The sequence below is a fragment of the Bidens hawaiensis genome, unplaced genomic scaffold (genome assembly GCF_021521415.1).
Source record: "Bidens hawaiensis isolate Kalapana, Puna unplaced genomic scaffold, B.hawaiensis_p1.1 tig00020951_1, whole genome shotgun sequence".
In the NCBI taxonomy this organism is placed as follows: Eukaryota; Viridiplantae; Streptophyta; class Magnoliopsida; order Asterales; family Asteraceae; genus Bidens; species Bidens hawaiensis.
In genome coordinates this window covers 19,991-92,079 of record NW_027493238.1, presented here as the reverse complement: position 1 = coordinate 92,079, position 72,089 = coordinate 19,991, and the positions used below count along the sequence as shown (strand labels likewise).

The 72,089-nt window shown below is 37.1% G+C and overlaps 3 protein-coding genes, 1 non-coding gene and 1 pseudogene across 4 annotated transcripts; 4 read left to right on the top strand and 1 right to left on the bottom strand.

Annotated features, from left to right (window-relative positions):
- The first annotated feature begins 8,903 nt into the window (after nucleotides 1-8,903).
- On the top strand, nucleotides 8,904-9,930 carry LOC143562392 (uncharacterized). The gene is made up of 2 exons (XM_077050209.1): nucleotides 8,904-9,107; nucleotides 9,313-9,930. The coding sequence occupies exons 1-2, from the start codon at nucleotides 8,904-8,906 to the stop codon at nucleotides 9,928-9,930; spliced, it is 822 nt and encodes a 273-aa protein (XP_076906324.1).
- A 9,838-nt stretch (nucleotides 9,931-19,768) lies between these two features.
- Nucleotides 19,769-27,661, top strand: LOC143562384 (salicylic acid-binding protein 2-like; annotated as a pseudogene).
- Nucleotides 27,662-32,169: 4,508 nt separating this feature from the next.
- LOC143562385 (putative calcium-binding protein CML23) lies at nucleotides 32,170-32,846 on the bottom strand. Its single transcript, XM_077050205.1, has one exon. The coding sequence runs from the start codon at nucleotides 32,798-32,800 to the stop codon at nucleotides 32,351-32,353; it is 450 nt and encodes a 149-aa protein (XP_076906320.1). The 5' UTR covers nucleotides 32,801-32,846; the 3' UTR covers nucleotides 32,170-32,350.
- Nucleotides 32,847-40,842: 7,996 nt separating this feature from the next.
- Nucleotides 40,843-40,924, top strand: TRNAS-AGA (transfer RNA serine (anticodon AGA)). Its single transcript has one exon. It is a non-coding gene; the product is annotated as a tRNA-Ser (tRNA).
- A 4,080-nt stretch (nucleotides 40,925-45,004) lies between these two features.
- Nucleotides 45,005-48,493, top strand: LOC143562383 (U-box domain-containing protein 45-like). The gene is made up of 2 exons (XM_077050204.1): nucleotides 45,005-45,280; nucleotides 47,332-48,493. The coding sequence occupies exons 1-2, from the start codon at nucleotides 45,021-45,023 to the stop codon at nucleotides 48,155-48,157; spliced, it is 1,086 nt and encodes a 361-aa protein (XP_076906319.1). The 5' UTR covers nucleotides 45,005-45,020; the 3' UTR covers nucleotides 48,158-48,493.
- The last annotated feature ends 23,596 nt before the right edge of the window (nucleotides 48,494-72,089 follow it).

Here is a 72,089-nt window from a genome sequence, read left to right as displayed (position 1 = left end):
CTATTTGTATTGATAACACAGCTGCTATCTCAGTAACTAACAATCCTGTGAAACACAGTAAAACTAAACATATTGACATACGTCATCATTTTATACGGGATTGTGCTGAGAAGAAACTGATTGTTCTTGAAAAGGTGGATACGCTTGATAATTTCGCTGATTTATATACTAAAGCGTTTGACAAATCCAGATTTCAAAACCTTATTGAACTAAATGGGATGATCAATCCCGAGTAACCATGCTTTTTGTTCGTTGAAAAAAAAAAAAAAAAAAAAACGTCACTATTGCTTAAAATTATGTCGGCTACCTCAGTTTGAAGGACATGTCTTAGGATATGTTTGGTCCTCATTTCTACTTGTAGAATATAAGGATAGCCATTAACCAGATGACTGACAGTGACCGGGGCGGTTTATGATGAGTTTTCATTATTTCGCTGAAAAGTTAGTCGATCATACTTAGTTATAAGGACACATACTAGTATGTGGTCGGTCCAGCTGATCCATTGGATCTTCGGGATAGCCGTCTACCTGAAGACTTTGTTTTGGTCGGGGCGATTAATGTTAAAATTTTTTTATAGGGAAATGAAATTATTTTTCAAGTCTACTACTTCGTAAGAAGTTCGTTAGCTATGCTTAACAGAAAATTGATCCAACCTTGGAAAATGATATATATACTGATTAAGTGTGCTTAACTAGTGAAGTTATTAGGCTTAAAAGGCTTTAGGACAGTCATTGTATGTCATGGTAACTTTTTATGGTGCGTAAAAGTAGATGTGATACAAACTAAAACTACTTGATTTTACGTGGAAACTCCTTACGAGTTTTGCATGTCTTCATATATATCTTTCCGAATGATAGGCAGAAAAGCGATTACCCAGTCATACACGAGCCCGTAAGTGTTCTGATTCCGGTGGAGATAGCGTTTCAAGACACTGCAGTGATCCAGATTCGGGACTTGCAGTTGGTTACTACTCTGAAGTCTATGTAATGTTTATCATAAAAAAAAAATGTGAGTTATTGAAACATTTTAGAGTTCAACATATCAAGACTTCTTAATCATGGAGTAAGAAAGAAAACGGGAAGCAGATGAAGAGTAATTACAAATTTAATCAGACACTAAGGGTCGAAGTCAATTCGGGGTGACTTGGGGAAAGCCAAATACGCTTTGAGAATAGATAGGAGGCATCATAATCTCTGAGTTGTTGCCCACTTAAATTTTGAGGAATAATTGAACCTAACTCGTATCACAGAAACGATGAAAACCATCTTAAGTATATTACCTGCTTACAACCTGTTTCCTTATGTCATAATACAGCTAAACACGGATCTATGTGACAGTCACGTAGTTAGTATGATTCCTGTTCGGATCTTTTCTAAAACGTAGTAGTCCCTATCGAGACTGAAATTTGATCCCTTGTACTTTAATTCTTTAATTGTTTAAAGTTTTCTTTTTCTATAGTTGTATTTGTTTATAACGGGTTACTTGGACTTGATCGTGTCATTTAGTTCTTAAAGGAAAGTTTTATAACTTGATTGAAAAAAAATGCTAAAATTATAAGGTTATATTTTGTAAATATAGGCGATGTTGTTGAACAGGCGAAGTTGTGGATAACTTCGCCTAGGCGAAGTTATCTGTAACTTCGCCTGTATAACTCCGCCCCTATATTAGAGGTGCACAAATCGGTTTTTTTAAAAAAACCGGTTTGGTTAATAACCGGACCGGTTTTTCTTGGCCTGGAAAAAAACCGGTTTTTAAATAACCGGACCGGTTTATTAACCTGTTTTTTTGGTGCAAAACTCGGACCGGTCTAACCGGTTAGGACCGGTTTAGAAACCGGTTAGAACCGGTTAATAATCGGTTTTTTTAATTAACCGGTTTTTTTTTAAAATAACCGGTTAATAACCGGTTTATTTCATAATAACCGGTTTTTTCCATAACCGGTTCAGTAACCGGTTTTTTCTCTAGAACTTGTAACCGATATACGAACCGGCGGTTACTAAACCGGTCAAACCGGTTTTTAAATAACCAGTTTTTGTAAAAACCGGTTTTCGGTTTAAACCCTTGAACCGGTTCACCAACCGGTTTTTTTGCCCATCTCTACCCTATATAAAGGATTTTAAGGGTCAACAGTGTTCATTATTCAAAATCAGCGAACTTATTCACTCATCTTTTCCGGCGAACTTATCCAATATTTTCCGGCTAACTTGTGTTTATTCCGATTCCGAGTTATTTTTTTCATAGATTTCATACCGATTCAAGGTTCGAGATGCAATTATATCATATCATCAATGTACAAGGGCATTAATCTTAGGTCGTTTCGACCTGGTTATTAACCTCGAATCGTCGGCCATTCAACCGATTTTCAAAAACTTGTTTTTACGTGTTAAGAACCACTTTGATCGTCTAGATAACCTTAACATCATGTTTTCCGGATTCCTTAATCACGAAATCATCAACTGCACGTTGTTCCATAACCCTTACTGTCGCCGATTCAGATTCAGGCGAACTTAAGGTTTAGGCGAAGTTATCCGTAACTTCGCCTGAGGCTTATCTTCGCCTGAGGCGATGTTGTCATTAACTTCGCCTGAGGCGATGTTGTGATGAGGCGAAGTTAAAATTAACTTCGCCTAGATCAATTTTACTGAATGTTAAATAGACGAACTTAAAGCTGAAGCGAAGTTGTTCCCAACTTCGCCCCACCTTTAACTTCTCCTATAAAAAGTTTATCACAACTTCGCTCATGGTAACAAAGCGAACTTGTGCTAAGTCTTAATGTTTAACTAACTTGGTTCGTTTGTTGCAGATATGGCCGCAGTAGCTGGTGCTGGAGGTGCAGGAGGAGACGACGGTGACAATCAGAGGCAATTTTTCCCGGGTCACAATATGTACATCACCCTTGACCCGGAAGCGAGCGGCGTTGAGGATTACCGCGAGATTATTACTTTCCTCATACGCTCGAGGATTTTTCATGCTATCACGACGACTCTGCCGATATCCTTACCAAATATCGAAGACTTTTGGCAGACGGTAGAATACGATTGTTGTATTGAGCCCCCGGTCATGCGAGCGACAGTGAACAATTAACAGGTTCAGTTCAATTCTGAACAGATTCGGGTGGCGTTACGGTTTGGAGAAGAGACGAGGGACGACCCAACTGAGTTTGTGGCTCCGTTTCGTGATGGAGCGTTTCTCCGAATGGGCTATTCTGGTCCATTAGGCGATACACAGAGACGGAAGGGTTTTCCGATTGATCAGTGGCGCTTCCTCATGCACGTTATTAGGCGGGCACTGACGGTATGGGTGCGACCATGCAGTCCACAATGACTGCACTGACTTACAATAAACGCTATAGTTTTAGTCAGATGGTCCTTTACGAGATCGATAGACAGAGGAGAGCGATGGCTCGTGAGAGGTTTATTATGTATCCGAGATTCATTCAGATGATCCTGGATCATGTGGCTCCGAATCTACCTCAACGACGCCCGATCAGATACGTGGAATCTGTGAGCAAGCGTATCTTCGCTCAATGCCGCACTTCGAGTGCGAGGAGCAAGCCTGAGCTGCGTCCAAGGCATACTCCACTGTTTGGGTTTTTAATCAACCCAGAGTATGTTCCTGCTGGTGGGGACGAGTTCAGAGATCCTCAACTGCGACAGGCAAGAGCAACTCAAGCTGCATCTGTAGCTGAGCCCTTCAGCAACCTTAGGGCCTTTGTAGCTGACCCCGCTGCGGATGTTCCCGTGGTGGCTACATCATCTGCTGGCATTCCATCTACCACTACTATCCAGATGTCGACTCCGGAGATTGTGTCTCTACCACCTCCAACGCTTACTCAGTCGGTGGTTGCTGCACGATTTGTAGAGTCAACGGTCGTCACTACTGCAGGGTTATCAGGTATGGTACCACCTGCGGTTACGCCTGCTTCTGATGTCTCGCCTACGCCTACTTCAGACTCAGAGAGAATAGCTTCACTAGAGCGGATCGTGGCAGAGCAATCTGTGACTATTCAACGCCTAGTAGAAGAAAATCAACTACAGTCATCCCTTCTGGTTGAGCATGGGAAAATTATAGATGCCTTGAAGGAGTTCTTGGCATCTCAGGGGGAGATGAGCTGTAAAGGCGACGAGCTAAGGACGAAAAGAAGGAATGACAAAGACGATGATCCCAATGCATCGAAAGATGCAGGTGGTGAGTTGCCAAGAACTACTCTAGCTCTTGGTACTTCCACAGATCAGGGGGAGTCTGCCGACGCGGCTGGTGGTTCTGGTGGTGATGATGTGGTGTTGGTTGATGATGAGAATATAGGTGATGACGTGATTGATGCGTTGAAAGAACTAGATGATGATATGTTCAGCGATGATATATTGTTTGATGAGGATGTACTGCCGAGTGATGTGATTGAGAAGATCGGTGAGCAGATTGAGATTGAGAATGAGATTGAGGAAGGAGAGATAGTAGAGGAAAATGTCGAACATGACATTCCAGAGGTTGAGAAGGCCGATATGGGTGATCAGACGGCAGTTGAAGATACTGAATGGGAAGAGCAGCCGAGGTGGAAGGAAGGATACGCTCAATGGTTCATCAAAACGAAGAACCGGCAGTCCCTACCATGTTCAAAAAGAGTTACAATATTAAGGGCTATGCTGAAGCAAAGAAAGGGATTATATGCTGGATTTATGATGAGCAGTTGCGGCTCTTCGTGATTAAACGATATGATGGAGTTCAGTACCTTAGAAGAATGTTGAGATCGTTAAACACACTGCCTGAGTGTGAGGTTAAAGACTTAGCCAGATTGGGGTTGATCAATCGAAGTGATGATAATATGGCTAGAGTCATAGGGAAAATCGTATGGAAAGAGAGCATAAAGGAAAAGAAGTTTGAGTTGTTGAAACCACAGAAAGGGAAACTTGTTGAAGACAAGGATAGAGGTTTGAGAGCTGATGGAAAGCCTTGGATGGTTATGAAGTATAAACCAATCCGGTGCCTTAAAGAAGTACCGATGAAGCTTATGCCAAGGATGTGCTCAAAGACCTAAAGTGGTGGTTCGTTGATTGTGAGACAGCGGAGGCAGTGATGGAAGATGAGGATGAACAAGAGATCCTTAGAGTTTACGATCCGATGCATCTTGTTAACTTATCGCAAGCTGATCTGAAGATGCTTAACGAGAAAAAGATCTTTTATATTCCTGCTTGGAAGGATGAAGCAAGGAAATATCAAAGGGTTGTATCGGTGTGCGTTAGAGAAGGAGTGCACGCTTGAAGTTACAGGATTACGAGACAAGAGCTGAAAGATCAAGATATGAAGCTACTGCCAAGGGGGAGTCTGTTGGTGCATAAATGTCAGTAGTTCATATGTCTAATGTCTGTACTCGAGTCTGTAATATTGTTTATGTATTTGTTTGTTTAAAGCGAAGTTGTTGACAAGTTCGCTTAGGCGAACTTGTTAACCAAGCGAAGTTGTTGACAAGTTCGCTTAGGCGAACTTGTTAACCAAGCGAAGTTATGGACAACTTCGCCTGAGGCGAAGTTGTCGTGTATTTATATAGGTTACGGCTTATTGTTTAGAAGTTGTTCAAGTTGTTCGTGTAAGTCAGTTATTGTTCGTGAGTCAAGTGACGTGAGGTCGAGAGTCTGTAACTGAAATTATATCACGTGTTGAGTTATTAATATAACGTGTGTTTGTTCGTATCGTATTCGTGTGTTCGTGTGTTTGTGTTCTACGTCCGTAACGATCTACACAGGGATTCCGCACCTGTGTATATCGGGATATCTCGTGTGATCCGTCCAGGGAACCTACAAGATGTAACACATCATCTTTGGACAAAAGTAATACATCAGAGACTCATTCAAGTTAAGTTATTTAGTTTTGTAAAACATTTAATGTGGTTTATGTTTAACAAAACGAATCAATTAAGGAAGTTCACGGTGGTAGGATGAGTTCTCGGTCAACCCTTGAGTTTTTGATTAGTGGGATGGTTCTCGGTAAAATGTAGGTTCACGGTAAAAAAATTAGTTATCGGAAAATAAAACCAATAAGCATTAGCCTCAAATCTAATAACCGTTAATCCTAATAAGCCATGAAACCATGAACCTAATCCGATAAGATTGATGCAACTGGTTATAAAAGATTTGATTATAATTTCATAAAATGTTGTGTATATATCTAAGTTTATAATTTGATAATAATAATAATAATAATATTAATAATAATAATCGAAATTATGAAGAAGATACACACTTTTAGAAAATATAATCATATTCTAATATTAATGGATTTAAAATCTTATTTCTATATATATTATCTAATTTTTAAAATTTAAATAATTAATAACTAATCAAAATTTAGTTAAGATTGCATAGAATAATCATGAAAGTATGATTATTATTTATTATTATTAATAAGTAGATTTCATGATGTACTTAAGAGTTCGAAAAATCTGATTAACAATTTTTTATTTTATTTTTACTTTGTGTATTGAAATCTTTAAAAATAAGATCTCGAATGTATTATGAGATGAAAACTTGTTTTATTAAATATAAACACCTTATGAATCAAAACACTAAAGCTTTTAATCAATTTTCTATGCGAATTTGAATTAGGTTTTTTAACCAAAACATGAAGAACTGATTAATCAACATTACTCTGATCTCACATGTTGATCAGTTTTTCATGTAAGTAATAGAAAACATGAATAAAAATAAACCTATGAACATGTTACAACATGGAGAGTAGTAACCGCAGCAGAGTATGATGTAGTCGACATGTTTGTCATCTTGATCGAGTTCCCCTTTAGGATGTATAGTTAAGGATGTTGTTAAGGTTCTTGAGAGAACCCGGTTTTGGAGAGAGGAGGCACACAAAATTATAATGTGTGTGTTATTAGGTTATGATGTTAATTTATTCTCTCTATATATACACACAAGGGAAAACCCTTTATTAGTTAATTAAAGATATAAGGTCTATCAACAATTATCAAACTAATATATAATAAGGTATAATTAATAATTTTGATCTATTATAATATAAATGATTATAATGGTTATATCTATCAATTCTAATAAAGTAAAATAACTGTGACACATGTCAGTATATGGTTAAGTCTTACAATTTTTTCTCTCTAAAACTAAGATCTTAATTGACTACTGTTTATATATACTTTCCTTTTACACTTTATTTATATTATACTTATATATTTTTTATAAAAATAAATATTTACATACTATTTTACTATATATATCAAAATACTTGATGGAATCCAAAAATTAACAACAAACCATGTTTGTTAAAGATTGAAAAGATAATTTCAAATGTTATTATTAACATATTTTACTATGTATATGGTTGAAGTTTATAATTTGGTTCTTACAATAAAAAATTGGTAAATAAATTATTTGGTACAAGTTAACTACATTGAGTCCAAATTTGTTATGAGTCAAAAATAAGAAATCCGAGTATTTTTAAAAGTTTGAGAATGCAAATTGATTTATCGTCAAATTTGTTACGGGTTAAAGTGTTGACTTGAAAATGTCTAACGGATAAAATTAAGAATTATAAATAGATTTGGGTTTCAAATTTATTTCAATGACATTTTTGAAAAAAATCAAAAGGTTTGAGATTTGATAAATTGACTATTTTTCTTTCGACTATTAAAATTTTGAGAGTAGATAGTGAACACTTACGACATACCACGCCCAGGCATATCAAAGCTTCTAACTTGTATCAAATTTGAAACATTTGTGTCAGTATTAACTTTTCCTTCAATGATGATCTTCTAACTTATCAGATCATTTTCATGGTTTAGCTCAGAAAAACATAGTTTTTGAAAAACATCCGTTGTTATAATTTAATGTCCTAATCTCCTTCTAAGGGTTGTAATTTGATAAATATATTAATAAAGGTAATGTTCCTTCAGTATTTAGGCTGAGTGGTTGAAACTACTACTATATGAAAATTGAGAAGCCTTCTTCCTGAATTTTTTCCATTATACATATATGATATTGACAATGAAAGTTTTAATAAAATGAGTGTTCTCGGGTACGTGTTTGCACGTGCATTTTTTTATTAAGTTCATTTCAAAAAATCATTTTGTGATACAATTCATATACACATAGTATAGATACAAATATAAATTTAATTATTTTCTTTACTTGTAATTTTATAATTAGGATAATTTTGTGTATTACACGAATACTAAAACTAGTATAAATATACATTACTATATATTTATTCTTACACTTTCAACTTTTTTTCATTAAGTTTTGGTTTATGAAGTGAAAACTAATATGATATTTTTATGAACTAAAACTTTTTAAATCATATCATGCCCCCTTCTTTAAAGACTCGATTATCCTTAAAAAATCTTTCACATTTTGTTCATAAAATTTAACCAACTCTTGTATAGTTTAATGACAGTTTGGTCTTAAAATTCATCATCAAAGATCATTAGTTGATCAAAGTGAATGTTTATCAAGATCAACCATGCATTACAAAATCATTTTTGTTCCAAATTTGCAAACAAAAAAAACCTACTTGAGTGTGTTCTTCACTTTGGATCATTAAAACACACTATTTTGAGATAAAAACCACCTAAAAACAATTGAATAATTATCTTTAAAAGTGAAGAACAATAACAAAACGGTTATGGTTATGGAAAGCAAAAAAATTATTGATTGGAGGTAGAGTTACGATCATAAGGTCAGTTCTAAATTCTCTCCCTACTTATTATTTTTCCTTATAAAGCTCTTGAGGGTGTAATCGAAAAACTCGAAAGGATAAGAAGAGTGTTTCTATGGGGAGGCTCAGAGGAGGAATCAAAAATTAACTGGGTAGCTTGGAATAGAGTTATTGCTCCGGTTCGTAAGGGTGGTCTCGGGCTAGGGTCGCTAAAAGAAACAAATCTCGCCATGCTCGCGAAGTGGTGGTGGAGATTTAAAAACGGAAAAGATGGACTTTGGAGGAAAATTGTGTGGGCGATTCATCACTCGGATAGGTCGTGGTCAGTTATTCCAGCGAAAGTGTCGATTCCGGGGCCGTGGAAACATATTGTCAATATTAATAGAGAACTTTCTGCACTTGGTTTTGACCTTTCAAAGCTTATTAGGAAGGAGGTAAAAAATGGAGAGAACACTTTATTTTGGTTTGATTGTTGTAGGGGAAATAAACCATTTGTTGAGAGGTTTCCATTGTTGTTTGATCTTGAGATAAGAAAGGGATGCTCAGTTTCAGATAGGTTGTTAATGCATGAGGGGGTTATAACCTGTAGGGGTAAATGAAGTGGAAGAGTTAAGGGATTTGTTGTTGGTTTGTCAACAGGTGATATTGGAGGAGGGGCTAGATCAGTCGGTATGGGGTAGCGAGGGTGGATGCGACTTTTCAGTGAGGAGCATGAAAGACGGGCTTGACGAAATTAAACCAACGGCTGAAAATTATGTGATGGAATGGAATAATTGGGCTCCAAAAAATATCGGTATCCACGCTTGGAGAGTGGAAATGGGTCGCATCCCGGTCCTGCTCGAGCTCGTTAAAAGAGGAATTTCGGTGACAACGGCAGTGTGCCCGGTTTGTGAGGACGACCTAGAATCGGCGGAGCATTTGGTGGTGTCGTGTAATTTCGCGCAATCTTTATGGAGTGTCATCTCGTTGTGGTGTAAGGTCCCATATATATACGCGTTTTCGGTTAAAGATTTGTTGGAGTTGCATAGGTTCACCCGTTTCCCAAAAAGGAAAGCAAAAGCTTTTAACGTGGTATGCTTGATGACAATTTGGTGCATTTGGAGCGCGCGTAACGCCCTTTTATTTGAAGGTAAACCGCTTAATATCAACAATGTGGTTGGCGAGATTAAGGCTCTTAGTTTCTTGTGGGTAAAGAACCGGGGAAGGAATGCGAGTCTTACATGGGAGAAGTGGCGGGCTTTTAACTTCGAGTTGTAATGGGTAGTTGGGTTGTGTTGATTTGTTGCGGTGAGCTTTTGTTGTTTATGTTTGGTTGGTTTAGTACTTTTTTGGTATGAGCGTCTTGCTTGTATCGTTGGTTCGTTTATATTAAAATTTTGGTTGATCGTTCAAAAAAAAAGAAATATAAAAATGGTCTTAATGTGAATATTAATGTGGTTTAACTAGGCATTGAAAGCAAGAGGAAGAGGACATGTGTTTACGGCAAATGAGGTGTGTATTACTGGCACTTAGGTGTTAAAGCTAGGAGTTATGTGTTAAGCCTATACTAGACTAGGTAATTAAGGCTTAAACTAGTGCTAAATAATGAGTGTGTGAAGATTTAAACGTTTCTAGAAAAGCTTTAAGTATGAAACATGTGATGAGTGATTAAAATATCAATATTTAATAGTTAAACATGTAATTAACTATTATTAAGTGTGTTTAGTAAGTTTATATAAAAGGATACAAGTTTTATAACAAAACAAAATTTTATAAATTAGCGGGTAAAGTATAAAAATAGGTATATATTAATAAAATAGTGGGTGAAAACCTAGTTTATAGGGATATTTTAATACACGTTTTTAAATAAAAACTTACTAATTAAATAACTCATATTTTATTCTCTAATAACTTGTTTTATAGTAATATAAAAACTAAAGTATTTTGTAAAACTAAATAACATCCTCTTATGTTAAATTATCTTCATAAGTTAATAAAATAATTTTATAAAAACTTCAAACATAAAATAGATTTACAAATTTTACTTATAAAATAATGCAACTATATAAATCATCTTACGGATTGCCGATTAGTTAATCACTTAAACTAAGCATAATACGCATCATACCTTAGCTTAACGAATATAACATACCTATATTTTTTTACGGTTGTCATGTGGTCTAACTGTCTAAGTCTATTGAACATAATGACTTTAATCATTAATTTGACGGGATTTTAGCTAAACAAATTCTACCACTAGTACAAAACAATCTCATCATACGCCAAAATAATCTCATTAAACCAATGGTTTTAGGAAAAGTGGTAAAATATGGCCTGATTGCCTAAAAATCTTGTCAAATTAATGATTAAAACTTGGCGAGTCAATATGATTTAGCATAGACAATTAACTAATGAAATGAACTCTTTTTTTTTTTCATTTATCACTGACTAAAACGAACATGTTATACGGAATATCCAGTGCCCCCAAATTTATTTATTTTCATTTTTTTGGTTTAGCGTTATAGAGGAAAGATATTTGAATATTTATAAACTTGTATAACAAAAACTTAATACATTTCTAAAGTTATTATTATTTTAGAAATAATAAAAATTTTAGAGTTAAGTACTATTCTAGTCACTCTAGTTTGCCCAAATTCCTTTTTCTAGTTTTTTTTCTTTTTTAGTTATTTAGTTTTTTTTTCTTTTCTTCTCATTTTCATCCAGTAACTTACACTATTTAATATAAGGATCCGTTTCCGGTGTTCTACTTTGGCGTTGGATTTACTCATAAACAAGTTTTAAATATCGGAGTTAATTAAAATTTTCGCGAAAATAATTAAAGTCAATCATTCGTTACAAAACATTCGAAACTTGTCTTTAAAAACATAACATAAGATAACTTATTAAAAACATCATGACAAATCCTTCTTCAGATGCCAGCCTATTCAGATCCTGCCATGCGTCTCCCTCAAGCTAATTGCTTCAATCTATTTAGTTGCATGCATACTAAAAGTCAGCTACGTTGAGTGAGTTCTAGTTAATCAGGTAACATACAATACATTCACATACTTATACATATGCATCCGAAGATACATATTATATACTTAACTTCCTTATCTTTCTTTCGTACATACATAAGTATGTACCTTCTTTCTTTCCTTCATACTTTTATATTTAATTTACTTTACATACTTATACATTTTAAAGAGGCTTTCGCCCTATAACCTCTCGGATATTATAAGGGTCTGGTCTATATCCTTCCCTTTTACCTTACCTTCATACATATATTTCTTTGTACTACCTTTCATACAATTCCATACATATCATTCATAAATACTTTATATAACATTCACATAACATACATACATCATTCATAATACATTCGTATATCATACACTTACCACTTAAGGTAAGTGTATTAACTAATTACATCGATTATGCACACATTCCCAAAAACATAACAAGGAAGTTGGGCTAAAAACTCACCTAAAAGCGATTCCTTTCTGAGTTTAAGGTAACACCCTTCTTGAGTTGTGCACGGCTAATTGTGTATCAATTAACAAGCATCACTTAATTACTCTTAATTATATCATATTTCTAAGTTATTGTAACCCCTAACTACGGGGGTCCTGGGGCAGCGCCCCTGGCAGCGGGGTTCTAGGGGCAGCACCAAGGGGCAGAGCCCCTGGCTGGGGTTAAGCTGCTAGGTTAGATTGGAAAAATTTTATTTTCATTAATAAGTCTTTACAAAAAACCTCATCAGAAGAAAACTGAAGTTTGGTCTTTCTTTTGTAGGTAATTTCCCGTTTTAAATATTACATTTCCTTATTAACAAATTGCTTATTTTAGTCCATATATCACATAAGTCCATATCTATCGTTTACGTACGTATACGCTGTTTATCTTTCGTTTATTTGAAAAATCATCTTTATGCCCATATAAGTTCTAGGCATATAAGTTAGCTCCAACGCATAAGTTTGTCCAGCGTATAAGTCTTTCTGGCCATAACTCATACATATACGTTCTATGGCGTATACGTGTACATATATGTTGCATGTATATACGGTGCATACTTATATGTTACATACTTACACGCTACATATACTTACACGCTACATGTACATATATGTTGCCTATACTTATACGTCCTATCCCTAGTTATACGGTCCATACTTATACGGTGTGTCAACTTATACGCCCACTGCTCAATTCAACTTTCTTATTTTGCGTTTTTAAGTTTTTTCTTCAATTCCGGTGCCGTCAGCCGCCGTTAACGACCATGGTTGGTCGGGGTTTGATCGTTTTTGACTTGGGTAGCTTCGGGGTATCCAGATCTGAGCTAAGGAGGCCCTTAAGCTCGTTGTTAGTTGATTAAACACCCGGTTAAATCTAAAAATATAGATTCAAACGGCCCGTTCGGCTTCACGGGGCTGCGGTGTCGGGTTCTAATATGTTGGGTCAGCTGAGATAAACGAATTCTTACATTCGGTTGGTCTCGGATCGTTGAATATAATAAAGTATAGAGTGTTTGGCTTAAGTGTGTGTTTTTGAGTGTGTAGACTAAGGTGTAGAATGATGGAGATGAAAAGGATTAGGGTTTTAGGGGGAATTTATACTACCTAAGCCCATAGACCTTAAGTTCATTCCATCTTAAGTCCATAATTAATTTCCTTATATAAAGCCCACTATCCTGTTATATTTATTATTATATTATTATTCTACTAAATCAATTTAATTCTTCCAACGCAAATAATATATTTTATTATTATTCTAGAAATTTCGGGATGTTACATTTAAGTTTTGTAGTTAACTTTCACTCGTGTCCATTCATATGATTAGTATCTTTGTAATTTTAACCCACATTTCTAATTCGATATTAGATTTAATTTATCTTTATTACCATAACTTTCTTTATTATTTACAAAACCCTTACATATGTTTATAGGCTCTTCTATTATCCCCCCCCCCTTCTTTCACAAGCTTAAGTGCATTTTAGGCTGCAATTTGTTAGCAATTTAGCTAGCATGTAAACGAATGAAACAAACACGAACACGAACATGGTGTAAATCACTAAAGTAAAATAACTATTACTATTTAAAAAGAAAAATAACTTCAATAGCCAAACGGCCTCTTCTTATATGTTGGCATATTACATATTAGTCACCTTGGATTGGATTTCAACTTAATTTGAATATGATGACTCCTAATATTACGTGTTTGAAATGGTTAGTTAGCCTATTTAATGATTAATGAATTAAACTCTTCCTTTAATATGCAGTTTAGCTGCTTCTAGCATAACCCTTGGTACTATATATATAGCGACATGTTTGTTGGGTTTAATACGGGTGTAGCCCCGGCCCGTCTTGGGTTGGGCAGTTGAAGACTAGAAGGGTTGAATGGGCTGGCTACCCACTCAACTTTAGTGGCCCGTTTTATATTATTTCTTGTAACTTATGTAGAAAGAAATAAACCCTAGTTAGCCTCCCTATATAAACAATGTTGTATCTTGTAATTGCATGAGCACCTCAATAAAAGAAGAGACCCTGTTCGTTGCCCGTGGACGTAGGTTACACACCGTGACCGAACCACGTAAATCCCGTGTTTGTATCTTCTCTCTGCTTTACGATTATTATTATTTTTGTTTTGGTTTGTGTGTTTTATGAGAATCTTCCTGCCTCCGTCATCTAACATTATTATATTGATTGGTTTATTGATTGTGTGTATTGAGATTAGTCACCGCCACTACCAATAATTTACTTGGTTTTGAATTATTGCTGTGTGTCCGTGGATTATTAAACCAACGCCATTCAAGTAAAGGTTCAATTTATTCATCGCTCAAAAGTCAAGAACATTGTTGACAGTTGCATCCGTGGGTTTGTTCGATCAGGGTTGAACAAGACGTAAGCAAGTCCAGGTTCTGATTTATATTCCGGTTTAGCTTGGTTGTTTGGGTTATCTAATTTAAGTCTAGTTTTACTTCTCGTTTATCCGCTGCGTTTACGTTATATTCGTTTTAGAAATCAATTAGAAATACCGTTAAGTTCTTAAGGCCCAAGCCGTTGTATTGTATTGATTTCTGTCGCCCTATCCGATTCCTTTTCGGGTCAGCCGCGTACACGTAATACCTAACAAGTGGTATCAGAGCCAATGTTGGCTCTCACTCTTTGATCTCCGGTATTATGGCTGATGAGGGTAAAACGAAAATCGAGAAGTTCGATGGACAAAACTTTGGATGGTGGAAGATGCAAATCACGGATTTGCTAATACAGAAAGATCTAGATGTTGCTTTGGAGGAACCGCCAGAAAAGATTACAGATGAGTGGAAAGCTATTGACAAGAAGGCGAAGTCAACAATTAGGCTTGCCTTGTCTATGAAAGTGGCGTACAACATCTTAGACGAAACCACAGCGCGTGGAATCATGGAGGCGTTGTCAAACATGTATGAGAAGCCATCATCTGCAAATAAGGTGTTCCTAATCCGGGAGTTGGTAAACACACGCATGAAAGAGGGAGGTTCTGTTACCGAACACATATACACCTTCAATTCTCACCTGAGACGTTTATCATCGGTGAAGTTCAAGATTGATGATGAATTGCAAGCTTGCCTACTTTTGTCTTCATTACCTGACAGCTGGTCAGGAACAATCACTGCAGTCACCAGTTCAGTTGGTTCGGATGCCTTGACTTTCAACAAAGTTCGTGACCTGATTTTGAATGAAGATTCTAGAAGGAGGAATAATGGAGAATCATCAAGCACTTTGCTAAGTGTTGAAGGTAGAGGGAGAAGCAAGAACAAAGGAGGCAACAGGGGTAGATCAAAATCTAAGAAAAGAAGCAAGTCTAGACCAAGAAAAGATATTACCTGCTGGAATTGCCAGGAGAATGGCATTTCAGAAGTCAATGTACCAACCCTCCAGCACCTCAACAGAAAAAGGAAGTAAAATCTACTTCGGAAGTAAATGCTGCTACAAATGAAGTTTCAGATGATGAAGCCCTAGTCTGTTGTGTTGAGAACACAGTTGAGTCTTGGATCATGGACTCTGGTGCGTCTTTCCATGCCACGTTTAGCACAAAGAGCCTAATGAATGTTAGAACAGGAAACTTTGGTAAAGTCTGTTTGGCGAATAATGAGGCTCTAGATATTACCGGGATGGGGGATATCGACTTGAAGGCTTCTTTAGGAACTACATGGACTCTGAAAGATGTCAGAATAATTCCTGGGTTAAGGAAGATGCTGATTTCTATTGGGCAGCTTGATGTTGAAGGTTATAGTGTTACTTTCAGAGGAGGGCAATGGAAGGTCATAAAAGGTAACTTGGTAATTGCTCGCGTGAAGAAAAAGGGTACGTTGTACATGGCAGAAATCTCAGCGGGAGAGGTGAATTCAGTGGCTAGTGGACCGAGTCCATTATGTTTGTGGCATCAACGACTCGGCCACATGAGTGAGAAAGGTTTGAAGATACTGGCAGAGAAAGGAAAATTCCCTGATTTGAAAAAGGTGGAACTTGATACAGGGTTCTGTGAACCTTGTGTGCTTGGCAAGAAGAAACGGGTCACCTTCATAAAATCAGGAAAAACACTTAAAGCAAAGAAACTTGAGCTCGTTCATACTGATGTGTATGGACCAACACCAGTATCATCATTAGGAGGCTCCAACTACTACGTTACTTTCATTGATGACGCTACACGGAAGCTATGGGTCTATTTTCACAAAAACAAGTTCGAGGTATTTGAGATTTTTAAGAAATGGAGGGCAGCCGTGGAGATGGAAACGAATCTGAAAGTGAAGTGTTTAAAGTCTGACAATGGTGGGGAGTACATCAGCAAGGAATTCGTTAATTACTGTGCTGAGAGGGGTATAAAGATGATTAATACCGTTCCCGGTACGCCACAGCAGAATGGAGTAGCCGAAAGAATTAATAGGACACTGAATGAAAGAGCTAGGGCAATGAGGTTAAATGCAGGGCTTCCAAAGACCTTCTGGGCAGATGCAGCCAACACTGCTGCATATCTTATAAATAGAGGACCGTCAGTTCCTCTTGGATTCAGACTTCCAGAGGAAGTATGGAGTGGAAAAGAGGTTAAATTCAAACATCTTAAAGTGTTCGGTTGTGATGCTTACATTGGGATAAAAGATACTGAGAGGGACAAGCTTGACCCTAAGGCGAAGAAGTGTACTTTTATAGGCTATGGAGACGCAAAGATGGGCTATAGGCTTTGGGATCCAGAGGCCAGAAAGGTATGTCGGGCTCGTGATCCGGTTTTTAATGAAGCAAGACTTTACAAAGATAGAAAGTCATTCACACAAGAAGTTGATAAAGAACATGTAGAGTTTGAAGATTCAAGTGAGAAGGTTGATAGTCAGAGCTCCGAAACATCATAAGAGGTTTTGGAAGAAAATGCAGATGAATTTGAGGATTTCTCTGACAGTGGGAGTTCAGAGCCTAATACTGAACAGTCTCCACTAGAACAAGAAATGATTACACCTCAGCTAGAGGTTAGGAGGTCTTCCAGAACCATTAGACCTCCTAAGAGATATTCTCCTTCTGTTAATTACCTTCTACTGACAGAGAATGGTGAACCACAGTGTTACTCTGAAGTAATGAGCTTGAAAGACTCGTCTCAGTGGGAGAAAGCGATGAGAGAAGAGATGGATTCACTTAACAAGAACGAGACTTGGGTTCTTACAAAGCTTCCGGCCGGGAAGAAAGCTCTTCAGAACCGATGGGTATTCAGGATCAAGGATGAAAGTGATGATACAAAGAGATACAAAGCACGATTGGTAGTGAAAGGGTTCCAACAAAAGCATGGGGTTGATTATAATGAGATATTTTCCCCTGTGGTAAAAATGACTACAATCAGACTGGTGCTTAGTATTGTGGCTGCAGAAAACTTACATCTGGAGCAGTTGGATGTGAAGACAGCTTTTCTGCATGGTGACCTTGATGAGGATATCTACATGGCACAGCCAGAGGGGTTTCAAACAGTTGGTAAAGAAAGCATGGTGTGCAAGTTAAAGAAGAGTCTTTATGGGTTGAAGTAGGCGCCCAGGCAGTGGTATATCAAGTTTGATGATTTTATGGGCAGGAATGGATACAAAAGATGTGAGATGGACCACTGTTGTTATCTCAAGAAATTCGCCAGTTCTTATATCATTCTACTGTTGTATGTAGATGATATGTTGATTGCCGGTTCAGACATGTCAGAGATTAATAAGTTGAAGCGACAGATGTCTGAAGAATTTGAAATGAAAGATTTAGGTCCAGCCAAGCAAATTCTTGGCATGAGCATCACCAGAAACAAGAAGGACAGTTCTCTAACTTTATCTCAGGAGAAATACATATGGAAGATTTTAGAGAAGTTTAACATGAGCGATGAGAAAACCGCTACTCGAAGTACACCTATGGGTAGTCATATTAAACTTTCTAAGGATCAGTCTCCTAGTACTGATGGAGAAAAGGCAGAGATGGCAAAGATTCCTTATGCATCTGCAGTGGGTAGTCTTATGTATGCAATGGTATGCACGAGACCTGATATCGCTCACGCAGTGGGAGTTATTAGCAGGTTCATGTCAAATCCAGGGAAAGCACATTGGGAAGCAGTGAAGTGGCTGCTTAAGTACCTAAAGGGAACTTCAAAGATGGCGTTATGCTTTAAAGGCAAGAATGCAATTCTTAAAGGGTTTTCAGATGCTGACTTGGGCGGATGTAAGGAGACTTATAAGAGTACTACGGGATATGTGTTCACTATGGGGGATACTGCAATCTGTTGGAAGTCTAAACTGCAAAAGAGTGTGGCACTCTCAACCACAGAAGCTGAGTATATGGCAGCTGCTGAAGCGAGTAAAGAGCTTGTTTGGTTGAGGACTTTCTTAAAGGAGTTAGGCAGGGAACAAACAGATTATCCATTGTACTGCGATAATGAAAGTGCTGTGAAATTAGCCAAGAATCCTGTGTATCATGGTAAAACAAAGCACATTCATATGCGTTATCATTACATTCGGGGTTTAGTCAGTGATGGGACTATTCGGTTGGACAACATTAGGGGAGACAGGAATCCGGCGGATATGTTTACCAAGGTTGTGACCTTGGACAAACTGAAGCTATGTGTAGCTTCAGTTGGTCTCCAGGAATAGTGTTGAGGAGGTGGCGACGAACAGGTAGAAGACATGGTTTACATTGAAGACAAAAGATTACAGGTACGGGTGTGTTTACAGGTGGAGCAAGTGAAGACGTTCCGAGGCTCCAAGTGGGAGATTGTTGGGTTTAATACGGGTGTAGCCCCGGCCCGTCTTGGGTTAGGCAGTTGAAGACTAGAAGGGTTGAATGAGCTGGCCACCCACTCAACTTTAGTGGCCCGTTTTATATTATTTCTTGTAACTTATGTAGAAAGAAATAAACCCTAGTTAGCCTCCCTATATAAACAATGTTGTATCTTGTAATTGCATGAGCACCTCAATAAAAGAAGAGACCCTGTTCGTTGCCCGTGGACGTAGGTTACACACCGTGACCGAACCACGTAAATCCCGTGTTTGTATCTACTCTCTGCTTTACGATTATTATTATTATTTTTGTTTTGGTTTGTGTGTTTTATGAGAATCTTCCTGCCTCCGTCATCTAACATTATTATATTGATTGGTTTATTGATTGTGTGTATTGAGATTAGTCACCGCCACTACCAATAATTTACTTGGTTTTGAATTATTGTTGTGTGTCTGTGGATTATTAAACCAACGCCATTCAAGTAAAGGTTCAATTTATTCATCGCTCAAAAGTCAAGAACATTGTTGACAGTTGCATCCGTGGGTTTGTTCGATCAGGGTTGAACAAGACGTAAGCAAGTCCAGGTTCTGATTTATATTCCGGTTTAGCTTGGTTGTTTGGGTTATCTAATTTAAGTCTAGTTTTACTTCTCGTTTATCCGCTGCGTTTACGTTATATTCGTTTTAGAAATCAATTAGAAATACCGTTAAATTCTTAAGGCCCGAGCCGTTGTATTGTATTGATTTCTGTCGCCCTATCCGATTCCTTTTCGGGTCAGCCGCGTACACGTAATACCTAACAATGTTGCTATTAACATTATTAGAAGAAGGGAAAAAAAAGAAAAGAAAATGAACATGGGAGGTGCCAATAAGCAGCAAAAGCATTTTGTGCTAGTGCATGGTGCAGGCCACGGAGCATGGTGTTGGTTCAAGCTCAAACCCCTCCTAGAGGCTGCCGGACACCGTGTATCCGCCTTTGATCTGGCAGCTTCTGGCACTGATACAAGAACAATCCAACAAGTCCTCACTTTTTCTGACTACACTTTGCCGTTGCTGGAATTCATGGTGGCTCTTCCGCCAGGAGAGAAGGTGGTGTTGGTGGGACATAGTCTCGGTGGCATGAACTTGGCGGTTGCAATGGAAAAGTTCCCAGAAAAGGTCTCCGTCGCTGTCTTCCTCTCAGCTAGAGATGGCCAAAAAAACCGGTTGGGGAACCGGTTTACCGGTTTAAACCGGAAACCGGTTTTTACGAAAACCGGTTTTTTAATAACCGGTTTGACCGGTTTAGAAACCGCCGGTTCGTCTTTCGGTTACAAGTTCTAGATCCAAAACCGGTTAACGAACCGGTTAATGGAAAAACCGGTTTTTTTTATTAACCGGTTATGGAAAAACCGGTTAACCGGTTAATGGAAAAACCGGTTTTTTTTATTAACCGGTTATGGAAAAACAGGTTAACCGGTTTATAAAAAAACCGGTTTATAACGGCTATATGCCCGTTTTTTTTGTTTTTGGACCGTTTTTTTTTTTACCATTTTACCCCCACAAACATCTATATATAGTTTAGGTTGGGTATTGGTTAGATCACACTCGATTATACAACTCCAAACGCTCTAAACGTTTATTTCATACGCGATTATTTTGTTATCTCACGCTCAATTATACCACATTACCACTCCATACGCTCTTATTTCGTAGTCGTTTATTTCATACTCGAGTATACCACTCTTATTTCGTAGTCGATTATCATGGCCTCCCAAAGTGCTGCTTCATCCGTCAACATGGGTGCCTCGAACACGGGAGAAACGGTCGTTCGGGTCATCCCCACGAAACGAAACCATGATGTTTGGCAACATTTCGTCCTATGCGAAATGTCTAACGGTAGCCAAAAAGCTCGATGCAAACATTGTTTGAAGTTTTATGGCAAAGATGCAAACTCCACTTTAAAAGCGCATGTACAAAGGCCCTTTTGCAAGGCCTTGAAGGACGAATCGGGAAGTAGTTCGCAGCCGGAGATGACGAATCAAGGAGCGGTGTTTACGTACGACGTTGAAGCGGTACGTCAACAGTTTTCAAACTTTGTGATTCAACAAACACTTCCTTTCAACCACTTCGACAACCCTCAATTCACGGAGATGATGCAAAACTATGTTCAACCATGCTACCAACACGTAAGTCGTTCGACCCTTAGAAGAGATTGTCTTAAAGCATGGAAAAACGCTAAATCCGAACTAATTTCATACTTTTCAAACTTACAAACTGGTGTAAACTTAACAACGGATGTGTGGTCGGTACCTCATGGTTCGCCCGACTCATACATTTGTGTGACGGCTCATTGGGTTGACCCCGAGTCGTGGCAAATGATGAAACGAACCGTTGCGTTTCAATTGTTTGATTACCCGCACACGGGTAGAAATATTTTTCAAATCTTGGATAAAGTCATTCGACAATACAAGATTGAACATAAAATCTTTTCAATTTCGTTTGATAACGCGTCCAACAATACGGCCGCGGTTGGCCATTTAAAATTAAAGTATAAACCTATTTGTGATGGAGCGTTTTTTCATAGCCGATGCATTGCACATATTATCAACTTGGCCGTGCAAGATGGGTTAAACGTGATCGAAACGCAAAGAAACAATTTTAAAAGAATGTTACGAGATGTTTTTAGCAACAATAAAACATTTTCAAGATACAAAAAATTTTGTGTAGAAGCTAATTGTCAATGGTTGGGGCCAAATTGGGATTGTCCAACAAGATGGAACTCGACTTGTAATATGTTTGAGAAAGCCATCCAACAAAAAGAATAATTAATTGCGTTTCATCAAATTTTGTCAAGTAGGGGTAAATGTGCACCGTACGATCCTAGAAACTGGTTATTGATTGAGATCGTTACGGAGGTCCTTCAAAATTTTAAATCTTGCACAACTAGTTTATCCGGGGTTTACTATCCAACAAGCCCCATTGCTTTACCAAAAATTGCTGTCATGTGCACAAAGTTGAGTGAACTTCATTGTAGGGGTGCACCTTATTTTGATATGGGTGTAAAAATGAAAGAAAAATTTAGAAAATATTTTCAAGAACTACCCGCTGTTTTGACATGTGCTGCTGCGTTAAACCCTTGCATCAATGTTGGTGGTGTTGAAGCTTTAATAGAAAAAATTTGTGATGAGCTAGGGTTAAACGACGATCAAAACCCCTATTATAGCCAAACTTTAAAGAATGCTTTCAACAGCACCTTGTCAAACATGTATGATGTTTACCTTACAAAATACGGGTCGTCTTCCCAAATTCATGACTCTTTAAGAGCTGTTGCCCAATCCCAATCCCAAACCGACCTTGAAATGGGGATGTACTACATGATTTGGGAAGACGCCGGTAAACGTCAAAAGGTAAACACCCCAAGCAGTGAACTTGGAAGGTATGGTGGTACCAACTTTGTGAAACACATGACTCCGGATGAATTTAGAAGTCTTGATTTGCTGGCTTGGTGGAGAGGTAAGGAGGATGAGTTTCCGATCCTCGCCGCCATGGCCAAAGATTTACTAACGGTCCAAGCTTCCACGGTAGCTTCGGAGTCTGCTTTTTCTGTTTCTGGCAGTTATATCGATTAGGAGGACTCGACTCACTGCACCAGCTATAGAGATGTCGATTTGCTACAAGGATTACTTGGACTCTTTAGATAGGGCACAACATCAACGCTCACTCGAGGGGGAAATGGAGTATGAAGTGGGCTTGTATGAAGACGAGGTCAATGAAGGACACACTCAACCAATGACCGATGAAGAAGCCGCGTACGACGATTACCTAAGAAATAGCTCGGGATCGGGTAGCGAAGAAAATTAGTTAAAGAAACAGCAAACATGGAGGCAAATCATGAGTAAGAAACAGCAAGTTGTTCATGTAATCGTGTCTAAGCATTCTTTTTCCTAATATGTGCTCTTATTTACTTGTTGATTTGGATTTTTCTAATTTAGTTAAAGAAACAGCAAACATGGAGGCAAATCATGAACAAACTGCGATTGGGAACAACAGGAGCATCTGCTAGTTCACGATTTAATGTTTGTATTTTTGAGTTAAATCATGAACAACAGTTCTTGGCAGAGATTTCTTCAGTGTTAATGATTTAATGTTTGTATTTTTGAGTTACGAATATGCGATAACGATTTAATGTTTGTATTTTTAATGTAAAAACTATAAATGAAAGTTATATGTTTTTAATCTTTGGTTTGTTGAAAACACATTCACCAACACACACTCATACTCATCTTCCAAGCAAAGAACCCTAACAACGAAAGCAAAGAATGGCTTCGGTCAGTCCGTTTTGCCTTGTAGTTACCATTTTGCCTTGTAGTTACCGGTTTGTTTATACTGTGAAAAAATAATTGTCTTCATTAAGTACAAAATATAAAAAACAAATATTCGTATTTGAAACCGCGAAATTAAAAAAAAAAAAAAAAAAAAAAAAACCGGTTAATAAAAAAACCGGTTTATTAACCGGTTCTAACCGGTTTCTAAACCGGTCCTAACCGGTTAGACCGGTTAGGGTTTTGACAGCAAAAAACCGGTTATTAACCGGTCCGGTTATTAACCGAACCGGTTTTTTTCCGGGCCAAAAAAACCGGTCCAGTTAATAACCGAACCGGTTTTTTTTAAAAAAACCGGTTTGTGCACCTCTACTCTCGGCCTTCATGCCGGATTATGTATACATAAGCCATCCTATGTTTTGGACAAGGTAATTGTCATTATCTTACAAGTGTTGCTCAAACTATTTTGGGGCTAAAAGCAAGACATATATCTTGCCCTATTTTTTATTATTTATTTATTTTCGTACTTACAATTTCTATTTGACATGAAAATTTTGTTAAGGATAAACTAATATAACGAATTGTATAAACTTTTAAGTATAACCAACTATTTTATTTTTGTTGTTAGAAATCTGACAACAAATATCTACTTTTTGTTGGGAGAGAATTAGGTAACAAACAATAAACTACATTTCTCAAATAAATAGCTATCAAAGCAAGTTGATTTAGTGAGGATTTAATTTGTATATCATTAAAAGATCACCTTATCAGATTTTGCGACTGATTTAATCCAAACTTCTAAAGTAAAAAGGTATTTGTTTCCAAGTTTCTGATGGTAAAATGGTGTACTCTCTAATCAAGTGGTTGTTGATTCAAATTCTACTAGATGCAAGTGTGTGGTAATTTTGGGAGTAGAGTTGTGGGTGTAGAAAAGAGAGCGTGTATATTTGTTGATAAGAATACAAAAAAAAACATAAAAAAACAAACAAAGAAACCAATTCTCTCGTGTTGCCTTCACTTCAGCGTGGAGATCTCCACGCATAACCAATTCTCCCTCCCCGCAAAACTTCGACGTGGCAGCCACCTTATTACCAGGGGCAGTGATGCGGTTTCCATATACGTACCCACCAGTCTAGGAGTGGTTATTAGCATTAAGGTAATGGTCGTTGGCAAATGATAGTTTTTCTGCATAGTAGTATAAATTTATCCATTTGTGTCAGAAATTTTCATTTACTGTAAATTTATTCATTTTAACCCGAAAATTTGATGCCAGCCCCCTGCCTTTATGATTTTGTTATAAGCATTTTCGTCCGTCTCTTGACGTTTTCGTTCAAGCTTCGCCACTGGTAATGATCTAGCTACATTCGAATTTATCAATGTAATAATGAGAATAAATCATGCTTTTGGTCCCTATGGTTGGTCGTTCTCTTTAATCTTTTACGTCTAAAAAGAAACCTTCTGACCTATAAATTCACAAATAAAATGTCATATCAAACAGAAGATGAATTTGCCATAGAATGAATCCCAAAAAGAGCAAGTGACGTAAAAGACAGTACGTGAATGGAGAATGAAACATAAAACCTAACAGTAATGCTCATGCGATCATTCTGCATGATCTCATAGGCGTCCAGCGGCGGAGATGGGCTGTGCATATAGATATGTTCATTTTGGAGAGCAAGAAGAAAGATGTTCATTAAATAATCTGGAAGAAAGATTAAGAAAAAACTCAATTTAATTAAGATGATAAACTTGAAAACTGATTCGATTAACACCATCACTGATGTTACATCATCTCTATGTATTTGTGTGTGTGTTGTATTTTTATGAATAACACTAGTCCCAAATTAAGTAAAGTCAAATTATTTGATATTTTATTGTTTGGTGCCCTTTACAAAGTATATTTACATGGAAAATTTTTATAAATAGGAAAAATGAAAGGGATGTAATGGTTTATAGGAAAGAGAAAATTTTTTTGGGTTTATATATGTTCTGACATTTGAAATGGCGGAACCCATCATGACTGCAGAGCGTATCAGAAACGGTCTGGTGAGTTGGAAGTAATTTTGGTGTTCCGCCATTTGAGATGGCGGAAGTGACATATTAACCAGATGTTCCGCTATTTGAAATGGCGGAACACAAATTTTACCCCTTATGGCCTGCCCCTATTCATTTTTCTCACTTCCGTCATTTGAAATGGCGTAAGTGAATAGTATAATACTGACACATCTAACGAGGGCTTGTTGACCACACTATTCACTTCCGCCATTTGAAAATGGCGGAAGTGAACAATACCGACATGTTATGACACTGACATGACTTTTCTGCTACTTTTTTTACTACACTATTCACTTACGCCATTTCAAACGGCGAAAGTGAACAATACTGACATTTTTATGGACTAGTTTTCTGCTTTTGACAAGAGTTTTCTACTTTTGACCTTTTGTACATTGTTCACTTACGTCATTTCAAATGGCTCAAATGAACAGTACTAACATTTATGACATTTAACAAGAATTTCTGATTTTTACAATACTATTCACTCATGTAACTTTAAATGTGGTATTAAGAGTTCGTCAATTCCAATCCAACTATCTATAGAAAATTTTTCTTTTTTATTGAATATAGAATTTATTATAGATATAGAATATAGAATTTATTATAGATGGAAGTGAACAGTATAATTTAAATGTTTTATAATAAAAATATTATAGCTAATTAAAATTTTCTTTATTAATTTGTTTATTTTATATAATAAATGTGAAAATAAATAAAGGTAATTAAAATTAAAAAAAAAGTATAATTTAAATAGGCAAATTATTTTTTTTGATTTCTTTATTAAGTCGTTTATTTTATATAATAAATATGTAATAAATGTCAGTGCTGTTCACTTCTGTCATTTGAAATGGCGGAAGTGAATAGTGTGGTAAAAAAGGTAGCAGAAAAGTCATGCAAGTGTCATAACATGTCGGTAATGTTCACTTCTGCCATTTCAAATGGCAAAAGTGAATAGTGTGGTAAAAAAAGGTAGCAGAAAAGTCATGTCAGTTTCATAACATGTCGGTAATTTTCACTTCCTCCATTTCAAATGACGAAAGTGAATAGTGTGGTAAAAAAGGTAGCAGAAAAGTCTATCAGTGTCATAACATGTCGGTACTGTTCACTTCCGCCATTTCAAATGGAGGAAGTGAAGTCAACAAGCCCTCGTCAGACGTGTCAGGTATTATACTATTTACTTACGTCATCTCAAATGACGGAAGTGAGAAAAATAAATAGGGGAATGCTATAAGGGGTAAAATTTGTGTTCCGCCATTTCAAATGGTGGAACATGTGGTTAATATGTCACCTCCGTCATTTCAAATTGCGGAACACCAAAATAACCTCCAGCTCACCAGACCGTTTCTGACACGCTCTACTGTCATGGTGGGTTCCGCCATTTGTAGAAACCTAAAAAAAAGTTCTCTCTCCTATAAACCATTAGAGCATTCATATCCCATCCTCTAAATTTATGTGAGGAGGGTATGTAAATTATAGGGTGAGGTTTTGAGTGGTTGTGAGTGTAAATTATAGGATGGAAAGAAAAATGTAGTGATTTTTTGTAAATTTAGGAAAACATTTTGGAAGCATTGTTTGCCCCTATTTATTTTGTAATATTTGTTGGATTGGTTGTGAGTAGAGGAGAGAGAAAACTGTAATGATAGAAGTATAAAAAATATTATTTAATTGAATAGAAGAGAGAAATGTAGTGTTTTTTAGTTTAATTATAGAGATAGAGATGGGGAATGGAATGAGAATGCTCTTACACCTTTTCATTTTTCCTATTTATTAAAAATTTCCATATTTACATATATATTATCTCCTTGTTGTTCTAACTACGTTTTTAAAATTCAATTTGAAGCATAATGAAAATATGTCAACCGAAGATTGGTTGGACACAAAATTTTCAGAATATGATACTGAAAACGGCTCCGAAACATCAGTGTTATTTGGCCCCCACTTCCTATCATCCAAGCTTTACAACCTTTGCTCCGATGAGGTGATAATGACCTTCTTAATTCATACAAATTATAACTTTTCATGTTATATGATATTCTTAAACTATGAATGATGCATGTAGGACCTTCAGTTGGGAAAAATGTTGGTCAGGCCTAGTTCGCTTTTTTTAAACGATCTACGCAAAGAAACACCATTTTCAAAGAACAGATACGGTTCTGTGACACGAATCTATATCATTGGAATGAATGATGGAGGTATCCCGAAAGAATTTCAGATGTGGATGATTGATAACAGCCCTGTGACGGAGGTGAAAGAGTTGGAAGACGTAGACCACATGCCAATGTTGTCGAATCCGAAGCAAGTATGTGCTTATCTTGTTGATGTAGCCCTCCGTTACACTTAGTTACCTATCAATATTATCGTTTAATCCCAATATGGCTACTCAAGCCTGTCTGAACTTTGTTTATTTTATAATGTATATTATAAGTTCTTAATGTGTTAAATGTTGTTCAATGAGTACGTATCATTGAATTATTAGTATAAGAACCTTGATGTAAGTCAAGGCGCAAGGTTGAGAGTCGGGGACAATAAGGTGGCAGCGATAGCAGTGATCCTGGTGATATATATTCTTGTTCCGCTATGACTGTTTTGTCACCTAAATGTATCACAAGTTCAAATTCTTCACCTTCCATATTTTTTTTAATATTCGAGAAATAAACTCACCCATATAATATAATGAACTAAGAAAATTTTATCGACAATGATGCATGCTATCATTCTAGAATACAAGGAAAATGATGCAGGAGCATCAAATCTCAAATGGACTTATGTGTGGTGTGTCCATCTAATGGGCCTTTGGATCCAGGAATTAGTTCAGTAGCGGAATCGGGCTTGAGGCCTGAGGGAGGTAGCGATATGCGATAATGATAGCGACGAGAAGGAGAAAAGGAGGGAAAAGATATACTTTTATCTCTAGTTTGTCATTCTTTTAACATGTTTTTGCTATCTTTTTGTGTTGATCTCATTCCCTATATATATATATATTTTTTTTTTGCTTAGTATAAGTTGATGGTATTTGTAAGCTTTTTAGCTTGTTACTCTGCTTATTAAACCATTTGATTTGCATGAAGGTGTATCAGACTTCAAGTTAACTCAACTTGTATTAAATCTCGTAGATCTTTTAACAATTATTAGATTTGCTATGATAATTACACAACAACCGGCCTTCATGCTACAAGATTTGAGCCCGCAAACTTATTAGGTTCGGATTCAGTTGTTCGAAGTTAACCAATGGGTTGAGCAAGGATAAACCAGTCAAATCAAAATTTAAACTAGCTCAAGAGAATTTAAAAATATAAGAAATACCATGCATAATTTAATCTAGTTATATTTTTGCATACTAGACTCTTAAGCCAAAAAGAATTGCCAATAATGTCAAAACATAGAGCTGTTTTTATAGGCAAATAACTCTTCCAGAAACACCATCTCACCTTATGTGGGATGAACAACTGAAACTTTGGTGGCTGAAAGTTTTGTGTTTTGTTTTCTTCTATTTAGTGAATCTTAACCTGTTTCAACATTTCATCATGGATATTGTGGCAATTTATGGGATATAACATGTTTATCACAATATGTTGCAAATGCTTATATCAATTTTGAAGATTAAAATTAATCCTTTTGATCTCAAACATTAAAGTCCACCTAGTAGTATGAAAATCAATCATTTTCAAGTTCTCCAATTGCTTACGAGCATCAAGAAAGTCAACTCGAACAGGTTTCATACTCCTCATATACATAACAAAGCCTATGATCCAATCAAAAAAATGATTTTTACTCACCGTATACTTATAGAACATATCAACAAAAAATATAATGTATAAATGTTTTCCTAAATATAAATTAAAGTTCAATTATCCGTTAACCCTTATTTCTACGGATTTTTAGAAGTCAAGCTCTCCCTTAACCCTTATTTCTACGGATTTTTAAAAGTCATGCTTAATTTAATATAAACAATTAACCATTCAAGAAATTTAACAAATTTTAAAAATGAATATTTTACCTGATTTTAACAGCTAAAATCAAAAGATTTAATGATGTGTTTTGTCTTACATGGTTTTAAAACAATTACATAGTTTTCATTATGCTTTTAAATCAAAAGAAACATAATCATCAGATGATAAGTAACGTTTTTTTACAAGGTGTAGAGCATTCATAATGAAATAAGGGTTGTTCTTTTAAGTTTTTTTCATATCACATTTCTCTTGGGAGTGATTTTTAAGAGGCATTTTTCAATTAAGTCCTTTCATAAAAACTTGGAAAAAATGATATGAGATGGGGTCTTTTTACAGTGTTGAATTTTAATAAAAAAAATAGATAATTAAAATTAAAATTAAAATAAATATAAAAGATGGTGATGATGTGACAATGTTTTTTTGTGTTCTTATTAGATGAATTTTTATGATGCGACGATTGACATACATGATTTTTTGTTGTTATTGTGTCTTCCATATTGCGAATGCTCTTAAATCAAGTAGATAAGATCCATATACTCACATGATTTGATCATATGCTTGTTTAAACATTTCAAAGATTCATCTATCTATTATAATAAAAGCCTACCACTTTTGTCACTTGTCAATATTATAGCCCTCCTTAAATTTTTTTAACTAATTTTCATATATGGTCCTTATATTTTAAGTCATTTTAATATATGACATTAAAATTATAGGTTTATTCTAACTAAATCCATTACTACATATAATAAGTATTCTCCATATGGATTGACAAGATGCGATTAATAAATTTTGAAGTGTTAATTAAAGTGTTTATTATGGTTTATATTCAAAATAATAAACAATAAACATTCGATTCATAATATGTGGAATGAGAACAATCGACTTGGACTAAATTCTGATAATGTAAGCGACTAAGGCTTAGCCTTTAATATCTAAATATATATATGATTTTAAAACTAAAAGTTTTCGGTTGACCCGAAACCTAAAATTCGGACCCAAGAACCAACCCGAATTACTTCGGTTCAGGTTCGGGTTAGTATTTTCTTGGGTTCGAGTTTCTCAGGTCATGTTAGTTTGGGTTCAGGTACGGGTTTTTCTTGGGTTTGAGTTTCATGTTACGGGTAAATAGCACCCCTACTTTCAACGATTATAAATAAGAACCACTACATTCATTTTATGCAACTTTAAATCTTCTAATATTCTTTTAACTTAGATTAATCACTATTATTTGAACATGGTTTTAATGTTAGTATGCATTTTTCATTTTCCTGACAATTACATTCATATGAAATAAAAAATCATTTTGTTATATTTAAATTTTCGGTTTTATTATGTTGCTTGATTATACAATTTTTAATTGTAAAATATAAAGTCAATTAAAAATTTGTCATACACAAAATATTAATGAAAACAAATTTATCATGATCAATTACTTTCAGATTGTAAAGATTCTAATGATAATTATATCATCAAAGTTCAGGTATATGGTTTTTGAGATAATCATGTTTTTTTTGGATAAACATGAGGAGATGTTCTCGAATGACATCATATTAATTGATTAAAAGCTATGATATTTTATGTGCATGAATATTTTTCTATTAGTATCATGGATATATATTATCATTTATCTGGAGTTGGTTTGTACTTGGAGATATATAGCTATATCAAGTTTTATAAGCATGCCTATATGTTACTTTATTAAGAGTTATAAGCAGACATGGACTAAAAATTTTGATTTTTGATAAGTAATGTATACATGCTAATACAATTACAAATATAGTGTAAAAGGAAGTTTTTACCTATTTGTAATATATTTATGTAATCTTAGTTATGTAATTTTTGTAATTTTAATTTAATTGTAATTGTATTAACAATATATGATCAAAATTTGTTGACTGTATTTCACTTAATGGTCAAAGTTTAAAATTTTCAACAATTACCCGTGTAATACACGGGCCTCAAACTAGTTTACAATATTTGAAGTCAAAAGAATTGAATCATTAGATGTGATAAGTATATTTTATTTTTAAAAATTCGAATCATTTAGTTGATAAGATCTAGAAAATAACATGATTTGATGACTTGTTGGTCTTCTATTGATCTAAACATTTCAAAACCGTTCCACTTACATTCTTTTAAGTATTAGGTACCAAATATCAAGATGATATGTATTTTATTTGCAAAACTTTGGAACACCATAGATGATAAGGTCCAGAAAATCACTTTGATACTCGATAATGTTTCGGTCTTCTATTGGTTCTATTGGTTTAAAGGTTTCAAAATTGTTACAATGTTCAGAGTGAGGTAACGGGTTCTCCAATTTTAAAAATATGACAGCCAAACACACAAAAAATCGTCGTTATAAGAAAAAGATAAATATAAAATAATCACATGAACTAATAACAAGGACCCGTTCACAAGATCACAACTAATTTATAAAAAAATTCTAATCAAGTAGCTAATATGATCTTGAAAATCACATGATTTGATGACATGTCATTTTTTCATTGGTTTAAACGCTTTAAAACCGCGGTATCAAAAAGTCTTATTCGTCACCTACATTATCTTATAGGAAGAAACCAAAACCAACCAACATATAAAAACTTATGGCTAAAACATTTAAACCGGTCATGACTCAACAAGAGAAAGTTAGTTCGGAAGCCAACTAACTTCTCGTGATCAGTTACATATCCTCCAATAAACTAAAAGCCACGTGTCACCAATAATAATTGACCAAACTCCAGCTAGAAAAAGTTAAAAAAACTGAAACCAGATTCACCAAAAATACAAAATAAAACTAAGAAGATTTGATGTTTACAAATTACACGTTACATCATTATTCGTTATTCTCGTTATCGAACCAAATTCACCGGAAAGAACTATCATGTAAAAGTAGAAATTTGACAACAAATTCACCGGAAAAACAAATCACACCTTATAAATTTCTCGATGACGTTGCCAAATTATCTATCAGCGGATGAAATCAGTAAACACGATTAACAGAATATTCAAAATCCGTCATAATTTTGTCAATTTTGACATGTTCATCATTATATATCCAACGATTTACTGCAGTTAATTTGACGAAGATTAACTAGAAGCTACTACCTGAACGATAAGCAGTACTATTTGTTCATCATCTTCTTAAACTCTTCAAAGTTAACGCAACCGTCACCGTCAACATCAACGGACTTAATCATCTTCTTACAATCCTTCAACGAACACTTCTCACCTAAGCTCTTCAACACCGAATGCAACTCATTAGCCGAGATCTTACCGTTCTTATCCTGATCGTACATATCAAACGCCTCACGGAGCTCCTTATTGACCGCAGCTCCGTCACCGGCGTTACATCCTCGCTTCCGAAACTCGATAAACTCCTCTAAGTCAATGAATCCGTCTTTGTCCGTATCAATCTCGTTCATCACAACCTTTAGCTCGTCCTCCGGCGTGGCCGAGCCGAGTGCGCCGAGGATGGAGCCGAGCTCGGAGATGGAGATCTTACCGTCGCCGTTGACGTCGAATTTGTGGAACACTTTCTCGAAGTCGTTTGTAGAATTAGTGTTTTTGGCCATTTTTAGGGTTAAAGTGAAAATATCTATCTTCTGGTGGTGGTTATTTATATTTAGAATGTGATGAAGTTGGCCTTCGGCGGCTGTTATATATGGAATGGAAACGGAAAACGCGTTTTTGGAATTGGAATCACGCGGTGGAGTGACAGTTAATTACACCTATAATATATTATTATTATTATTATTATTATTATTATTATTATATATACGCGTCTTCTACAATAATACAGTAACTGCTTTTTTTTTGGATTATAATATTTTTTGGTGTATTCGCCTCCACCGTAGAAGGTGACAATGAGATGATATCAATTCCGTAAGTTACAAAGTGGGCCATCCCTTTTTAATTAATAAACATATTGATGGTTAATGTACTGAATTAAATGAGTCAGTTTTCTTAACCTTTATTGATGAAACAACCACGAGACTCGCGAGATGCTAGGTTAGAAAACAAATTTATAGTACTCACATACAAACATCAATTACAAATACTATCAAAACAAAAACGAACACCATTTGTTCTGATCCAACTCGGTTTGTTTTTCGCTATTCTAGTAATGAGTAAATAGTACCAGGAATTTTTTTTATTCATTTTTTGAGATTTTAAGATAGGTATGATACTGGTATTTTACTCTTTTTTAGTCTTCGGTACCAAAGGTGTATACCGTACCACGCATTTTTGTAACTAGTACCCATTTTTTATAATTTTTGGTATATGTATTTTCGATACCTATAAGTAGCTCACATGTTCCTATCATATTCTTCACCCAAAGTTAACTTACTCTCTTGATGTTCTTATTAATTTTGTTGGCGGGAGCACGCTTGCTTTCAAAGAAGCTCTCGTTCCTTGTCCTTTATAAACACTAACAAACCATAAGAATTATCAATTGTAAGGCTTAGGGTTTTTACCTTCTCTAGGCCACAAGTATGATGGTATTTGAGAAGATCACGTATCTTGAAAGAGTGCATCAGCTTGGTTCTGCACTAGCTACTAATAAATTTGGCAAATTACCAAGGCAAGGTACCATGAGATTAGTAAATGATCACCGACTGCCTTTCACTTTCACATAGTGGACACCAACTAATTTCATTAACCGTGTTTCTTTTGAAAAAGAGCATTTAAGATCGCTATTATCCCGATCTCTGACCTCCAAATATAAAAAGATTTACCTATAATGGCACTAACTTATCCTAGTCCAAAACAAAATTTGAGGGATCCGTCAATAGATTACTTAAAATTTGTTGGAATACATTACTTGAATTTTGTAGGACCGATTTCGTGAAGAACGTTCCATCCTTAATTCTCTAAAAACCATACACACTTGTCTTCTTTTTCATTCACAATGTGGCAATGCTCGGTATTTTTATTTCTTGTTTAGTCACCGCTCATTATTTTCTTTAACGACTAAACGTTTTCACTCTACAATGATTGAACCTATGACATTCTATTCCATGCCCTAACAACCTTACTACCCCGTCAAAGTAGAAATGGCGTCACTACTTTGTTTTTCAATATTTAAGCTTAGATAAATATAAATCAATTTGTTTTATCAAGTTATAATTGTGATTAACTTATTTATCGGTGACAAATTAAAATGACTAACAAATAACATATAGAATAAAGAATGAGCATGCGACTTTTTAAACCATAAATTCATTTAAAGAAATTGTATTAAGTCTATAAAGTATTGACTTTTTAAATATTAAAAAGGTATCATTTTTCGGAGCCAACACAAATGGATGTTGGAGCAGTTGAGAAGGCAAAATAATAATAATAATAATAATAAATAAATAAAAATAGAAAATTAGGTAGGAATTATATATTTGCCCAAAAGGTTGTCGATGTGTTAATTAGGAAATATTTACGTAATATAAGTTTAACATGATAATGACTTGTTTTTTGGAACGACTAAATGTTGCACCAAGGATTGAACATTTGATTTTCTATTTCACACCTAACATTACCATCCCATTAAAGTGGAAATAGCCTAATATAATAACTATTTAGTATATGTTATATAATTACGTATTATATATTATAATTATATTGAAACAATCAACCACTTATAACTAACATCATTATATATGCACATCGATATCGTTAGGTTACAAACATTCCATCGGAACTATTTCGTAGTTTTGGTAGTTCAAATATTTTGAAATAACTAATTTATTTTAGTAAGAAATTATAAGAAAACGAGATGCAACTAGCATGGCTTGAATTATTGAGAATGGTGACCCAAACTAGGAGGAGGCACATCGTGTAATAACTAACCCCATGTGGGCATATATGGTCGTTAACTTAATTAAATACAAGCAAATTAATAACTAAAATTAAGAAAACTTCTTTGGTTTTTTATTTAAAAGTTTCGTTGGTAGTTAAAAAGAATAAAAAGCTTTCAGTTGACCAAAAACATTTGATAAAACTTAATCGGTAATTGACTTTTCATATTTTCTTTCTTTAACTATATGTATTCGAAAACAAAAGTTTTAATATAGTGTTGTAACCTAGACGAACAAGTTGTTGTATCCATTCAAGATCGGTTTATTAAAAACACCAACCAAAACGACATGATCTTGAACTCAAACCTAAGCTTAACTAGTCTCACAAACTTAAACAAATCCGCTAGTAATATAGTAATGATTTAATAAGCATTTCAGCCAACTTTCTGTCATTGCATACATATTAATGCCCGCCAAACACCAAAATTCGAACAAATATGCAACATCCAGTATATAGAAAGGTAATAAATTAATTGTTCCGTGGTAATAAATGATGAGTTATAAAATCAGTTTCGTATGTTGATTTTTAATCGATTAAAAATGGTAAGGGTCGGCTAACCATTTTGCAATTAGGGTTTATGGTGTTATTGAAGACGCGTTACGAGATTGATTCAAGATAGATATGAAATAATCTATAGCCCAAAAGATCCAATATAGCTAGCTTCATAATTAAGACAAATTGTTACTTCACACGTATGATACAATTATGACAAGAAACAACAACCAATATCTAAAATCATCGTTGATTCACATACAAATTGTTACCTCCCACGTAGATTTTGATGACCAAATTTAGGGGAGTGTATTCTAGTTAATTCAATGCACTACTTTTATCATGGATATGACCTTGCATTGATGTGATACTTACACGTTACGTTCACATAAAGATTATGTGAGCGCGTGAGAATTATCCGTCTTCACTATTAGCTAATAACACTATCTAATCTAGAAAGCATATTATTGTAATTTATCAGAAGTTGATTTTGGGTTGAAGTTTGAACTTTGCTAATCAGTTATTTAATCAAGAGCACAAGTTTGATTCATCTTCGAGAACAATGATAAAACACAAAAGTTATCATTAGAATCACCAAGTCCAATTAACTATCAAAGAATGTTTACAACTGAAGAAACACTAACCGGACCCCGGACAGATTACTGGTAACCTGGGGGTTGGAGAGATGTTTCCCACGAGGGGTTAGACCCTTGGAAGATGGTTCTTCTGATAACCTGCAAAACAGACACCGTGAGCTCGTCACTGAGAAGGGGGGGGGGTTCCTCCTTGTGACCACCCTCCGGCGTGAGAATCAGACTAGATTGCTCTTTAAATATAAAAGTATATTAAGAGATTGCTAGAGCAGATATCAGGTATATTATGATGATAATGTAAGATATGTTGTTTTTAGATGATCATACCATTTGGGGTATTTATAGCCGAAGGTAGGTTTCCAAGGAGGTATGGCCGGCTGCAACAGTGTTCCTGTTCATCAACAGTAGCCTACGCACGTGCCCTGCTGGTAGTTGGTGGGTAGGCAGCGGCTGATAGCGACCAGGCCTGCTGTATACTATTCCCTTTCCACCAACTGCCGGCTACGCACGTGGTATGACAGTAGTTAGTGAGTAGGCAGCGGCTTAATAGTGATATAGTACAGGAGCATGCTGCTCGCCATACTGTATCAGCGAGCTGTCGTATCCTTGATCAGATCTTTCGCCCATACCTCGTCAGGTACAGTAAAAGGTCCTTCAGTATACAGACTGGCTTATTTGGGCGGGAGTATTCCCCCTCCCGCCTCTGTGCGGGATTGCTCCCGGCTTTGCTCATTCCTTCAGGTGACACTGAATGATCGAGAGCTAAGTACCTAGTGCGTGTAGCCATGCTGCGCGGGTGGCCTTCCCTCATGGCTTGTATCCGAGGCTGCGGGAACAGGCGGAGTCCACCATGGGAGGCATTTCCTGCGGGACCAGCTTGCATACTGCGCGTAAGGACGTCACGTCTCTGAGCATGGTTGGTCCTGCGGATCCAGTTGGTCTCTGCGCAGACGTCCCTGTTTAAGGTGAGTCTTGCGGGTCCAACTGGGCTCTGCTGGGACCTACCTCTTCAACAACTTTACATTAGGGTCTCTGTTTCATGGATTTGTATGTGATTTCCAAGCTAATTAAACTACATATGATTCTCTAGAGATGATTACAAATATTGCATAAATATATAGACAAGAAAAGACAAGTTGCATCGCATTGTGACTTGATCCTTCCTTTATGTGGCACGCAATCTCTAACGACAATATTCTTATCGACAGGAGCATCTTCATTAGTAATAAATCGCTCACACATAGCAACTTAATTTACATTAGTTGTAATGTCTTCACCATTATTAAGGTGTGTATTGAGTGTCTTCATAGCACCTTCGAGCATTAGACCATCTGACTTCTATTAAATGGCATTTGGCCTAATGGTGTAATAAATGTTTCATTCTTTTTAAAGGTGGAGAGTTTAAATCTCATAGTTTAGTAGTTTTCATCACTACATACCAGTATGAGTAGTAGATCTATACAGAATTATATATTAGTTAACTATTTCTCGATTGTCTGTTTAAAATACCATTCCATATATCGATCATCGATTATTAAAATAAATATTAATATATTTGTTGTATAAACTCTATATACGAAGAAATTAATCCCACGGAGATGACGTGAGTTTGGAGGTTTGATGACTTGTAAGGTAGGTTTATAAAAAGTGTTTGCTAGTGACACGTACCTACCTTTGCGTGTGTAACATGATGTTCGGTTTCTTTACTTTATTGTCTTTCTTCACATGTAGGCATGTAGCAAGCAATTAATATTTAATACATATTTTAAATATATATAAACAAAACATCCAAATATTTTCTAAAGTCACAAAATTGATTTATTTGTAAATAGAGACTTCTTGTACACTTAACTCGATAGCCTTAAACGGGTTATAACATCTCATGTAATTAAAAATTTATCTCAACAGATATTTGATATGAAAATCTATCAAATATGGATATACTAAAAATAGTATCAAAGATATTATTTATACTAAGAAACTATTTTATAATAAAAAATAAGCGGGTCATGAGTCTCACCAAACTCAAATAATCTTTAAACCGGGTTATAACATCTTATTTATTTATTAAACCATTTCATTATCAAACCCTAAGTATATTGTTAACAAACTAACAATAAATAAAATTAAAACTCAAAAAAATATAGACATAATTACAAATTTTGTTCTTTAAAAAAAGCCAAATTACGGTTCGTATCATTTTTTTAGTTTCCTTGCAGGCGGTGTCCTTTAAACATTTTTTTCCTACACGTTACGTCCTTTACGCTAACTGGGTTAGAAAAACTCAGTTAAATACCCTCACGTGAGACGCATGTGAGGGCACTTTTGTCTTTTCGTCTGTACCTGCAAATTTATAACACCTTTCCCCTCATTTCTCTCTTCTTTCTCTCTTTACGCCACCACCATCACCACACCATCACCATATCACAACCACTCCGGCCACCATACCCCCACCCACCCGTTGAAGATTCCATTCCATTCCCACCGCCGCCGTCAACCACCCATCTACAACCACCACCACCCCGGTCAACTCTCCATTAAACCTCCTGGTCGAAACCCGGCCACCACCACCACCGAATCCGGCCACCTCCAACCCATCCACCACCGGATCTGGCCACCTCCAACCCATCCACCACCGGATCCGGCCAACTCCAACCCATTTTGCCTCTACCTCCACCACCACCGGATCCGACCACCTACCCATTTCGCCTCTACCTCCATCACCACCAAATCATTAACCCTAGAAACCCTAGATCTCAAACCCACCAAATCACCCAATTTCTCTAACTCCGGCGACAATCCAACACTGACCCACGAAACCCACACCCTCAATTCCCACCACCACCTCCGCCGCCGCCGTAAACCCACCGGATACCCTGTTGGATATCCATGAGCAGATCCGCCGCCGTAAACCCACCGTAAACCCGTCGCACCACCTTCTTAAACAGAGACAGGTTCCTCTGTAGCAAATTAAGCCTGAACTCCCTTAGGATCTGCCGGGCCCCAGCAGTGACAATGACAAGATCAGACCCAACGATATTGGAGTAGTCAACGGAGGCGGTGATGTTGGTACGAGGAAGGAAGGCGGCGGTGTGTTGGAGGTCGAGCATCTCACCTCGGTGCTTGTCGGCGTTGACTTGGGTTAGGATGGTCTATGCGATGGCTTGGGTTAGGATGGTCTGTGCTACAAGGGTGAGGAGTAGAGAGATCAGAAAAAAACGAGAAGAGAGAGAGAGAGTATATCTTTTTATTTTTTACAATAATATATTTGAAACACTCCGTTGAAAAGACCAATATAACCTCACATGCGTCTCACGTGAGGGTATTTAACTGAGTTTTTCTAACCCAGTTAGCGTAAAGGACGTAACGTGTAGGAAAAAAATGTTTAAAGGACACCGCCTGCCAGGAAACTAAAAAAAGGACACGAACTGTAATTTGGCTTTTTTTAAATGATAAAATTTGTAATTCTGTCAAAAATATATAAATATTAGAAACGAATAATGTAAAACAACCCCCGTAATATGGGGGTAAAAACTAAGAAAAAAAAACTAAGTAACCAACATTAATTTCAGATTGTTATTCGTTAATGTTGGTTACTTAGCTTGAAACATGTAAGATTATTATCGTCATTATAACAATTCTTAGGGACCGCGTTGCTGTATTTAATGATATTGAGCAAAATGACTGTTAAGAAAATCGCAAGCAAAATTTATTGTGATGTGAATAATTTTTCTCATTTAGAATAAGAGAGAATAGTGAATTTCATAAGTTATAGAAAAAAGTTCTAACTTTTACATATACAAAAATGATAAAACTTATTTGTGTTTGACAGTAGCATTCAATATTCAAAATCAGATGCAATCTGACAGGTAACATTCAATTGGGCAATCATTGATAATTCGCAAGCAATATCATTTGTTGCAGGAGATTTGATTTGGTTTCAATTAATAGCAGCATATATATGGTTGAGGAGGAAGATAGATATAAATGTCGCATTTCCTTCATTGTTGCTGATTTTCAATTTTTGTTAATTTCCTTGACAACTCAATCAGATTAGAAACTTTAAGGATGTGTATGATGACAGTATTTACTATTTTTAGTGCATTATAAAGTTTACTTCTTTGACTATTCACTGATTTGAGATTATTGAATGATTATACTATGTATTCTGATTAAGTGGCTTCCACTAATCTTATGAATGCTCACTTCTTCTAGAAACGGGTTCAGCAATTTTTGTTTCATTTGAAAGGCAAGGTCGATTAAAAAAAACACACACCGGAACAAAACCAAGATTACATAATAACTAACAGGTTTTTACGTCATGTTATCCAATTCAAGCGAAATTTACAATTACGAGACGAGAACCACAAAAAAGAAACCGGCACAGTCGAATCAAACATAGTATCTATGGGGTCGATTTGTGAGCCATAAATCACAATCATTCCGAACTCTCTAGATAATCCATGATGTAGTATTTGGGATAGACTAATTCGTAATATTTGGTTTTATTTTTTGAAAATTAACGTCAATAGCTCAGGATTCTCATTTCAAATTTCATACTCTTCAGCCTCTTCTATAACTTGACTATGAATCATTTATTTTATATTTTTGTTAAATTCCGATATATCATAGAAAGTTATTACTATTTCCTGTGCTTCCCGTAAATAGTTATTCATGTTGTGGGCGTGCCGGAGTGGTTATCGGGCATGACTAGAAATCATGTGGGCTTCGCCCGCGCAGGTTCGAATCCTGCCGCTCACGTTTTGATTTTTTTTTAATTCATTTTCAGTTATTTTTTGAGCAGACTCATGAATAAAACTAATACAATACTGATCTTGATCTCAGTCAGAGTTCGTAAGTTTAATTCATTTGATGCAAAAAAGTCGAAAGAAATTAATAGCGGAGTTTGGAGCGATGGTGGTTACCCAAGAAAGCTAGTTGGGCTCAGAGCCTCTTGAGGAACGATTTAAAATGCTCTTATATCTTTAGAAAAAGTTGCTGATCAAATATTCAAGATTTTGAATGGTAGGATATGTGCTAGATATAGCATTCAAAAGTTTTGGCACTTGACTGTATCAACCAAAAAAAAACATTTAAGGAGATTGGCATGCACCAAAGCCCATAATTGGTAGATTCGTTTGGAGTTTTGTCGGAGGAACTTTGTAGACGAGCTGATACTATACCGATATTCCTACTTGTTTAGGTCTAGACAAGCGACCAAGCATACTCAAAGTACTATCAAATAGATTATTTGATAAGAGCGAGAAACAAAGGATGTTCCGAGATGATGAGATGCTCAAGATTCACTTGTATGTCTTGAACTATATATATGGTCAACCTATTTTTTCACCTTGTAGAACTGTTCACCTTGGTTCTCCTTTATACCTTGCTTGAAGTGATTTATCAATTTCACATTGAGTACCAATCATTTTAATTTATTAATATCAAAATGTTGAAGCATTATACAATTTTATAGAACTCTTTTATTCATCTTCTACTCAGAAACATAGATATTTCCATTGTGATTTGTGAGCTAAAGCTCCATCCTATGGGCGTGCCGGAGTTGTTGTCGGGCATGACTAGAACGATTAACATCTATATTTATATTGATGTTCTTTCAAAGAAATCTAGATTATGTTATTATATAAATCATGTGATTTAAAAGCATTAAAAAGAATTGGCCTTTAAATGGGCCTAAAAGCCCAAACCATCACTTTCTTTATAGATAAGCCGGCCTGCATACATTTACTTTGGTAACTGTCCTAAGACAAATAATCTATAACCGAAACCGGTAGTCCGGTACTATACCAAAGTGGGCCGAACAAACAAAACATACAACTTAATTTTAATAATTATGATACCAAACAAAGTACCTTTTTAGATCTAGTTTTAAACACCAAACTGAATATAATCAGCTTTTAGTGTGGTCTGATTTTTGGTTTTGTGTGCTTTGTCATTATCTCACCCCTAATGAACAAACATTAGGAAAACAACAATGGATGTTAATCTTGATGCTCGAATCCAATGTTATATATAATAAATATATATAGTTAGGATATTTTAAGAACTTCTATGAGGTATGAGGTCGTAGGAACTTTGAGAATCACCAAAAAAACATGTTTACAATAAAAGAAGAAAATTTTGGAAGATCTTCTATAGACTTGTAGGAATATTTATGCCAAAAATAAATTTAAAAAACATTGAGAGATTTTATTTTATAAAAAATCGACAAAAAATACCATTTTCGCATGTTACATGCATTTTTACATAGGCTGTTACGTATGTAACATGCTGAAAACGGGGATTTTTGTCAAAAAAAATAAATAACTATCTTGATATCTTTTTTTTTTTTACAAAAATACCCTAAAAGTCTTAGAAGCTCTTCCAATTTTATTTTATTTTATTTTAAAAAACATGTTTTATGTGTCTCATGACGTTCTCAAAAGAACCTTGGACCTATATATATAAATGGGTGAGCTATTATACAATAACCCCTATCATATAAAAAGGTACGAGTGAACACCCACCATTGATTTCAATTTAAAACAACGCGATGGCCTAAACATAAATAACAAAGGAATCAACGCATTGATATATTTGTAAATATGGACCTAAATCACGCATGAAGTGCAATAATTTCGCATGAAGAAAAATAACCATGCATGAAAAAGTGATCACGGATGGAGAAATATTATTGCCCATGGAAATATAATCACACAAGAAGTAAATAATTACTTATGATGTAAAATTAATTACACATTAAGTAAAATAATAAAGCATGAACATACACATGTTATGTGCACAACACATCTTAGTTTTTTTAAAAGCAACCGAACTTCACCGATGGCAACCCATAACCGACGGTAAACTGATCATTTGGTTATGATTGTGGTTAAGCAATTTTCTATAACTGTAGCTTGATTATGGTTATGGTTAAGCCTCCATAACCGAACTAGACCGACTTTGCACACCTATGCATAAAGCACTAAATAAATTTGTTTATAACAAGAACGTTCTTAAACTTAAAAGGTAGAGAACAATATTCAATAGAAAGATGAAAAGGAAAATTCCAATTTAATTTCTGTTTTTGTTTCTCCGAATCTTTATGTTCATACACAACACTAATTATACACTTTGTTTGTCACCCCTACTTCGTTTTAGTGTGGTTTTGTGGCACCAAATTTCCTTTTTCTTTGACCTAGCCAAAATCCAAAAGAATCCAAATTGGTACATCTATCGAGTGGGTTAGTCTTACATTAACTTTAACTGTTTAACTATATTGAAAACGGTAAAAACTTTAATTTATATTAAATATTATTTAGGGTTATTTCAAAATTAAGAGTCATTGTGGTTATACTTTGAGTCTTTTACCTTTCAAATAAATTAGGCTGAATTTGAAATACTTGGCCAAATTTTCAATATAAAACTATAGTTACTTTCTAAGAAATCGAACACAGTTTAGTTTTTCATTCTCGGTTTGCTTTATCTCCAAAACCAAACCTTTTGTTTTGTATTTGGAATCCAACTCGATGTAAATCAATACCCAATCTGCCAGTCATATACATGTGATGTGTCTTAGATCATCCGTAGTGGTGGCCTTATTATGACGTTTTGAAGTCATAATGTCTGGAAACACCGTCCCCCAGGCATTATGGGTGGCGTTTTAAGCGGACATTTGGGTGGCATTATGTACATTCTTGCAAGGGACCATGCTTTGAGGAGAGAGAGAGAGAGGAGGAGGAGGAGGAAAAAAATAATGATTGTGTGAAAGTTATGGGCATTTTCTCGCTACACTTGATTTTTGCAAAATTTTGAAATGCCGACTAAACGTCACATGACGTAAAATCCATGGGTTTGCCTAGTTTTGACTACGAATGGTTTTACCATAGTATTTATGAAACTTATTAAACAAAAAATTAAGCCAAACTTTTAAAGAAAAATACATGTGATTTGAGATTTAGACATATATGTTTGGTTTTATATTAAAAAAACATTTAAAAGTTTTTTCACGTATTTAAAATGATGAAATAAGGAAAAAAATCATCAATTCATATATATGTTTTTGTTCCTTTTCACGAAACTAACGTGATTTTGATGTTTAAGTGGCACTCAAATTAGTTTGATTGTCGATTACCCTAAATCAATAATCTAGAATTATTCTTACACTTTTTAAACATCATTGTATTTTTAACATAAATTAAACGCAAGCAGTCCGCTACAAAGCGAATTTTGCCTAAAAAGCGTATACGAATTTAACCCATCTCATAGATTTGATGATCAAGGTACTTATGATGAAGAGAGTGAGTTTGTTAAAACACTTAAACACACATCACATATATTTTTTTGTAGTACTTACCATATTCAGTATTATTATAATTTTGTAACTAAAGTTCGATTCCTGTTCCATCATTTAGTTTTGACGGCACCAGGTTATAATAAGAGACTATGCGAGTAGGTGACGTTTATTAGTTAGATCATTGAATTGAACGAATTTAATCTCATCGCACTGCCGTGCCATCAAACAAGTATTCACGGACGTTAGCCTTAACTGAGATAAGCACATCCCAGCATGGTAAAAGCTCATTTAAAACATCCGTTGACGGCTAATAAAAAAAAGTTGGGATACATTTTGATCATGTATAACAACATATAACATGAAAATGAAGAGATAAATGCTTTACATAACATAAAAAACCAAAAAATAAAATGCCGTTGAAAGTAAACGTTGCTTAACGCCACGGCACCTCTTCTCACGTTACCTCCACTCCACACACACTTTCTCTTTTATTTTAAAACCCATCACTTCACTTCACTTCCATTCTCTCCGTCGGTGATCCTTAATTTACTTCCACTCCACATGGATGATTCATATTCATATTCATACTCAAACTCTATCACCGCCACCCTCCTTCTCATCCAATCCGACACCCACGACGATCCTCTTTCCAAAATCCAAGCCGCTAAAGATATCCGTCGCCTCACCAAAACATCCCACCGATGCCGTCGTATGTTTTCCGAAGCCATACCATCCCTCGTTTCCATGCTGCGGTACCCCTCTCTCGATGCCAAAGCCGCCGCTCTCCTCGCTCTACTTAACCTTGCCGTCCGGGATGAGACGTAAGTTATTGGATTTTAATAATTCAAACTAGAACCCATATTTCAATAATAAATTATATTAGTCTCTTCGATAATAATTTTAACTTTCACTTTTTACTGCTAACATAGTTACCTTTTAATATTCCAAACTACCCTATAATAATATTAACTTTCACTTTTGTCCTGTAGTATAATTATTATAAATTTATACTAAAATTAAGCTTGTTTTTAATTTTGTTATTAAGTATAAATCTGTGATGATTATGCTATGCTGTGGGATTGGTATTGTGAAAATTAGGATCATGGGATTATTTAAATCGAATTTTATTATTATTATTATTATTATTATATTTTGAAATTTGATATGATGACAGTTTTTGATATAGATTTGAATTAAATAATTGTTGTATGATTTGGAGTGTGGTTTGTGTCATTTCTGTGCTTATATGTTCATCTTTTTGCCTCGGATTCATCAATTTAAAAAAAAAGGTGAAGACAGTGATATTATATTATTGTGTTTATGGTTTCGCTTTTTCATCAATCAGTGGTGTTTTGATTGGCCACTTGAAAAGATGAAATAGATCAAATGATTCAAATATGTGAGAATCTGTTTACATATATTAGCAGTTAAGTTTGATTGCTTCAGAAAGTAATCTTTTTTTTTTCAGTTGATTGATTCAATTTGAAGTTATATTATGGTGGTGGTGGTGGTTATTTTGGAGACTTGTTTATGTCGTTTTCGACTTTTCGGGGTCCTGCTTCTACGTGGCTAAGTTTTCTTCCTAGGATTCATTTATGTACTGTTGAAGAAAGGTATATGTTAGTTGAAAGTTGAAACCAAATTAAAATAACACTAAATTGTTTTTACTTAAATGAACATTTACAATGAGATTGAAATGAATCTTTATACTCGAGAAACTTAGTTTCGCGAGAAGTTTAGAAAACTCATCGGGCCCACGAGTAACTGATAACCATCATTGTGTTGATTCGGTAGAAATATTATGATTGAATCTGCTTAAGTGGACGTCTATCAGGCCATGTGCGTGTGTATAACATGAATGTGCGTGTGTGTCGCCTTGACATTTATTGAAACATTGTATTTAATATGTGCAAATGTGCGTGTGTAAGACGCGTTCGGGTGTATGTGTCACCTTGACATATGTTCATATAACCTTGACTGATCATATAGCGTTACAACCGTTGCATTTAATACGTGTACAGTAGATTAACATGTTTGTACACCTGATGCTTTATAATTGGGCATGGTATCTGATGCTTTTATGATATGGATAATGTTTATCTTTTGTGGTGGGGTGTCTCATGCTTCTTGTTATGCTTTTACTCACTTGTCACTCTTTCTTTTCTTTTAGGCCTTTCATGGTTTTTCTTTTATTTCTTTTCTTTTCACCTTTGTGTTTTATCTTCTACATCAAGCTAATTATCCCATCACACGTCACACAACCTGCTAAACATATGTCTAAAGTTTACTTGTGTTCGGAGAAATTAAGATTAAACAGCCACTAAGTTGTAAAATCACATGTCACACAACCTGCTAAATATATGACTAAGAGAAATTAAGATTAAACAGCCACCAAGTTGTATTCTTGTTACAATTTCAAAGTTCAACTCTTTAAATGTCATTCCTTTATCTTGTTTTAGTTAAACAGGGGACCCACAATCACGCGTAGGCATGTACATGAACTGAATGTTTAATGAACCATTTGGAGGGAAGTTTGTTTGTGTTCGTTTATTTAATAAATTTTTTGTTCATCTAGTTAAACCAACGGACGTGAACAGATCTCTCGCTTGTTCGTTTATGTTCATGAATGTTTGTCAGTTTACGTTTGTCTAAGTTCGTTTGTGCATATAATCATTTAAATCTTTTAGGTTCGTTACAATTTAGTCTAGTTTCATGAAAAAAAAAAGAAAATATCACCCGTTACAATTGAATCCAGTTTTATTAATTTTTAGGTTCAATAGATTGATGTTCACGTTTTTCTTTTATAACCGATCGTCTATGTTCAGTTCGTTTCGTTTATCTGTTTCTTTTTTTTATGTCATATATTGTACAGAAACAAGATCAGTATTGTGGATGCTGGCGCATTAGAACCGATTCTCACTTTCTTCCAATTAGATAATTTAAGCATGGAAGAACACGCAACAGCTCTATTAGCCACACTATCCGCATCACCTGTAAAACGATTAACCATCGGTGCATCCGGTGCAGTCCCGTTCCTTGTACAAATCCTTAACCAGGGTACCCCCCAAGCCAAGATGGATGCAGTGATGGCTCTAACCAATCTCTCATCAGCAAAAGACAATCTTACCATCATCCTTAAATCCCAACCTATTCCTTACCTAGTAAACATCCTTAACCGCTCCAAAAAATCCTCAAAAATCTCAGAACGATGCACCGCGCTTCTGGAATCATTAGTTGGTTTTGAAGAAGGGCGAGTGTCTCTAACTAAACAAGAAGGCGGTGTGCTGGCAGTTGTTGAGGTTATTGAGCGTGGGTCCCCACAAAACCGTGAACACGCGGTTGGTACACTTTTGACTATGTGTGAAAGCGACCGGTGTAGATATAGAGAACCGATACTTAAAGAAGGCGTGATTCCCGGTTTGTTGGAGCTTACAGTTCAAGGTACCCCGAGTTGTCAAACTAAAGCGCACGCATTGCTTCGGTTATTGCGGGAGTCACCGTATCCGAGATCCGAACACGAGCCGGATACGCTTGAAAACATTGTGTGTGATATTATATCACAGATTGGAGGTGAGGAACAAGGTGGGAATGCAAAGAAGATGCTTGCGGATATGGTGCAAGTTAGCATGGAACAGAGCTTGAGACATTTGCAACAAAGGGCTTTGGTGTGCACTTCATCTGAGGTTTCTTTGAAATAAGGATGTGTCTGTTTTAATGTTCCATGAATATGGTTTATGGACATTTTGTGAGATCAAATATTGTTGTTATGTAGGGAAGCCAGTCCAGGCCTTTTGTGTTTGGTAGGTATCATGTGACTGGTAAATGTTGTGTCACTTGTGTGTTTAAAAAACTTTGTACATTTGATTAGTTTCTACAAGTCTTTTAAATAAATTATATATTTTGCAATTTGCATATAAAAGTATGTCATATGGCTTTTAGGATAGACAAGCTTGATATCATTCAAGGGGCATCACTAAAAGTTGCATTGAGTGGGGGAAAATGTCAAACTTTAACTGCACATTCTTGACCATTAACTTTGCTATGTTTCTAGACCAAGGATTTATTAGTGGACTTCTATGTCTCTTTTTGGTTTTAAGGGATTTAAAGAAAGGTAGGGGATTAATTTGTAAATACATATCATCAAGGATTTGTTATTAAGGGTGAGCGTAAACCGGGTAAGACCCGTGAGAACTGAGCTGGTTATTTGCAATAGGGTCGGTTCCTAGGTGTCCTAAGAATACCATTAACGGGCCCAAGTCTGGTCTCGCCGGTTTGATCATTTTCTTTTACATAAACCTGGTAAGACTTGCGAGACCCGAACCGATTAGACCCGGTTATTTACAATAGGGTCCCAGGTCTAGGTCCCCACCCAACCCCCCCCCCCCCCCCTATTTTGTTCTGACTTTGGCTGTATGAGAAACTTCAGTATTATATGTCACCTAATTATAGTTTTGTGTATGCAATTTTATAACAAATGAACATGAAAATTTTTGTACATCCACCTCACCTCTCTCAACAGATTGGCAACTTCACTTTATTCCCATGTTGACACCTCTTCTTATATCATGAATAAGGGCATCTTGTTATGATTCGCAATAGTTTTGCGATCCAACATCGAATTTGTACAAACACAAAAGAAGTGTATGCTGCTTACATGTACTTTTTTTCTTGTGGGATAACTGGAGTTAAAGGTAAGAGAAGACAGCAAAATAGGAAATGATGAATGCAACCAGAAATTAGTGATCCTTGGCTGTCATTAAGTTGTGCCTATATCATTGATGCTTAGATATGTTCTTATTGTTTGAAGTTGTATACTACCATCGTCCTCTAGCCTCTAGGGATCCTAATATCATTTTAAATGACTCAAAATTTAGTAACCACTTCTTTTAAATGAAAATCACATTTGGGCCATCAAGATCTATACGATCAAAAAAATCATGTGGTGGTGATTTTGTAATTTAGCGAAAACATCATGTGCATTATTAGGGTGCTGTAAAGGGGAAAGTTTACGTGATAACGAAAACATCATGCGCGTTGTTATTAATGTGAATATACTATGTGTGTAATGAGCATACTTTAATAGTATGTCGAATAGTATTCACCGGTGAATATACTACTTCTAGATTTAAGAACTTTAGTATAAACAATAAACTTTCTTTGGATACTTATTTAATGTATTCACTAATGAATTCGCTATGTAGATCTTGAACATAGTTTAGCATATTCATTGATGCATATACTGGTGGTTCACATATTCACGCGTGAGATGCACTGGATTTTTATTTAGTGTATTCGGTAATAAGTACACTACGTATATTTTTGAATTTTATTACAATGTATTCATTGGTGAGTACACGTGTGGATGGTTTGCATAATAGTGGGTTCTTACAACCTAGAATTCTATTCACATATGTATATTTTGAAACATAATTTGGTTTATTCATCGAGGGATATACTATATGTGAATGATTCACGTATTTGGTGTATTCGTTGACGTATACACTATTATTGAATTCTTCTAATCTTGAGAATGAAATGGGTTATTTTAAGTTGGGTCAATCTGTTTTCGTTTAATAATGGGCTTCAGCCCAAGTAGTCGTTTCTGAGTCTGCATGTGTGTTGGGCCATGCAAGTGTCTATTTGAGTTTTTTAGGGTTTTCAATTGATGACTTGGTGATCAAGTTGTAACTGTACCGAGTCTTATGCATGTTTTCTAGTGGGAGTCGTGTTCTAGTTTGTAGGCACACGTTTTCAGTAAGTAATTTTTTTGGCAGTCTTGTAAGCTATTTATATAACATTCCTTTATTGAATGAAATAGCAGAGAAAAATTGCAGCATTGAGTGTGATACCATTACAAGTGGTATCAGAGCGAACATGAGAGAAAAACAAATTGTGAGAGAGAGAGATGGCGGCAGAGAATTCCAATTTCCAGGTACAGAGTGTCCCTAAGTTCGATGGTGATTTCGAACATTGGAGTCTGCTGATGAAGACCTTGCTGAAGTCAAAAGAATACTGGGTTGTGATCGAACCCGGGTGCGAAGAACCTCGTGAAGGAACACAACTCACCGCAACACAACAGACCAATCTGGAGGCGATGCGTCTGAAGAATTTGAAGGCCCAAAATTATCCGTTTCAGTCAATTAATAAACAGATACTGAAGACTATGACCCATTGAACGCCAAACAGATTTGGGTAGCCATAAAAAGCAAGTACCAAGGAAATGTAAGGGTAAAGAAGGCTCAATTGCAAAGGGTTAAGAAGAGATTTCGAGACCTTGGAGATGAAAAACGGCGAAGGTATTAACGAGTACTTCGGGAGAGTAATGACTACAAGCAATGAGATGAAGAATTATGGGGAGGATATAACTGATGCAAAAGTGGTGGAAAAGATCCTTAGATCACTCACAGAAAGGTTTAATTATGTGGTGTGCTCTATCGAGGAATCAAAGGATACAAACCTAATGGTAGTGGACGAGCTACAAAGCTCGTTGCTTGTTCATGAACAAAAGTTTTACCGAAAACCAAATGATGAACAGGCATTAAAGGCGGATACAGAAACCAATGGACGTGGCCGAGGAAGAGGAAGAGGTTTTCTTACTAGAGGTCGTGGTCGAGGACGTGGAAGGTCTAGGCCAGACTTTGACAAGTCTGCCATCGAATGCTTTAGATGCCATCAGTTTGGGCATTTTTCATACAATGTAATCGAGAAGAGAAGCCTGTTAACTTTGCTGAGTTTGACGAGGGAGAAGACCTTCTTCTTATGACACATTCAATCATCAAAGAACCAAGCAGGAAGGGTATATGGTTCCTAGACTCTGCTTGCTCGAATCATATGACAGGGGCTAAAGAATAGTTTACAAATCTGGATGAAAGCTTCTCACACGCGGTCAAGCTTGGGAATGACATACGCTTGAAAGTTAAAGGCATTGGAGACGTCCGTCTAGAAATAGATGGTATTACTCAAATCGTCACTCGAGTTTACTATGTACCAGATCTCACTTCAAACCTCCTAAGTATAGGTCAGATGCAAGAAAAGGACCTAACTGTGGTGATAAACGAAGGCGTGTGCAAAATCTACCATCCTCATCGGAGTGTCATTATGATCTCTAACATGACCAATAATAGAATGTTCTTGGTCCATGCTATAACAAAGACCATGACTCCTAGATGTCTTAAGGTGGATGAAGAAGTCACCAACCAACTGTGGCACAGGAGGTTTGGCCACTTGAACAACAAATCACTGATAACAATGAAGTATAAGAATATGATAATCGGCTTACCAAAGACTGCTGAGGCTACTAAGGAATGTGAAGTGTGCAATTTGGGAAAACAAAAAAGGGAAGACATGCCAAAGAAAAGCATATGGCGAGCGACAAAGAAGCTCCAACTGATCCACACAGACCTGTGTGGACCAATCAGCCCAACAACGACAAATGGGAAAAGGTACATCATGGTTTTAATAGATGATTTTTCAAGGAAAGGATGGGTCTACTTTATATCTAAGAAAGAAGAAGCACTTGATACTTTCAAAAGGTTTAAACCAAGGGTCGAAAAGGAAACTGATTTTAAAATAAAAACGTTAAGAAGTGATAGAGGTGGAGAATTCACCTCTAAAGACTTTAATGATTTTTGTGAAATGGAGGGGATTCAAAGACAACCGACCGCTGCGAATACTCCGCATCAAAATGGGGTTGCGGAGAGACGTAACAGAACGCTGATGAATATGGTCAGGTGTCTACTCATTGAAAAGGAAGTACCTAGGTGTTTTTGGGCAGAAGCAACAACCTGGGCATGTCACATAATAAATAGATGTGCCACCACCTCCGTTGAAGAAAAGGTTCTCGAGGAAGCATGGTCAGGCCGTAAACCAAGAGTTGAATATTTTAGAATCTTTGGTTGCATTGGGTATATGATGGTACCCAACCAACTAAGGACAAAGCTTGATGACAGAAGCCACAAATATGTATTTCTGGCTATAAGTGTTGAATCAAAAGCATACAAAATGTATGACCCGGTTAAAAGGAAGGTGGTAATTAGTAGAGATGTGCATTTTAAAGAAAATGAAGGTTGTAAGTGGGAAAGTGAGGTCTATGGAAATAATGACCTGCGTGTTCCTGATGGTGACTACTTAGAAGATGATGTACATGGGAACATAAACAATAATGTGACTCCACATGAGTCACATGTTGAAGAGACAAGACAAGAAGACAGTCCAAATGCATGTGCTCCCTTGCAAAACCAAGTGGTCCCACCACATGGCTCTACAATACAAACTGAAAGTACCACAAATGACCTTGCCCCTGAAATAATAACACCACAAAAAGAAACTGGTGAACCATCGTCGGATGTTTCGAGAAGAACAAGAAAACCATCACAATGGTTAGCAGATTATACGAGTGGGGAAGGTCTCTCAGACGATGAATGTGGTCTTGCTATGTACTCAAATGCAGATGACCCAATGAACTATCATGAAGCAGTCAAAGAAACAAAGTGGATCGATGCTATGAAAAATGAAATGCGATCCATAGAAAGGAGCCTCACATGGGACCTCGTTAATGCTCCACCTAGGGTCAAGCCTATCGGGGTAAAAGTGGTTATTCAAAACCAAGATCAATGAGAAGGGAGAAGTCGACAAACATAAGGCTCGACTCGTAGTAAAAGGGTATGCATAGAAAAAGGGAGTAGACTATGACGAGATATATGCTCCTGTGGCATGGTGGGATACGATTCGTCGTGTTCTAGCCCTTGCAGCGCAAAAGGGGTGGACTATATATCAACTCGACGTGAAATATGCTTTTCTAAATGGTGAGCTAGAAGAGACAGTTTACATCGAGCAGCCAGAAGGGTTTGTCAATAAGGGTGAAGAACACAAAGTATGCAAACTAAAGAAAGCCCTTTATAGGCTGAAACAAGCGCCAAGGGCATGTTTCAAAAGAATCGAAGGTTACTTTATGAAAGAAGGGTTCAAGAAAAGCCAATATGATCACACGTTATTCATCAGGAAGACCAACAAGGGAACAGTGATTGTAAGTCTGTACGTAGATGATTTAATCTATACAGGGAATGACAAAGAAATGTGTGAAAGATTCAAGCTCTCCATGATGCATGAGTTTGAAATGACCGATCTTGGGAGAATGAAATTCTTCTTGGGAATAGAAGTAAATCAAGGAAGGAATGTAATAACTGTGAACCAAAAGAAGTATGCCAAAGAAATACTGGAAAGATTCAACATGTTGGAAGTAAATGGTGTGAAGAACCCAATTGTACCTGGTACTGTGATAACAAAAGCAGGTGTGGGCAAGAAGGTGAATGAGTCTGAATATAAAAGCTTGGTTGGCAGCCTCATGTACTTCACAGTCACTAGACCTGACCATATGTATGTTGTCTGCTTCATCTCTAGGTTTATGACTGACCCGACGGAAGAACATTTGTGGTTGGCGAAGAGAATATTGAGGTATGTAAAGGAAACTATCGGGTACGGGTGAGTATATGAGCGAGAAATTATGGGAAAATTACAAGTGTTTACAGATAGTGATTATGCAAGGGATGTGGAAGATCGAAAGTGCACTTCTGGATATACGTGCATCATGAGCAATGCAGCCATATGTTGGAGTTCACGAAAGCAAGAAATTGTCACACTGTCGTCAACGGAAGCCGACTATGTTGCAGCAACTTTGTGTGCGTGTCATGTAATGTGGTTAAAGGGTTTATTGGCATATTTGAGTGGTGAAGAATTGGGAATTGTGGAGATTCAGTGTGATAACGGCTCAACAATCAAGCTCTCGAAGAATCCGGTGATGCATACACACACTAAGCATATTGATGTTCGCTTCCATTATTTGAGAGAGCTCGTGAATTTAGGTGAGGTTCAGCTACGGTTTTGTTCTTCTCAGAATCAGATAGCCGATGTTATGACGAAGCCAGTGAAACTGGAAGTGTTTGAGAAAATGCGAAGGATGATGGGGGTTCGCGACTTAGAAAGCTAAACTGAAGGGTATACCCGACTTCAGTTTAGGGGAAGGATTAAAATGGGTTATTTTAAGTTGGATCAATCTGTTTCCGTTTAATAATGGGCTTCAGCCCAAGTCGTCGTTTCTGAGTCTGCATGTGTGTTGGGCCATGCAAGTGTCTATTTGAGTTTTTTTAGGGTTTCCAATTGATGACTTGGTGGTTGTAACTGTATGGAGTCTTATGCATGTTTTCTAGTGGGAGTCGTTGTAACACCCCGACCAAAGGCGGATTATACATCGGGGCGCCACATATTGTTTCATTACTCGTGACACTATTGGTGTCAATATTTATTAATACACATTTTATCGCGCACGCGCAGCGGGGAAAATAAAGAACATAAATCAAACATAAATCAATATATTATAAATTATAACATTCAAACATCATTAACTTGTCCTGATACATTTTAATTCTAGGTCCAAAAGTAAAAACGTCCTACGTGTCCACAAGCTCCAAAACAGCTACTGCAAACCTGAACATGTGTTAAAATAAACGTCAAACACTTGCGTGTTGGTGAGAAATCAAGTTTAATACAATACATAGATAACAATAAATCTGCGCGCAACATGTGTATGTCTGGTTTTCAACAAGGGTGTAATCTGATCGGGACCAACTCTAAGAGACAAGACTGCCAGTGCTCACAATTGAGCTCACAAACAAGACTAACTGTGCATGTGTAAACAAAAGAGAAAATCATAAACGAATGTTCTCCCGTGTTCATCTAATGGTACCATGAAAACTGCGGAATAGACCGTCCATACGGTTAATGATCCACACATACAAATAAACAGCCAAGTCTACGTCCTCAACACATGGGATACTGCGCGACTAAAGTTCATAATCAGTTTAAGACTCAAGTTTTGTATGAACACATGAACATCCCAAAGCATTTAAAATAAAAAGGGATTAGATACGAGATAACTCACTTGATAAACGATGCGGTGAAAGATATGCAAGGATCAACTCTTAAACAAGCAAAGTTAACCTATAAAGATTATTGTTTTAACGATCTGTTTTAAGTCTTGATAATAAGTTAGCATAATTAATAAGTAAATTATTATATAATATATATATATATTACCGGAAAAGCAGGGCAGGACAGGGAGGAAGACGGAGGCAGAGAGGAAGACGGCAGAGAGAGCAAGGAGCAAGAGAACAGGAGAGATTAAGTGTTTGTGTGTGATGTGTTATGAAAATATTATTATTATATATAGGAAAACCCTAGGAGACACAAACCCTAGAAAAAGGGGGAAAGATCTCAAAAAGTAAAAGAAAAGATATCAACGGTAAAAAGTTCTGAAAAGTAAAGATATCAAAAGATATGGCAGCTGCAGGGGGCAAGATAAAGCTGACAGGGAACAGTAAAAAGCATGGGCGGATCAGATAAAGGTACTGGTCAAGCATGGCAAAAGCAGATCTCAAAAGATTATGTCAGTCACTTTTTCTACCAACCAATGGGGGTTGGTACGCATGCTGCGCCGAAAGTAACTATTCAGACATTAGATAGGTTAGGTCAACAGCACAGAGGATAAGACAACACAAAGCATACAGGCTGGAATAAACAGAAGATACAAGGGTTAAGCGCGGGAAGGCTGAGTGCGCGAGCGCGAAGGCTGGCACAACAACCCTTAGCGCACTGCGGGAAGAATCGCATCCTTAGCGTGCTGCGTGAACTAGAATTCTAAGCGCATCGCGGGAAGAACATACATTCTTAGCGCATTGCGGGAAGAACATGCATTCTTAGCGCGCTGCGAGAAGAGTTCTCTTCACGCATCGCAGGAACAAGATGTCTTCACGCAGGCTTCCATGTAAGGAGTCTGGCGCGTGGAGCTGCAGACATCCTTAGGCGGGAAGAACCAAAGGACAAGCAAAGAGTTGAGGGAAACAAGGCTTAAGGGCGGGACGGCGACAAGAGGGAAAAGAAGGCGGAATGAGAGAAGGAAGAGGGACGGGACGGCGGAAAGAAAGAGAGAGAGAGGCGGGAAGGAAAATATATATTATTATTAAAAGTAAAATATAAGTATAAATATTAAATAATAAAAGAGAGATCGGGTCAGAGAACGGGTACCTGGGTCGGGTCGGATCAGGGCAGATGTCACAGTCTCCCCTACTTTAAGAAATTTCGTCCCGAAATTTATCTCGAAGTAGGTTGCGCAGAGAACAGGTGCGGGTACTTGATCTTCATTTGATCTTCCCTTTCCCATGTAAACTCGGCTCCGCGCTTGGACTCCCAACGAACTTTCACGATAGGGATACGACTGCGCTTGGTTTGCTTAACCTCGCGATCCATAATCTCAACAGGCTTCTCAACGAAATGCATAGATTCATCAACTTGAACTTCATCGAGTGAAATGTGAAGGTTCTCGTCAGCTAAACACTTCTTGAGATTGGATACATGGAACGTTGGATGCACATTACTGAGCGCGGGCGGCAGGTCAAGTCTGTAGGCAACTTTTCCCACACGCGCGAGAATCTTGAATGGACCAACATAACGAGGAGCAAGCTTACCCTTCTTCCCAAAGCGGACAACACCTTTCCAAGGCGACACTTTGAGGAGAACAAGATCACCAACTTGAAATTCGAGAGGCTTTCGCCTACGATCTGCGTAACTCTTCTGTCGGCTTCTGGCAGTCAGCAAATGATCACGGATCTTGGCGATTTTATCGGTTGTCTCTTGAACAAGTTCGGGTCCTGTGATTTGAGTTTCACCCACTTCGCTCCAACAAATCGGGGAGCGGCACTTACGACCGTAAAGTGCTTCAAATGGGGCCATACCGATACTGGAATGATAGCTGTTATTATAAGAGAACTCGATCAAAGGTAGGTGTGAATCCCAATTACCTCCAAAATCAAGAACACAAGATCGGAGCATATCCTCAAGAGTTTGAATAGTTCGCTCAGACTGACCGTCAGTCTGAGGATGATATGCCGTACTCATGTCCAAGCGAGTTCCTAGCGCAGATTGGAGAGATTTCCAAAAGCGAGATATAAAACGGCCATCGCGATCGGATATGATGCTCAAAGGAGTACCATGGCGGCAGACAATTTCCTTGACATAAAGCTGCGCGAGTTGCTCAACACGGTAGTTTTCACGAATGGGCAGAAAGTGAGCAGACTTAGTCAAACGATCCACTATTACCCAAATGCTATCATGTTTGCTTGCTGTCAAAGGTAACTTGGTAATAAAGTCCATCGCTACACATTCCCATTTCCACGTAGGAATTTCAGGTTGTTCGAGCAAACCAGATGGGCGTTGGTGTTCAGCTTTCACTTTAGAACAAGTCAGACATTTAGCTACGAACACAGCAATATCCTTTTTCATACCGGGCCACCAATAAGTAATGCGCAAATCCTTGTACATCTTATCAGCGCCAGGATGAATAGAATACCGAGATTTGTGCGCTTCACTCAGGATATCAGCGCGAAGATTCTCATCAAAGGGAATCCAGATGCGATTGAGATAGCAGAGAATTCCACTCAGATTAGGGACAAAGAGTGCTTCCGCGCCACACGCTAACTCGGCGCGAAGGCTACCATTACTGATGGATGCGCGCTGCGCGTCACGAATACGCGATTCAAGGTTGCTTTGAATCGGCGCGAAGTGAAGCTGGGTGCGCGGCAAGATACAGTTAAGCTGGCAGGGTTTTCGGCTGAGCGCATCGGCTACCACATTAGCCTTACCAGGATGATACCGGATCTCACAATCGTAATCGCTGATGAGTTCGTTCCATCGGCGTTGCCTCATGTTGAGTTCCTTTTGATCAAAGATATGCTGAAGGCTTTTATGGTCAGTGTAGAGGATGCATTTAGTACCATAAAGGTAGTGTCTCCAGATCTTCAAGGCAAAAACAACTGCACCAAGCTCGAGGTCGTGAGTTGTATAATTCCTTTCATGAACCTTGAGTTGCCTTGATGCGTAAGCGATAACCTTGCCTCGTTGCATAAGAACACAACCGAGACCTTGGTTGGATGCGTCGCAATACACGACAAAATCATCATTACCCTCAGGTAGCGCAAGAACAGGAGCTTCACACAACAAACGCTTGAGCGTTAGAAAGGCTTCTTCTTGCTTCGAGCCCCAAATATACGGTTTGCCTTTGTGCGTCAGAGCTGTTAAAGGCAAAGCGATCTTCGAGAAGTTCGAAATAAAGCGCCGGTAATAACCAGCTAAGCCTAGAAAGGAACGGATCTCAGAAGGAGAGGATGGCGTAATCCAGTTCTTGATTGCTTCAATCTTGGATGGGTCGACATGAATACCCATCTTGTTTACAACATGACCAAGAAACTGTACTTCATCAGACCAGAATTCACACTTGGAAAGCTTAGCATAGAGCTGCTTGGTTCGAAGCTTCTGCAACACCAACCGAAGATGTTGCTCATGCTCGGCCTTGGTCTTAGAATACACCAGAACATCATCGATAAACACGATCACGAATTTATCCAAGAAAGGCCTACACACCCGATTCATTAGATCCATGAAAACGGCGGGTGCGTTGGTTAAACCGAAGGACATGACCAAGAATTCAAAATGGCCATAACGAGTTCGAAAAGCAGTCTTCGGAACATCTTCATCGCGGATGCGCAACTGGTGATAACCAGAGCGGAGATCAATCTTCGAGAAACAAGAGGCACCTTGGAGTTGATCAAAGAGGTCGTCAATACGCGGTAAGGGATACCGGTTTTTAATGGTGAGTTTGTTCAACTCGCGGTAATCAATACACATGCGAAACGATCCATCTTTCTTTTTAACGAACAACACCGGAGCACCCCAGGGCGAAGAGCTAGGGCGAATGAATCCTTTAGCAGTCAACTCTTGAAGTTGGCTGGCCAATTCTTGCATCTCAGCGGGCGCAAGACGATAAGGAGATTTAGCCACGGGGGAAGCACCAGGGACAAGATCAATACGAAACTCGACTTCACGAGCGGGAGGGATACCAGGAAGATCATCAGGAAAAACTTCAGGGAAATCACGCACAACAGGGATATCGCGAAGCTTCTTCTCTTCAACAGGTTTAACCACATGGGCTAGAAATGCAATACACTTCTTCCGTATGAGCCTTTGGGCTTCGGCGCAGGACATAAGTTTAAGACCACTGGAGGGTTTTTCGCCGTAAATGTAAAGATCACCATTTTCTCGAGGTATGCGAATCAATTTCTTGGCGCAAATAACTTCGGCGCGATTATGCGAGAGCCAGTCCATACCAATAATAACATCAAAGCTTCCAAGAGGCATAGGGATGAGGTCGATCAGAAAATCGTTTTCGTTAAGATTAAGCGTACAATCTTTAATCACTGAGTTAATTAAAATAATTTCACCATTAGCCAATTCAACTGAAAAATCTTCTTTTAAATCGTTGCGCGGTCGCGCAAGCTTCTGCTCGAAGGCGCGAGAGATAAAGCTTCGATCGGCGCCAGTATCAAAAAGTACAGAAGCATAAAATCCGTTAAGTAAAAATGTACCATTAACTACGTCATTATTCGCTTGCGCTTGGTGCGCGGTTATGTTAAAAGCTCGTCCACGCGTTACTTGGTTTGAAATCTGGTTCACCGGATTCGCTTGCGTAATCTGAACTTGTAGTCTTGGGCACGCGTTCCGGAAATGACTGGGATCACCGCAGTTAAAGCACGATCTGGGTCGTGGGTTTTGGTAGATTGATTGTGGGTTATGCGGGTAGACTGGTGGTGTTGGCGCAATTGGATTGGCGGGAAGGACTCTACAGTTTTCAGCAGTGTGACCAGTACGGCCACATCGGTTACAAAGTCGACACGGGGTTTGGGTTGGGTGGTGAAATCTACAGGTTGGGCAAAAGGGATGGTTTCCTGTGTAAGGTTTCTTAGTTGGCGGGGCAGGGAGTGCTGGATTGGTTAAGGCATAGTTATGGACTGCAGGAGGTGCTGGGTAGGTTGACAGTGGGTTAGGCGCGTAAACTGGGGGTTGGTAAACGGGTTGCTGGACAATGGGCGGGTTGGTAAGCGCATAGGCCTTGCGCCTGCGCTTGAGGTTGTTACGGTTTGAGGGTTCTGGTTTGGTTTCTGCGGGTTCAGGGACAGTTTTGGTGGTTTTGGTCTTCTCAGTTCCCCGCAGGAACAGGGTTCCTGCTCTGACATGGTTGTCGCTAAGCACAGCGGCCAACTCGATGGCGTCAGAGAGGGTAACTGGGTTTCTGGCCCATACAGAATCTTGAATTTCCATGGGGAGACCCCCAAGGAATTTCTCTATGGCTCGGCGGGAAGGGGTAACAAGGTGAGGGACCAGTAAGCTTAGCTCGTGGAAGCGCGTCGCGTACTCGCGCGCTTCACCGCTGTATTGCTTCAAGTTCCAGAATTCTTCCTCCAGGCGCTTAATTTCGTTGGGAGGGCAGAATTCTCGCGTAAGAATCTCCTTGAATTCCTCCCATGTCATGCTAGAAGCAGCCTCTGCGCCACGCGCATGAGCTACTCCATTCCACCATGTAAGCGCTCTGGATTCCAGGACACTGGAAGCATATAGGGTTCGTCTTTCTGAGGGGCATTGGGTATGGAGGAAAGTGTTTTCTATTTTCTCAAGCCACTGGAGCATCACGGTGGCTCCTTCAAGACCTGTGAACTTTGGAGGGTTACCCGCATTAAATGTCTTAATGTTATAACTCGAGGTGTTGGTATTGTTTTGGCTCAAAGCTTGGGCTATTGCGGCGGCCATTTCCTGGGAACGTTGCTGTCTACGCATGCGCGAGGCTTCTCTTCTCTGAAATCGGCGAGATAGCGGAGGCATTCTATAAAAGTTTTAATTTTAGTTAATATCTTGGTTTTATCGCAAAGTATAACTTTATAAAGCTTGGTTTCACGGAGTTAGATGCTATCAAAAGTTAAAGTAAAATAAATGACCCAAAATGCAGACTTAATCTTCGAATCAGAAATCGACAATTCATGTATCACCATGACTTTCCGAATTCCCAATTTAAAATATACGAGTAAACGAGTATTGGAGATTGACGATTCATGTATCACCATGACTTTCCAATCTTCAATATAAAATATACAAGAAAATGAGTATTGGAGGTTGACAATTCATGTATCACCATGACTTTTCAAGTCTCCAACCTCAGAACATAATCGTAAATGGAAATTGAAAATCAACTATTCATGTATCACCATGACTTTTCGGATTTTCAATCCCAACAAACGAATATGTAAGTAAAATCAATAAAAATCGAAATTCACAAAAATCGAAATATCGCGGAATAAAACATAAAACCATATACTGCGCAAGTGCGAGCATATTCATAAATAACGAGTAATTAACAATAAGCGCGCAAACATGAGATTTCTCTCATGCGCGAGAAGGGACTCTTAGGTATTCTAGGCCGTTACGTCTAACCACCTATCCTAAAGTCAACGAGCTCTGATACCAATCTGTAACACCCCGACCAAAGGCGGATTATACATCGGGGCGCCACATATTGTTTCATTACTCGTGACACTATTGGTGTCAATATTTATTAATACACATTTTATCGCGCACAGCGCAGCGGGGAAAATAAAGAACATAAATCAAACATAAATCAATATATTATAAATTATAACATTCAAACATCATTAACTTGTCCTGATACATTTTAATTCTAGGTCCAAAAGTAAAAACGTCCTACGTGTCCACAAGCTCCAAAACAGCTACTGCAAACCTGAACATGTGTTAAAATAAACGTCAAACACTTGCGTGTTGGTGAGAAATCAAGTTTAATACAATACATAGATAACAATAAATCTGCGCGCAACATGTGTATGTCTGGTTTTCAACAAGGGTGTAATCTGATCGGGACCAACTCTAAGAGACAAGACTGCCAGTGCTCACAATTGAGCTCACAAACAAGACTAACTGTGCATGTGTAAACAAAAGAGAAAATCATAAACGAATGTTCTCCCGTGTTCATCTAATGGTACCATGAAAACTGCGGAATAGACCGTCCATACGGTTAATGATCCACACATACAAATAAACAGCCAAGTCTACGTCCTCAACACATGGGATACTGCGCGACTAAAGTTCATAATCAGTTTAAGACTCAAGTTTTGTATGAACACATGAACATCCCAAAGCATTTAAAATAAAAAGGGATTAGATACGAGATAACTCACTTGATAAACGATGCGGTGAAAGATATGCAAGGATCAACTCTTAAACAAGCAAAGTTAACCTATAAAGATTATTGTTTTAACGATCTGTTTTAAGTCTTGATAATAAGTTAGCATAATTAATAAGTAAATTATTATATAATATATATATATTACCGGAAAAGCAGGGCAGGACAGGGAGGAAGACGGAGGCAGAGAGGAAGACGGCAGAGAGAGCAAGGAGCAAGAGAACAGGAGAGATTAAGTGTTTGTGTGTGATGTGTTATGAAAATATTATTATTATATATAGGAAAACCCTAGGAGACACAAACCCTAGAAAAAGGGGGAAAGATCTCAAAAAGTAAAAGAAAAGATATCAACGGTAAAAAGTTCTGAAAAGTAAAGATATCAAAAGATATGGCAGCTGCAGGGGGCAAGATAAAGCTGACAGGGAACAGTAAAAAGCATGGGCGGATCAGATAAAGGTACTGGTCAAGCATGGCAAAAGCAGATCTCAAAAGATTATGTCAGTCACTTTTTCTACCAACCAATGGGGGTTGGTACGCATGCTGCGCCGAAAGTAACTATTCAGACATTAGATAGGTTAGGTCAACAGCACAGAGGATAAGACAACACAAAGCATACAGGCTGGAATAAACAGAAGATACAAGGGTTAAGCGCGGGAAGGCTGAGTGCGCGAGCGCGAAGGCTGGCACAACAACCCTTAGCGCACTGCGGGAAGAATCGCATCCTTAGCGTGCTGCGTGAACTAGAATTCTAAGCGCATCGCGGGAAGAACATACATTCTTAGCGCATTGCGGGAAGAACATGCATTCTTAGCGCGCTGCGAGAAGAGTTCTCTTCACGCATCGCAGGAACAAGATGTCTTCACGCAGGCTTCCATGTAAGGAGTCTGGCGCGTGGAGCTGCAGACATCCTTAGGCGGGAAGAACCAAAGGACAAGCAAAGAGTTGAGGGAAACAAGGCTTAAGGGCGGGACGGCGACAAGAGGGAAAAGAAGGCGGAATGAGAGAAGGAAGAGGGACGGGACGGCGGAAAGAAAGAGAGAGAGAGGCGGGAAGGAAAATATATATTATTATTAAAAGTAAAATATAAGTATAAATATTAAATAATAAAAGAGAGATCGGGTCAGAGAACGGGTACCTGGGTCGGGTCGGATCAGGGCAGATGTCACAGTCGTGTTCTAGTTTGTAGGCACACGTTTTCAGTCAGTAATTTTTTTTGCAGTCTTGTAAGCTATTTATATAGATTCCTTTATTGAATGAAATAGCAGAGAAAATTGCAGCATTGAGTGTGATACCATTACAAAGAAAAGATGATTTATGCTAAATAATAAGAGATTAAAATTATCACATATAAAATATAGATAAAGGATAGAATACGAAACTCCTTTATCGTACAATAGGTATGTGACATTCTGGAACGTCCATCTTCAATAACCATCCTAATCCTAAAATCACAATTACGCGAGCCAGCCTCCGTCAACCTCTTCTCCCATCGATTCCGTCCACCTTCACCATCGCCGTTCAACGATTCCGTTTGCCATCCACCTTCGCGACCACCATCTTCTTCCGACACAACCATCAATCGTTGCTCACATGTCAGTTGATAAAATTGCCCAATTGAAATTGAAATTGTTGAACTAATTGATCAATTAAACTTTGAAATTGGTCCAATTAATCATCAATTTGAAGTTTCAATTAATCAATTTTGAGTTTTGCAGAAACCCAATTGCAGACGCTCCATATTTTGTTTATATGATCGAATCAATGATCAAATTAACGGTCGATTGACGATTGTTTGATGATTATGAGATTATATTAAGTGATTTCAGTGTTCAATTTCATGTTTACAGGTGTTTAATTTTTTTTGTTAGTTTTAGAAGTTCTGAACACCCAGAATTTCTTAGAACTTCTAAACTTTATCAAAACTTCTAAACTTTTTTGAACACCCCGAACTTCTTAGAACTTCTAAACTTTATCAGAACTTCTAAACTTTTTTAAACAACCTGAACTTCTTAAAACGTATTAGAATGTTTAAAGATGTTCATTTTTTTTGAACACCCAGATCTTCTTTGAATGTATTAGAACGTTTAAAGATGTTCTTTTTTGGTCAGAACGTTTAAAGGTATTCAGTTTTATTTCAGAACGTTTAAACATAATATTTTAAACCCTAATCAGAGCTCGAATGAGTGTGTTATTTCTGCAATCTCATAATCGATTGATGATTCTAAACCTCTTACACATCAATTCGATTGATTAAATCATCAATTTTTGATCAATTTGAGGATTTTTAATGTTCAGTGACGTTCTATTTCAATTTTGGTTTTTGACTTTTGAGATTTCATACTGTAAGTTGTGATTAGAGTTTAGAAATTGGATGAGATAGATTAAGGAGTTCTGAATTTGGATCGGAATCGATTTTAAATCGATGAATTTGATCGCGAACTACAGTTTGGGTTATTTATCAAACTGCCACCGCATGAAATTGAAATAGATGATCAGGAGTGTCGCGTACGTAATGTACGATAAGTCATTATTGTACAATAACTCACCCCATAAAATATATATGATTTATGCATATTTATATTAAATCGACGTAAGATTATAAAATTGCATTCAACTCAATACACACTTTCTACTTAAGCTCTCTCAAAGAATATAGAAGTATTATTTTACATATATGATCCCCTGATCGGAACACTTAATTGAGTCGACAATTTTTCTCTCATCGACTACTTTAATGTTGATTCGGTTTTGTGCATGCATTATTGGATATGACATTTTATTATTTTAATTATCTTACTTTTGCAATTTCCATGTGTTGGGAAAAACGACCACCTAGCCACGAACGGTAAACTAAAAGTGCGGAATTAATCTTCGTTTGGCTAAACTTTTTCCCGACCCGAATGAACTAATGAGGATGCAAACAAATAGGGTAATTTAAAAGTAAAAGTGACACAATAATTTTAGCGTGGAAAACCTCTCAATGCGAGAGTAAAAACCACGGGACTACTAGAGCCGCTTCAAATCCACTATCACCAATAATGAGCAATACAAAAGTTCTTCTCTAGGTAAAATTAGAGGCATACACAAAACATCATATACTTGATACAAACATTCTTCAAGTATATGGAATCAAACTACAAAGAAACAAGTAAGAGGTATCACCAACGAGCGAATGAATCGATCTCTGGCACGTCTCTTATCTTCACAAAACACCAAAAGAATGAAGCACCAAAAATCTTCTCTTTATTTGCTGATGTCGACAAAGAAGAAAAACCCCAAAATAAAAACGCTCTGTTCTTGTTTTTGGTGTGCGGCAGTAATAATCAAAAATCACCAAAGAATAGTTTATATATATATATTCTTTTCTATGAGTCGGTTGCTTATTACTTGCTTCTCATCCAAAAATTTTAAAAACCCATATGTGGGCCCAAAGTGAACCCACCAAATTGTGGTGAATGCATCTAGGTGGAAATAAAAGAAACATAATTGATTTCTATTTTTTTTCTTTTCTTTTATTTATAATAATAATAATACCCATGTAGGATAAATATTTGTTGGGTTTTCTCATGGGCAAAAATACCCCAACAAATCTCCCCCTTTTTGTCTATGAGAAAGAACTCACCACCCCGGCGAGTGAGCAACATATCTTCAACTTCTCCCTTGCCAAAGCTTTGGTCAACATATCGGAACAATTATCATCGATGTGAACTTTATCAAGTTCAAACAACTTGTCTTCAATACCATCTCTAATCCAATGATACCTCACATCAATATATTTTGTTCTCTTATAAAACATAGCATTCTTAGCAAGGTGAATAGCACTTTGATTATCACAAAGAACCACGTAGCATTATTGCATAAAGCCAAGCTCTTTCGTAAATCTTTTCAACAACAATAATTCTTTGCATGCTTCTGTTGCTGCCATATACTCCGCCTCGGTAGTAGACAAAGCAACGCACTTTTGCAGTCTTGACTGCCATGACACGCCTCCCCCTGCAAATAACATCAAATATCCAGAAGTGGATTTCATGTTGTCCTTATTTCCTGCCATATCAGAATCCGTGTAACCAACAAGCATCGGCTCCCCATTTTCAAATGTTATACCCAATTTGGAAGTACCTCGTAAATATCTAAGTATCCACTTAACTGCTTCCCAATGCTTCCTACCCGGATTTGACAAGAACCGACTAACAACACCAACTGCATGGGCAATATCAGCCCGTGTTCATACCATAACATACATCAAGCTTCCAACCGCTGATGCATATGGAACCCCATCCATTTCTTCAAACTCTTTCTCAGAAGTAGGACAATCTTTTTCAGTTAATTTAAAGTTGGGAGTAAGAGGTGTACTAACCACATTAACTTTAGACATCTTGAATCTGCTAAGCACCTTTTCATTGTATTTCTCTTGTGACATGTGTAACTTATTTGAAGCTCTATCTCTAGTAATCCGAATGCCAAGAATATTCTTAGCTGGCCCCAAGTCTTTCATAGAAAACGACTTGCTTAACTCTTTTTTCAGCTGGACAATTCTTTCTGCATTCTTGCCAACAATCAACATATCATCAACATAAATCAATAAAATGATGAAATCATCATCACCAAGCCTCTTAAAGAAAACACAGTGATCAGACGCAGTCTTTCGGTAGCCTTGCTTCCCCATAACCGACTCAAATTTCTTGTACCACTGTCTCGGTGCTTGCTTCAACCCATAAAGACTTTTATGAAGTTTACAAACATAATCTTCTTTACCTTTAACATGAAAACCTTCAGGTTGCTCTATATAGATTTCTTTATCCAGATCACCATGAAGGAATGTTGTCTTGACATCCATTTGCTCAACCTCAAGATCAAGACTAGAAGTTAAACCAAGGATCACCCTGATGGAACTCATCTTCACAACTGGAGAAAAAATCTCATCAAAATCAATACCCTCTCTTTGACTGAACCCTTTGACCACCAATCTTGCCTTGTACCTAGGCCGTGAGGTATGTTCTTCAGTCTTCAACTTGTAGACCCACTTGTTCTTCAAAGCTCTTTTGCCCTTAGGCAACTTCACCAACTCAAAGGTATTGTTCTCATACAAGGAATTCATCTTATCTTGCATGGCTTCAAACCACTCTCTTTTATGCTTATGTTCCATGGCCTCTTTATAATACTCGGGCTCTCCCCCATCAGTAAGTAAGACATACTCACCAGCCGAATAACGAGTACAAGGTTGACGATCTCTCGTAGACCGCCTGAGTGGGACAAATGCAGGCATATCTACTGGTAACTCGGGATGAATATCCTCATCCAACTCTACCTGCTCTTGATTATCAACATTATCAGTACCATGTTGTTCGTCATTTTGAATACCATCTTCGTGATGTGGCTCAGAACGCTGAGTAGGAATAGGATCCAAATCAAAGAGATCATCAATATACTGAGGAACTACCTGTGTCTTCTCAATATCTTTCAAACTCTCGTCTTCCACAAACACAACATCAAGACTTCTAACAAGCTTCTTTGAAACCGGATCATATAACCTGTATCCAAACTCATCTTGCCCATAACCAAGGAATATACACTGTCTGGACTTCACATCAAGCTTTGATCTTTCATCTTTGGGAATATGCACAAATGCTTTGCATCCAAAGACCGGCAAATGACAATACGAAACATCGTTGCCACTCCAAACCCTGTCTGGAACATCATTATGCAAAGGAATACAAGGAGTAAGATTAATAACATGTACCGCTGTATGTAAAGCTTCTCCCCAAAAGGAATTAGGCAACCCTGCATGTGAGAGCAAACACTTAAACCTTTCAACCAAGGTTCGGTTCATCCGTTCTGCTAAACCATTCAACTGTGGTGTCTTTGGAGGTGGCCTTTGGTGTCAAATACCCATCTCTCTACAATAAGCATTAAAAGGACCAATGTATTCACCTCCATTATCTGTACAAATACACTTGAGCTTCTTCCCAGTCTGTCTCTCAACTAGGGCATGAAACTGCTTAAACACATCAAATACTTGATCTTTAGTCTTTAAAGTATAAACCCATACCTTCCTCAAATGATCGTCTATAAATGTGACAAAATATAAGCAGCCCCCAAGTGTTCTAGTCTTCATTGGACCACATACGTCTGAATGCACCAAGTCAAGTATACTTTCTTTTCTATGAGGCGGATGACTATGAAAAGAAACTCTCTTTTGCTTACCATTCATACAATGAGAACACTTCTTCAAATGAACATCTTTCACACCGGACAAGGCATCTTTCTTCAATAAAATAGACATCCCCTTTTCACTCATGTGAGCAAGTCTCTTATGCCACATATCAGTCGCATCAGAATTCGTCAATGAGTTAACCGAGTCTCTGGAAATCTTTGGATGTGCCATGTACAACTTTGAAGTTCTTTCACCTCTTGCCACGATCAACGAACCACGAGTGAGTTTCCAAATTCCACCACCAAAGGTACTGTGGAAACCATCATCATCTAATGTGCCCGCGGAGATCAAATTAAGTCTAATATCTGGAACATGTTTCACATTGTGTAAAACCAAATCCATCCCAGTATCAAACTTCAAACAAACATCCCCAACACCAACGATCTTTGATAGCCCATTATTACCCATCTTGACATTCCCAAAATCACCTGGAGTATAAGACGAATAAAAACCCCTTTGTGATGTCACATTACAAGTAGCACCACTGTCAACAACCCAACTCGAATCATCACGTGCAATGTTCATCCTATCATAATCACAACAAATATAAAACTCTTCGGTGGCAGTGTTAGTTTCAGAAGTACCTTCATCACCACCATCTTTCTTGTAGTTGTTCTTTTTATTGTTGTAATTAGCCTTCTTGTTCTCCTTTTTCAGTTGCCTGCAATATTTTATTGTGTGCCATTTTCTACCACAATGATGACACTCATATTCTTCAAACTTCCCTTTGGACTTACTGCGGTTCTTTGCTTTATTACTCGGACCTCTGCTATGGCTTCTCCCCCTACTTTCGGTAACTAAGGCATCTAACTGTGAAGAGGAACCTTGTGACTTTCTTCTCATCTCTTCAATATAATATTACCTTTAGCCAATTCCATAGTAATAATACCGTTAGCTGTGGAGTTGGACAACGATGTCCTAAAAGTCTCCCAAGAATCCGGTAACGTACCAAGAAGCCATAAACCTTGTATATCGTATTCAAACTTAATACCCATACCTGCAAGCTGATTAATAACACCCTGAAAAACATTCAGATGATCAGTAACAGGAGTTCCATCACGGTATTTCAAGTTAATCAACTGTTTAACCAAGAACAACTTATTGTTCCCGGTCTTCCGAGCATAAAACTCTTCAAGCTTGGTCCATAGAGTACGAGCATGACTCTCCCCGCTAATATGGTTCAAAACATTATCATCAACCCATTGCCGAATATACCCGCAAACCTTCCGATGCAAAATATTCCATTCTTCATCAGTTTTATTTTCAGGTTTATCGGTACTAAAAACAGGCAATAATAATCCTTCACATAAAGAAGGTCTTCCATCTTGCCCTTCCAAACATGATAATTGGAACAATTCAAACTCACCATCCTACCCGTATTAGCTTCCATCGTTCAAACAAGTCTAAACCCAAGAACAAAAGCCGAAGCTCTGATACCACTCTGTTGGGAAAAACGACCACCTAGCCACGAACGGTAAACTAAAATTGCAGAATTAATCTTCGTTTGGCTAAACTTTTCCCGACCCGAATGAACTAATGAGGATGCAAACAAATAGGGTAATTTAAAAGTAAAAGTGACACAATAATTTTAGCGTGGAAAACTTCTCAAGGCGAGAGTAAAAACCACGAGACTACTAGAGCCGCTTCAAATCCACTATCACCAATAATGAGTAATACAAAAGTTCTTCTCTAGGTAAAACTAGAGGCATACACAAAACATCATATACTTGGTACAAACAGTCTTCAAGTATATGGAATCAAACTACAAAAGAAACGAGTAAGAGGTATCACCAACGAGAGAATGAATCGATCTCTGACACGTCTCTTATCTTCACAAAACACCAAAATAATGAAGCACTAAAAATCTTCTCTTTATTTGCTGATGTCGACAAAGAAGAAAAACCCCAAAATAAAAACGCTCTGTTCTTGTTTTTGGTGTGCGGCAGTAATAATCAAAAATCACCAAAGAATAGTTTATATATATATTCTTTTCTATGAGTCGGTTGCTTATTACTTGCTTCTCATCCAAGAATTTTAAAAACCCATACGTGGGCCCAAAGTGAACCCACCAAATTGTGGTGAATGCATCTAGGTGGAAATAAAAGAAACATAATTGATTTCTATTTTTTTTCTTTTCTTTTATTTATAATAATAATACCCTTGTAGAATAAATATTTATTGGGTTTTCTCATGGGCAAAAATACCCTAACACCATGTTGCCAATTGCATGACCTTTTCGTCATACGTGCAAAGAACTATATGTCTTAGTAGCCCACGTCAACCTTGAACAGTTGTTCAAGTGCACTTCGTTCCGTGGCTGATTGACAAGACTAAAGTCCTTTTATGTTCATAGACTTCTTCATGGTCTTGAACTTTGGCTACTTTAGAGGTATTTGAAGGCTTGTTATCTGGCTTGTGCTCTTGGGTCATTTTCTTACTTGGAGAGTTGGTTATCTCATATTTTGTTTCTTCTGAGTCTTTCGAGAATATGGTTGTTCTCTTTATACTGCTGAATAATCAACACTCCAAAGACTGGGTGTTGGTTGGGAGCCCTTTTGTTCTTTCCTTCTAAACACATGAGATTTTGATTAAAGACATGTTTTGTATTATACCGTGTAATAATCTCAAGTGTTCGTTTCCCTACTTGATTCTTGTGTTTTGTTTTAGGTCAATATTCATTAATTCTAGTAAACATCTCTTGCATTATATTCGAATCCACCTCACCTCTTTTTAGACTTCTAGAGTTCTAGGCCATGTATTTGCTAGAACATAGCCTTGGATTGGTTGGTATCCTTTTGTACGTATATAAACCTATCCATTTCTTTAGGCCATGTTTTATGCATGTTAAGTTATGACGCCTACAACTAGTTCATGTGGCCCCTCTATATTAGTCTACAACCTCTATATAAAATTATTCGATAATTCTTATAGGCCCGACCAAAAATTAAATAAATGGAATAGAAGACCAAATAAAAATAATGTTATTATTCAAGATTAAGAAGAAATGTAAAATTCTATTTATTAAAGTAATCTAGTTTTATATATAACACAAGGAAATGATAAGTCAAGATTCTAGACTAAAAACTTTATTATTATTGAGTTAAAGTTCTACTAGTGATAAAATATGAGTTTCGGGTTAAGTTAAGGGTTTTCTCATCTAAGGTAAGTTTCCTCCTGAGGTGATCTTCGGGCCAGGATTAATGAAACAGACTAATGTACGAGTTTCCTTTCGGTGACATGCAAGCCTAGAGTCCCAAGGTCCCGACTCAGAATTTGGAGATTATTA

Excerpts from the sequence above, each read along its gene's own strand:
- LOC143562392 (XM_077050209.1), top strand. The coding sequence starts at position 8,904 with ATGCTCGCGAAGTGGTGGTGGAGATTTAAAAACGGAAAAGATGGACTT. Across the intron at positions 9,108-9,312 it reads CAAAGCTTATTAGGAAGGAG|GTGATATTGGAGGAGGGGCT; the intron begins GTAAAAAATGGA and ends GTTTGTCAACAG.
- LOC143562385 (XM_077050205.1), bottom strand. The coding sequence starts at position 32,800 with ATGGCCAAAAACACTAATTCTACAAACGACTTCGAGAAAGTGTTCCAC.
- LOC143562383 (XM_077050204.1), top strand. The coding sequence starts at position 45,021 with ATGGATGATTCATATTCATATTCATACTCAAACTCTATCACCGCCACC. Across the intron at positions 45,281-47,331 it reads CTTGCCGTCCGGGATGAGAC|AAACAAGATCAGTATTGTGG; the intron begins GTAAGTTATTGG and ends TATATTGTACAG.